Source organism: Melanotaenia boesemani, chromosome 4 (genome assembly GCF_017639745.1).
Source record: "Melanotaenia boesemani isolate fMelBoe1 chromosome 4, fMelBoe1.pri, whole genome shotgun sequence".
Classification (NCBI taxonomy): Eukaryota; Metazoa; Chordata; class Actinopteri; order Atheriniformes; family Melanotaeniidae; genus Melanotaenia; species Melanotaenia boesemani.
The window spans coordinates 31,047,396-31,119,484 of record NC_055685.1 but is presented as its reverse complement, the minus strand read 5'-3'; the positions used below and the strand labels follow the sequence as shown (position 1 = coordinate 31,119,484).

Genomic DNA, 72,089 nt, shown 5'->3' with positions numbered 1-72,089 from the left:
ATCCCTTTGTATATGCACTTTTTTCCTCTGTTCTTGCATTTGCTTCCTTTTTTTTTAGCTTTTTTCTACCCTGCAATTACAGCTTATCTGCAGTGGTAAACTTGGCCCTTCCACTTCCTTATCTTTCTGACTGGGCAGAGCAAGGGTCTCTTGAGTATGAAGACAGGGAGGATAGAAGAGAAGGAAGAAAAAGTTTAGTATAAGCAAAATGTGGAAATAAGACCCCAAGCAAATGAGTGGGCAGGTTGCTAAAAGGAAGCAGGCTTCCTATACCTTCCTTTTTCTTCTGTAAGAACTAGCACAACACATTTTCTTTTCATTCTTAACCTTTTGTATGTCTAAGCGATAAAGCAAAGTTGGATTAAATTGATTTATTCACATTTATAGAAAAATAATAGAAAGCTTTTTAATAGCAGAAAAAATCTAATGATTAAAAACTGCTATTAATTAACTAAACTACCAGGTTAAAACCTGTTTACATGTTCAAATATTAACTCACATTCTTGTGTCAATGCTTGCATTCAAACCTATTATTTTTTCCTTCAACCATCCCCCCATCATACCCTTCTTTCACCCCCTTCGGCCCCTCCTCACCACCCTCCCGGTTGTCTCGGCTGGTCAGTGGGTTCGTGTGTGAATGTGTGTGTGCTCTTCTGAAGGGCCACTGGGGTTAGGGAGAAGACCTTGGCCTCATGCTTTGACCCCAGAGAAGAGACTGGTGTCTGGGTCTGAATGCCCTGTCTGACCTCAGTGTGTATGTGTGTGTGTATGTGTGTTAGATTGTTCATCTGACTGCATTCTCTGCATGCATCTGTGTGTTCTGCATATTTGCACATACATCTCCCTGTTCATGTTTCCGTGTAAACACTCTTATGTGCCCATGTGTGCATGCGTGTGAGACAGCACATTTAACTGTTTTCATGTCTTTCCCCTGTGTGTGTGTGTGTGTGTGTGCGTGCGTGCTTGCGTGCGTGTGTGTGTGCGTGCGTGCGTGTATCAACACATCGGTTGGGGGCAGAGGGGAGCAGCACTCTGGTCAGACGAGACAGAAGTGACAGGTATTGATCATTGTTGTTCCAGGCAGGCAAAGACCCCCTCAAGCCTGTGCACTTCAGAGAGAGCCCTGCCTGCATCCAAGGAGAAGGAGGGAGAGGGAGACAACTGCAATCAATGTCTGATGCTCCTCTGAGAGTGGCAGGGTCACTCTGAATTTACCTCTCTTTTTTGTCTTTGACTGACAGTAGTAAAATAGGGCATGTCAGTAAACAAATGGCAAAATAGCCAAACATAGAAAATGTCAATATTCCTATTTTTCTTGCATGTTTTTAGTCAATTGTAATAGTAGTAGAAAAGCAATGATGACAAAACGTAGCGAACTTTACAAAGCAACTCAAAATTGGTGTTACTTACTTTGACTTTCATGATGCTGAAACTGTGATGACATAAAATTGCACCTTTGCTGATTGGCCTTACTGAGAGTCTCCTCATTTATTACAAATAATGCAAAGAATAGGAGAAACTGTGGTATTGTTTTTGCAAGAGAGAGAGAGAGAGAGAGAGACGCATACTTCAATGTCAGCTTCAGCACTGCACAATCTCCCTGCAGCCTCATTGCCCCCACCTCTTCTACATGCAAACTGATCTGAACGGGTCCTGAACTGGCCAGCCCTTAGAGCCCCACCTTGTTTTTGCATACAGAGCAGTGAGAAGATAAAACAATGACTGGGTCCAACAAATGAAGAGAGGAGCAAGGAGGGTGGTGGGAGGTGTATAGCTGGAGGTGGTTAATTAGGCCAAATTTAGTAGTTTGGTGCAAACTGGTTCAGAGGTTCGCAGCACCAGTTAAAGCACAGAAACATTCGCAGATGCAGCCATTTACACACAAGCAAATAAGCGCACATGTACACACACCCCAGAACCTTCATGCCCTCAGCCCTCCCTCCTTGCCCCTTATCCCCGTCTGGTTGGAAAGGTCAGTGCATGTCTGGGAAAGGGGGTCCCAGAATCCCCAAACCCCTCTTTTCCACACAGACACACACACAAAGGCACACATACATTCATATATATAAAAATAATTATACTCCATTCACTTTTATGTAAACTTGACATAATGCAAAAATACTGCACACATTTGAAGTAAACGAGATATAAATATGATACGAACACTGTCAAGTCCATTTGGTTGAGCTAAGATAGGAGTTGTGAAAGAAATTTATGTGCATTGGTCAGCATCAGCTGACCCCCACCATCCCCGCCACATATGCACATAGTGCACCCCCTGTTACCCCACCGACCTCAGTGAAAGAAGAGAGTGAACACATTCAAATGGAAAACATAGTCCATTGTGACCAATGTTTTGTCTCCACATGATGTTAATGGCTAAACTGGCCAGCATTCAGAAATGTGCAGTTGTAGCAATGTTAGATAACAACACCATCTCTGTCAGTCATTATATCAACTGTCATGGGACTTGGTTTTCACTGACACTTTTGCAATGTCACTTTTCAGGAGAAGGTGCGAATGCATCTGTGGATGTATCTTGGCTTCCTGTCCTCTGTACTGCATCTAACCAATAAAATAAACAGTTCTACAGAATAAAGTTCTACATAAATATTTGTTTGCTTGCACCATGCATGATTGGGTGTTTAGTGAAATAATCTGCTGTCTGGTTTTCTTCCTTTACCCCTGATGCCTCACACACCCACAGGATTGTAGACACACAGATAGAGAGGGAAACCCTCTATATCCTTCATGAACCTCATGACCTGCAGCCCTTTTCATCCGACCAGGACTTGGTGAAGGCTGTATAGGGGGATTGGGTAGATGGGGGAAGGAACTTTGTGAAAGACTGCAGACCCAGCTGGGGTGGAGGAGGAGCAAAAAAAAAAAAAAACTCCCCTCCTCCCTCTTTCTCCTGTACTCTCTGACCTGCGGCCGTGTCTGGTCCACTACATGGGGACTCCTACAGCAAGAAGCAGTAGAACTTTTGTCTGGTGGCTTTAATTTGCTTACTTCTCTATTCTGCTTTTGTCATATGATGCTACAGGTAATATTAGTCTGCCACAGCAAAATGAATTCGACTTGGTCAGTCATTTCATCTTAAGATTATATTAACATATAACAATTGTTTTTATGTTTACTCACCTTTTTTTCATCTTTCCTTGTGATTAGTCGCAGGCTGTTATTTTTAGTATTAGGAGAAAAGGACATTAGTCTCTCTGATTCTGTTTTACTGTTTAGTCTTCTTTTTAACAAACCCTGTTCCGATTCTATGAATATTATGGTTGTTTGGAGCAGTGCAAACACTCATTTGCCACTCTAGTGCGGGCCAAAGAAATGAACTCTGGTCCACGTGAAAACCAGGGGGCTCGGTTCACTTCAAGTGAACCCTGGTGCGGTTTGCTGATTGTATGAAAGCAAACGAACCGTCCAGGGATCCAAAGAGTGGATGTGATGTATTTTGCTTCTTCTCCTTTTCAGCATACTTGAAAAAACACTGCTGAAAACTGTATTAGGTTTGAACCATAAAGTACACAAAAGAAAACCCAAGACTGCTTAAATTTAATGTTTTTCCGTTGTTAACCCATGCAGTGAACAGACCGTTTTCAGTCTTTCGGAATTCCCTGCCCAATCGAAACAAGTCCTCTGGACTATCCCGTGGTAAATGTCCCCTTAGAGTTTTTCCTTACAGTCTGCTTTAGAGTTGGAAAGTACATTAAGCAAACCAGGGGGAAAGGCCTTTCCTGGTGAGGAGGAAAATAATTTGTGCATAACATACCACTCCTGGGTGAATAAAGTAATACCACTGCAGAGATCAGTGTGTGCTGGAGGTGGTAAAGCTTCTGTCTGTTGACTTCAGCTTGAAAAAAGTTGTCTTTGTCATCAAGAGCAGCTGCCTGCAGGGAATACATAGGTGAAGACAAAACAGAGATGTGGACCCAAGGCAAGGACATATGCACAGATAATTCACAAAGTGTGGAAACTAGACAAAGAAAAAAGAAGGTGAAGGTTATGTTGTGTCTAAAATGTGTTTCCTCATGACACTGATGAGGTGCCAATTCTTTGTCTGTGTAAGGAGTTGTGTGTTTGCATGTTTGTGTTTGTGTTTGAATTTTGACACATCAATGCTCATGTTAGACCAAACATAAGGCTGGTCATCACTCACTTGGTCTTATATCCGACACACACCAAGGTTTCTGCTGGTCGTGCTCCTGGTCTGGACCAGGGAATGCCCCATTTAGGTCCATTCCCCCTCTCAGATGCCCCCTGCTGCTTCAGTGCTCCACCCTCATCTCAGCAGCGTCTTACTTCTCCATGCCAGGGATTGTTTCCAAAGACTAGACTTAATATGAATATCCATAAACAGAATAGGACTCCCAGACTGTGAAAGCTATCAAAGACATATTTGCATCTAATCCTCAAAGAACCCCCTCCCACCCCTTACAGAGAGCTTGCTACCCCCTTTCAGCCCCCCGAATGGATCTTACTAAACTACCCTGAAAAAAAAAACTCAAACCTGCCATCCCCCAACCCCAAAAACCCTCCCCTCTTGCCCCCTGGAACATCCTATCCATTCCCCAACCGTTGGGCCAGACAAGACGAGACCAATTCTGTAGGGGATTATTTGGCTTAGTGATGAATAATGGATGACCATCTCCCCTCTGGCTCTCCACCACAGTAGCACCTCTCAATTGGCCTTGGCATCGAGCCATTCACTGGCCTGTCTGGATGGCTGTTCGGCCGGCTGGCTGCCTACCCAGCCCAAGAGATTTGCAAGGTGATTGCAATATTGGGAAAGTATGGACAGGGTATTAGTCATGCATAGTGAAATAAAAAGAATTATTCATTTATTTATTTATTTTTGTCATATATTCAGATTTCTATTAAAGCAATGATACCAGGTTTTGGGACAACTTCTATCCATTTAGTGACCACAGGGGGTGCCTTAAAAATCTTTTGATAATGTTCTGATTCACAGCCTTTAAAGGAATAAAGAAACAGTTTAACTTTGTTTCTATTTGCTCTTCACACAATTAAAAGCCTATCTTCTTGAAGTATTTATTTGAGGGTTCCTTGCTGAACATAAAATTACTGCAGACCTTTCAATACATTTATATATGAATTGATCGTTTTTGACAGTAAGCAGACCACAGGGCAGAGAAAGTGTTGTACAGAGCGTGGGAGAATGGCCGAACATTGTCCTTGCCCTGAAAAGCAAGGAAGCCACTCTTCTTTTATTCATCCTCTCATCCTTGCTTTGCACTTTATCTCTTTTCATTCGCTTCGCTCTTCGTCTTATTTTCAATGGAGCTCTTGGGGCCAAAGAGATGTCAGTGTGGCAGATACACACACCCACACACACATATACACACACAAACACAAGGGCACACCTGGGCATAAGAGCGCCAGCTGAAAGGAGACAAGTTCATCTAAAGAGCCTGGCTAACAGTAACGCAGGAGGGGCCAAGTTCCTTTGTGCCCCTGGTCTGCTCAGAGGCTTCTACCCCTCACTCAACCTGAAGACAGACTCCTGAGGTGCAATTTGACAAGATGTTTTTTGTACATTCATTATTTGTGACCCCTTTTTGTCTCCAATTTCTTGTTTTACCGCTTTGTTTGTTTGTTTCTTTCAGCCAAGGGTAGAGTAGCTTTGGGTCCTTTAACGACAGCTGTGCTGTCGAGCACCGCATAGAAACAACACAAGTTCAACACAATGACTGACAAGCGCTTTGTAGGCAAGGAGGCCCGCAATGAATGTGTCCCCCTCTAAAGACTACCGGTTGGCCCCATAAAAAGACAGAATATTTGGTGCAGTTTGGACCAAAGATGTCAAATACATTGCTGCAACTCTGGACACCAACAAACCTCATCATACCTAAGGTTGACTGATATCACAAGTGCTGTTAAAGTGTGTATTGGAAGTGTAAACTTAACACAATTACTGTTTATAATTTTGTATGTTAAAAGAGGGGGTCAAAATTTAAAAGTTAACCAAGGGAACAGCAGCAACCATGAAGTTTCAAAATAACAAACATAGATGAAACACATTATTTCTACCTCTCCTACTTTATGTGACCATGTCTGGTGTTACTCTGATGTAAGTTAAAAGGATGTACAAGTTTCATACTCACAAACTGTGACTGCAGACAGAGGGAAGCATGTCTGGAGTGCTGTATGGTCAAGGTCTGCCAGGTCAGGCATGTGACTGTGGCCCTACAGCCCCTCTTCCCTCCCCCTAACATCCCACTCTCTGTAACCCTTGGGCCTCAGCGATGAACCAGGAGTGAACCAAGAGCAGAGCAACAATTCTCAGAAACTTCCAGTAACTTCCAAAGCCCTTCACCCCTCAACCTCAACAGTGTTAGCCTCCTTCACCCCTGCAACAGCTGGAGTGGATCAGAGAGCTCTACTGGCCCCCATAGGGAGGGTCAGTACCTCAATAACCCTTAAATACACACAAACACATTAAAGCACACATACATGAGAATATACATTGGGTAAATATTGATAAGAGAGAAAAAGAAGGTAAACACAATAGAAGTGGGCATTTCGGTAGGACATTAGGAATACCAGGACTTTGGGAATATTGATAGTCAACAATTATTTACAAATACAGGGTGTGCAGAATTATTAGGCAAGTTGTATTTTTGAGGATTAATTTTATTATAGAACAACAACTATGTTCGCAATGAACACAAAAGACTCATAAATATCAAAGCTGAATATTTTTGGAAGTTGGAGTGGGGCTTTTTTAGTTTTAGTATCTTTGGAGGATATCTGTGTGTGCAGGTGACTATTACTGTGCATAATTATTAGGCAACTTAACAAAAACCAAATATATACCCATTTCACTTATTTATTTTCACCAGGGAAACCAATATAACAACTCAAAATTTACATATATACATTTCTGGCATTCAAAAACAAAACAAAAACAAATCAGTGACCAATATAACCACCTTTCTTTGCAAGGACACTCAAAAGCCTGCCATCCATAGATTCTGTCAGTGTCTTGATCTGTTCAATATCAACATTGCGTGCAGCAGCAACCACAGCCTCCCAGACACTGTTCAGAGAGGTGTAATGGTTTCCCTCCCTGTAGATCTCACATTTGATGAGGGACCACAGGTTCTCTATGGGGTTAAGATCAGGTGAACAAGGAGGTCATGTCATTATTTTTTCTTCTTTTAGACCTTTTCTGGCCAGCCACGCAGTGGAGTACTTGGATGCGTGTGATGGAGCATTGTCCTGCATGAAAATCATGTTTTTCTTGAACGATGCTGACTTCTTCCTGTACCACTGCTTGAAGAAGGTGTCTTCCAGAAACTGGCAGTAGGACTGGAAGTTGAGCTTGACTCCATCCTCAACCCGAAAAGGTCCCACAAGCTCATCTTTGATGATACCAGCCCATACCAGTACCCCACCTCCACCTTGCTGGCGTCTGAGTCGGAGTGGAGCTCTCTGCCCTGTACTGCTCCAGCCACGGGCCCATCCATCTGGCCCATCAAGACTCACTCTCATTTCATCAGTCCATAAAACCTTAGAAAAAATCAGTCTTATGATATTTCTTGGCCCAGTCTTGACGTTTTATCTTGTGTGTCTTGTTCAGTGGTGGTCGTTTTTCAGCCTTCCTTACCTTGGCCATGTCCCTGAGTATTGCACACCTTGTGCTTCTTGGCACTCCAGTGATGTTGCAGCTCTGAAATATGGCAAAACTGGTGGCCAGTGGCATCTTGGCAGCTTCACGCTTGATTTTCCTCAGGTCATGGGCAGTTATTTTGCGCCTTGTTTTTTCAACACGCTTCTTGCGACCCTGTTGACTATTTTGAATGAAACGCTTGATTGTTCGATGATCACGCCTCAAAAGCTTGGCAATTTTAAGAGTGCTGCATCCCTCTGCAAGACATCTCACTATTTTTGACTTTTCAGAGTCCGTCAAATCTCTCTTCTGACCCATTTTGCCAAAGGAATGGAAGTTGCCTAATAATTATGCACGCCTGATTTAGGGTGTTGATGTCATTAGACCACACCCCTTCTCATTACAGAGATGCACATCACCTGATATGCTTAATTGGTAGTAGGCTTTCAAGCCTGTACCGGTTGGAGTAGAACAACATGCATAAAGAGGATGATGTGATCAAAATACTCATTTGCCTAATAATTCTGCACACACTGTATTCACAAGAATGTTTGATGATTGTGCATCTAGAAGCATCAAACTAATCATCTTTTAATGTAGTTATAGATGATTTTAATGTATATTGCCATTTCCAATTCATTTTTGATCATTGGAAAAAAGTCTTCTATGACAAGTTTGACTTTCATATTATGGATAGTTTTAATGCTGTAGAAATAAACATGTCCTAATTAGCTTCATCACAATAGATTTGAAAATTTGTGAAGATTTACTTATTAGGTTTTTAAAATAATTATTTTGGTCCTTTAAGCACCACAAGCTTAAAATGCCATATAGTCTCAGTATAATCCAGAAATAGGCAGCCAAATCTGTAAAATAGGTGTGTCGCAATCTAGGTGGTGAGATTTCACCACAGACAAGAGGAGAATAATACATGTTTGGTCGTGCATGTTGGGACCCAGGTATTTTACATTTTATAAGTCACTGTCTACCTGGTCAATGTTAATTACAAATGAAAATTAATCTAAATGAATGAATGACTGAATGGATGAATGAATGAATGAATGAATGAATGAATGAATGAATGAATTAATGAATTAATGAATTAATTAATTAATTAATGAATGAATGGTTATTTTTCTAAACCATAAAGTTATCACAGTGCCTACAAATGTGAAATCTCAGCTTAGGCCGCCCTTCGCTTCAGGGAAACAAAGTTTGCAGTAACCTGCCACCCCACCGCTCCACCTTCACATATCGCCTCACTAATTGAATGGACGACTGCTTCTTACATCAGCAGTGACCTCTTGCAGTAGATGGAAGTCAGGAGATGTGGATTTATCCAGTGTTGATATAATTCTAAGTAAGCTGGGCTGCTGAGGTCATGGACTCATCCAACCCTACCTTACATCCTTTGCAATTTTGAAATTTTTTGTCAAAACTGCAGAAATATCAGAAATAAAATTTTGTTGAAAAGCTGAATTCCATTTTTGTTTGTAGGAGAGAAAAAGTTTAAATATAAAGTTTTTAGAAAAATGCATCTATTTATTTGTTTTATGCTGCATAGATATAACAATGAGATCTTTTATTTTTCTTTAGTCTTTTTCTGGAAAAGAAGAGAAAATAGCATTGTTATACAAAAGACTGAGCAAATTTTGATATAACAGGAAAAAAAAAAAACAATGTACGGATCTATTTAATTTTTTAATTGACAACAGTCATGAACTCAACATGTCAAAACAGGAAGAGGTTATTTTTTGCACATACAGAAAAAAAGGCAAGTTGCAGATATTCAACCCTTAAATCATCCAAAGTTAACAATCATTTGAATCCTTTTCAAAAGAGATAGTTTACAAGCTATAAAGTATGTATTTGCAGAGTTGCTGAGTTACTGTCCAGTTGTACTGACACTTAAATGTAGTGGCATAAAGAGGCCAGAGGATGAACTTTGCCTCTTTATTCACAGGACAGTAAACAGGTGCCCTGCTGTCTCCCAGTCCTCACACAGCAAACAGCTCACATGCAGGTGCAGTGAAAAACACACACGTCAGAGGGCACTGATAATATGACCTTCTTTTACTGGCCATAAAAACTCTGCCAGCAGTGCACCTGGAGGAAGCACATAAAATTATGCATAGGCAAGTATACAGTAACCCAACATAAGCATGTGAGTACACACTAACTCAATGTGTCAATCTAACTGTCATGGAAAATGGTACACACACATAAACGCATTGCTTAAAGTTCACCCTGGAGAAGTTTCAGAATTGAAATGGTGCCACCTTGAGCTCCACACCCAAAGGTTCACGATCAGTTTCTGGTATCGTCTTCCCCTCCCCCTTCTTCTTCAACCCCTTTATTGTGCCAAAGAAAACTCCCTCTGTGTTCGTCCAACTACATACTAATGCCACAGAGTGCAGCTATCACATAAATAGTCATGACCAGCACAAAGCCGGCCACTACATGTAAGTGCACTTGCTATGCACACACACGCACGCAGACACACACGCATGCACACACACACACACACACGCACACACTTGTTGCCCTGATAATGAGTAATATGCAGCAGAGTTTTCAGGAATGCAATGTCCAAAAGGTCAGTAACTAAGGCCATGGTTCATATGCAATTGTGTGTAGCTTAAAACTAAGAGTCCAACAATCCTGGGCTGCATTCGATGTATTCAACGCATTCTTTCCTCCCTCACACCTCACCCCCTGTCCTTCTTTTTCACTCCGAGGTCAAAGTTTTCACCTTATCTGGAAGCCATCAGCCTTACCAGTCCCACCTCTGTGAGTCATTTAGTTGAAACTGTTGCACATCGTTAAAATCCTTCACTCTAAGTCTGAGAAAAAAAATACACACGCAGACATTTAAGGCAATACTTCACAAGCGAGGTAATCCAAGTCTCTGCCAAGATTTTCCCTACCAGTTGCAGCACATATTGTCTAGCGGGCAGACCATGTCTCAGATGTTGAGAAGTAGATGGGGGGGGGAGGGGGAGAGGCTTGATTCTGCTGTGATCCATTTTACTATTTTGGCTGGGACTTTCTTCTCGCTGTGTGGTCATGGGGGAGATTGGCGCAGCCAGCAGGCACTGAGGACACTGGCTGACCGCAGCCCGACACAGAAGCCACATGGTCAGAAAAAGGAGAGGAGTAAGAAGAGAGGCAAGCAGAACTGTGGAGGGAGGAATCTGGGTGAAGTTTTTCTGGTTTTCTCTGTGTTCTCACATTTTTTTGCTCTCTGTCCTTGTCTCTTCTTTGTCTCGCTAGTGCTTCTCAAACACTTCCTCATTGATCTTGCACTTCAGCTTTAGCCGTCCCTGCCGGCCAAGCCTCAACTAAAGCCTCGTCCCTCCGTCCATCCTTCTTTTCTCCCTTCCCCCCTCTTTCTCTCTCTCAGACATACACAGCTACCCTCCTGGACGTTTCCTTTCTGCCGGCCTGCCCCAACAAAGGTGCTCAGTCATGTGAAACCTAATCTTCAGCCCCCCAAAACCTGACCCTTGACCCCCTCAGTCTTCACACAGCCAGAGGGGGAGGGGAAGTGAGGCAGGAAAGGGAGGCTTTTGGGAAAAGGTCAAATTCCCGAAGACACTTTTGTATTTGCACGTGTGTGTGAGTCTATGTGTGTATGTGAGTTTGCATGCACTCAATCTATTATGTGGTTTGTGTTCCAGCAAAAGCATGTGTGTTTGATTCTGTGTATGCGTACAAACATGCAAGAAGGGAAATTTTCCTGTGTTCTCTTTTGTGCTTAACTCCCTTTTAAGTTTTTATGTGTGTGCTCCATTAATGTCCATTGTACAGTTGAGATGTCCATGTTTGCGAGGGAGCACTTTCAGCCCTAAAGCATCACTGCCTATAGACAAAACACAGACTTTGTTTTCTAGCAGGGCCAGACCTACAATTCTTGTCTGGGCAGAACCCTGTAGTGGCAATCCTCAGATCTTTGTGTATGTGTGAGTGTGTCTAAAATACAGTGAGTATATGTGTGAGGTACTGGGTGTCAGCTGTCCTGGGTGATTAGTGCTTTTATATTGTTCCAAGGAGCCTGGACAAGGCCCCCTCTTCACCACATCGCAGCACAGCTGCAGTCTGCCTCTCCATCTCTGTTCTTCAGGCTTCCCCTACTCGCTGACACTAGTGAGGTTAGCTTGAGACAAATGAAATTAGCCTGAAACTAAGGCAAGAATGAAAGGAAGAGAAATGGACAAAAAAAGGGGAATGAAAGAGTGCAAAGAACGGATAGAAGAGATATGAAGCAAGAAGCAGACGGAAGCATCTTAAAGAAAGAGCAAGGAAGATGAATAGGGACAGCAGCAGACAGGGAGGAGTGGTATATTAGGAGGATTACAGAGTCAATTCAAAGTGCTCTCTCCTGGACAGGATTTCTTAAGCTATACCTAGGAGGTCTCCCCTGCTACACACATCGGGGTCCAAAGAAAAACTGAAGATGTTGGAGAAAGAGAGAAGAACAGGTTGTAATCTTCATCTCTTCAAGAGTTTTTGTAAACTAGTTTTAATGAGCATAATGAACTAAGCCCTTGCTTCCAATAGCCCAGTGTATTTTTCTAAGACTAATCAGAAACATGAATAACAGAAAACACTTTTTTTCACTAGTATGTTGTTTAGCAAATCAAAAAACACATTTCACGTTTAAAATAATGCAAAGAAGACCACTGGTATTATTCTATACATGATAAACTCTGATAACTTTTTCACTTAAATAGCCGCAGCTATTTCTTTCACAAGTTAAGGACATACATATGCCTCACAAGGAGGGGGGAGGAGGAGTGAGACAGGATGGTAGGCAAGGGTTGGGAGTCTGCTATGGGAAAAGTATGTCTGCTATGCATGGTTTGATTGGTGGCAGGATTTGCGGGCCAGAGTATTGTTGTTCTCTTGACATTGAACTTGGGTGATCTTGAACAAGTAAGCAGGGGCAACAATCCTCCTAAAGATTACCACAGTGTATATGTGCAAGAAAATATGCAGGCTAACAATTCCCCCCTCCCCAACATCCATCCAACCAGCACCACTTCCTTGTGACTCTGCTTTATCTCAACTGTCAACACCTGGCCTAAGCAGGAACCTCTCTCTATCTGTGAACTTTAATCTGGTCCTGCAAGACAAACAGCTTTGGGCTCGGACAAGGAGAGCGATTAGCCTGTCACATTGCTCTCCAGTGTCTCAGCAGGAATAGTAGGAAACACGGAGGGGAGCGGTCAGAAGAAAAAAAAAAAAAGGAGAGAGACTGGGACATAGGAGGACACATGAAGTTAGATACAGTTCCATGAAAAAAAGCTATACACACAAGGGAGAAAAATATACACAAAAAGAGCTAAAGGTATGATAGGAAAAAGAGATGAGTGGGAAGACAGGCAGAGGGACAGGACATGGGGGTTTGCAGCAAATATAACACAGATGCTTTGCTGCCCTGACATGGTCACAGAGCACAGATATGATGCTGAACCTCCACCCCTGTGACTGGTTCAAACAAACAGTGACTCATGTACAATGTAGAATAAATAAAATTGTTTAAGTGTGTGTGCTTTGCTTTATTTCTGAACAGATTAGCCTCTTACAGTATCTAAACTTTAAAGCGAGTACCCAGATTAAAATAAAGAGAAAAGCATCAAATTCAGATATGTATGTAATACTTTTTATTTTTTTTCAAGACAAAATGGCTGAGTGAAGAGAATAATGCAGACAACAGCTGAAAATAGAGTGGCATCTCCAAAACTGAAACATAACAACAAACCTGTAAGCGAGCAAAAAATAAAATAAAAAAAAAAAAACTCATAAGTGTTGGTCAATGACCTTTGGTCATCAAACAGAGAAATTAAGCCTTCACAATTCTTCAGGTGGGAGAAAACTGAACTGATTTGATTTGCTGTGACTCTGTTCTGAACAGAGCATGTGTGTGTGTGCGTGTGTATATGTGTGTATAGTCGTAATAAATAATGTCAACCCATGCCATAGGTCAACTTCAAGTTCAGTTCAGAGCAAATAGCTTGAGACTAAGTACAGAACACAGGATGAAATCTGCCTGAAAGCTTAAATGGACCTCAGTACCGTCAGCGTGATAACATGTACCAAACAATTCTTTACATTATTTTTTTTTTCTTAAGAATATGCCTTGCATATGAGATGTACCATATTGAAATTACAAAGCACCATGGATGATTTTGACAATGAAATTATAATAATAATAAAAAGTTGTCCCAGGTTGATGTTGTTCTGATTGCATATGACAAAATGTCTTTTTCAAAAAACAGCTGGAATGTTATCAGGTGGTACATGATCAAGAACAGTAAAAAGTTGGCTACCAAGAAAACCCAACAATAGCTTGTATTACTGCATATAAAATGGCAGGAGAGAAAAATATATAAAACAAACTAAAAAGATATGTACAACCACCTGTTTTTACCTCGTCGTGGTCACTCCAGCGGGACTGCCTGAAAAGGCCATCATATGACCTCTCACCCTTTGAGGAACACACCACAGCTTTTTATTTTTCAAAAAAACATACTTATTTTCAAGCATACAAATTATTCACACTATATTATCCTGCCAAATTAAGAAAATATACGGTGGCAGCTTGTTGGGGTTTTTTTTTCACTACAGAAAAAAAGAGTACATTGAAACCTTTAAAGAGTACAGGCAAAACAGTTAAAAATACAGGCTTCAACATAAATACTATAAGTGCCTACACTAAGTGAACATTAATTTAAAATACCATTCTAAATACAGGAAAAAAGTAGACCATAAATGTGTTTTGAGCATAGGAACATACAAGTGTGCATTTTCCTATGTGTTTTAAGTTCTCTCTATATATTTATATATCATAAATCTCTCCCTCAATGCACATTTTTGTTCAACCTGAAGACTTGTGTATAGTAAAGGCAAAAAAGATGAGAGACATGTTCATTACAGTTCATTACATAGTGATCGAGTCCTGGACAGCACCAAGACAGAAAAGAGAATAAACAATAAACAATAAAAAAATAAAACAAAATAAAATTAAAAAAAAAATGAACATTTAAATAAAGATCTCCCCTTAAGATATTGACGTGTTACATAAAAAACACATTTTACTTATCTTTTAAAATGAAATTTGTAGAATTTGTCTGTACTAAACAGTATAATTCTATAATTGGTTTGAAACAAGATGTTTCTATGGCGATTCCTGCATTGATAGCTTCAAGAGCCAAACTAATGTTTAGTTCTCAGAAGGAGACATGGCTGGCAACAGTTTCTAGTTCAACTCTTTTTTTTTTTTTTTTTTTTTAATATAATTTTCTTTTTACTGCAAAGCAATGACACCACGCTAATCTGTCAGCATAGGAGCAAGTTTTCCCTTGAGCGCCCGACTGTAAACTGGGAAAATTGAACAGTGCACGTAGGTAGTCCCAGATCTGAAATCTGGTTCTCATTTTATACTCAACCAACTGTACCTCCGATTAGAGAGACAGATACAGAATCCAAGGCAGAGTGACAAGTGCTATATAATCAACAATGACAGGGGATGGAGTTAAAAAAAAAATACAGCTACCACAATGAGGTCTAGAGCATGTACACAAAACCAGAAGCTTTTTATTTAAAACTAGTCTGTAAGGGGTCATTTGCTATATTCAGATTCATGATTTACATCTTTTAATTTTAGGCAGTTTGTAATAAGACTTAATAAAAACAGCTTTCAGATTATGTCAGGGTTTCTAAAATCGAGAGAAATATCACTCTAAGGACTTTAAATTTTGAATTGTAGAGACACCTGCTAAACCCGCTCACCATGTTGACCCTTAACTACCCTTAGGCTCCTATGCCCACTTACCCAAACCCTCACCTAAAATCTCACTGTGTGGTCTTCAAGTGACGGCTGGATTTACCACCTGCATGGCTGACACAGAAGAAGCATGATTCTGTGCTACTTACAAAATAACACCTGCAACCTTTTTTCTTTCTCTTTTTATTTTCAAAGAAAATAAACACTCAGGAAAATTAAGAGCTTTATGTTGGTTTAAACAACTCGTCGGAGTACCGTCTCAGTTGTACCTAAAAAAAAAATCTACACCCCTTTTCAGCATGTAGCATGCCAGTAAACAGAAATGTCATTGTGAAAATATCATTATGCATGAGTCAGGCAAATACACAATTTACCAGAGATATACATAAAAGCCTTTTTTTTCTTGTTTGTTTATACCTTTGTTTCAGCCGGTTGCCTATACTCTGCTAAGCCCAAAAACAACAGGGTCATGCAGGTGCTTGATGCAAGGACCTGCTTATTCCACGTATGCACAAAAATGTCCTGTAATCTTTTACAGCTGAAACTCCAAGCTTATAGCAAAAAGGAGGATTAACTAATGCAGGTAAAATATACAAGGCACTCTTTGTTGTCATTTCACACCATGTTATTAATTTCATTGTTGTTTGTAAAAGAAATATTTAATGGCGCTATAGTGCCTAGAATTTCATAGGCAGTCCAATTTATATATATATCTATATCATTGTTGCATGGAAAATCTTTCACAAAGATCAGTTTTATATTTGACCCTGCTTGACTTGATGTTTTGACAATATGACACCGTCTGTTATGTTTGAACACAAAACTGTACATGATATGTAAAACAGCATGTACTGTATGCAGCTTGGGTTTTCAAACCAATTTTTTTTTCTTCTTCTTTTTTTAATCATGTTGAGGAAATTAAAAGTATCAACAGCGACGCATGTATAACCAAACCCACCAGCCGAGGACAATTTTCTTTCTACGTAGCCAAAACACACCAAGCATGCTGTCCAGTTACAAAAAATACAAAACGTGTAAATTATTGCACAATAGAAAGGCTCAAAAAGTTTTGATGCAATAGTATTGCCCTATGATGGATCATGCATCCAGCTTTTTTCAGAAGGGGATGAGAGCAGGGCTGCACTGTGTTCTGGTGTCTGACCCTGGTGTCTTTTCCCCTCACTTTTCGGCTAGTTAGCCAGCGTTGCTTTTAAGCCAGGGGAGCTGAGAGAGAGCTGCTCTTTGCCTACTCAGTTTTAATGTCATTAGCCAGAGGGCGGTCACTGTGCCACTTCTTCATGTGTTTCTCTAGAGTGCTGTATACACTAAAAGGCATGTGGCAGATTTCACATTTATACACGTCTTTGCCCATCTGTCCGTGGGTCTTCATATGGCGGGTGAGTTTTGAGCTCTGAGCACACGCATAGCTGCACAGCTCACATTTGTACGGCCGCTCTCCGGTGTGACTGCGTCGGTGCACCGTCAAGTTGCTGCAGTTCTTGAACACCTTACCACAAAACTCACAAGTGTCACTGCGGCGGCCATCTTTGGAGCTTGGCCTGCCATTCCCACTGCCACCGTGGGGAGTGCTGGCCCCACTGCCGGTGCCACTGCGTCCTGAAGTGGCCCGCTCACCATCAAGCTCCCCAGGTGGAGTGGAGAAGCGCAAGCTGCCGTTTTCTGACGAGTGCTCGGATGAAGAGGCGAAGGGCGATTGTCTAGAGTCCCCACCTGTGAAGCTGATGAAGGGGTCCTTGAGTTGCCGGGAGGCAGCGTAGCCAGCTAGCCACTGAGAGTAGACATTTTCCGTGTTTGGGATAGTGGGTGTGGGAGGGTCAAGGTCCTTTTCCACCTTTATTCGTTTGGACAGGGGGCTGATGGAGCCAGGACTAACCCTCCCACCTAACAGCTTCCTGGACAGGCTGTCATTGGATAAAGGTCCCAGACCATTAATGGTAGTGGTGGTTCCATCTTCTGCCCGGTCTAACTCCACAGCTGAGTCATCATCAACAGGTTCCCGGGACATGCTCCGACGGTGCGGGTGGAGGGCCTCGCTGTTCTGGTGGTGGCGGGCCCCTTCTAGTCGAAGACTAAAACGATAGTCATCCCCTCTCTCTCCTTTAACTCCTGCCTTACTTTCAATTTCCTCCTCCTCTCCTTCCTCCTCCTCTTCTTCTTCCTCATCTTCTTCCTCCTCTTCTTCCTCCTCCTCCTCCTCCTCCTCCTCCTCATCCTCATCTTCTCCATTTTCAGGCAAAAGGCCGTTGTTGTCACTCTGGAACTTAGCCACCACTGACTTTAGAGCATCTGTGGCGCTGCCCATCAGCTCACTGGTACCAGGTTCAGGTGAGCTGGCAGTCGAGAGGCCATCGTCCGACTTGGCATTGAGTGCAGAAGACTTGTTCTGACAATGCGTCTTCATGTGGCGTTTTAGTTTGCTGGCCTGTGTGCATGCATGGTTACAGAGGTGACATTTGAATGGCTTTTCACCTGTGTGGCTACGCCGGTGTACAATAAGGTTGCTCTGGAACTTGAAGGTCTTCCCACAGAACTCACAAGATTTTGCTTTCAGAGGAGTGCTTGGTTGGACTGTATTGGATACAGGATTAGGTGTGGAGTGTGAGCCCGAGGGAGACTGAGAAGTAGAGAGGGGAGGAGTGGCTGAAAATGGAGCCTTGGAACCAGGCTGGAATGGCTGCAGCAGACGTTGCATAGGGGTGGGTCTGTTGGGGGAGAGAGGCGGGGAGCCTCCAGTGGCATTGCCGGCCAGCTCACGTAGACGTCTAGAGAAGTCCATACTCTGAGGGGGTTCTAATGGCACAGAGTTCAGCCTCATCACTCTGTCAAAGGCGCTGGGATGGTGGGTTGCCAAGGCCAGGTCATCTGGACTGAGGTGGTGGCGTGGTGGTGGGCTGAACAGAGGGGGAGTTCGGGGATAACGGCCTTCACGAGGCGTGGACGCTGAATCCCGGCCAGATCCAGAGCCTGGCATTCTCAGTAGGCTGTATGGGCTGCCATCAGCCAGGTGGACAGCATGCAGGGGAGGCTGGGAGGAGGCACAATCACCCCCCATCCCAGGAGCCGCAGCCACGCGGGGGGTAAGAGGGCTGCCGGGTTCACTCTCCAGATAGATGCGGAAGCCATGGGTGTTCTGGGCATGCTGGAGCAGGAACCAGGCACTGGTGAAGGGCTGTTTGCACGTCGTGCAGGTGTAACTGCTGGGCTCATCTTTATCTGACAAAAAAAAAAGATACACAGAGAAACTAAATTCATTGATCCATCAAATAACAATTAAGTAACCTGATTATCTGACTAAAATGACAACATATTTACAGAATCATAAAAAGGAAAAAACATGACACTTAAAGGATTAAAATGGCAATATACTGTTACTGAAAACCAATGACAGAATTTATGACTAAATGAAATTTTACTTTTTTTCTTTTTGAGCTTTGCTTTTATTTATTTATTTATTTATTTTCTAATATTCTTGTCATGATAGATATTAATTATATTACCTTTTACCTTTGGCCCAAATAACAAAAATTGGGAAAATATCTAGAAATAGTCCAGTAAAATTAGATTAAATAAAACAAAATGCAAATAAAAAAAATTTTTCTTTCATTTTTTTACCATTAAAAAAAAACAGCGAGAAGGGATATTCAGACCGCAAATACACAATTTATATAGCTGAGAAGGCATAGGAATAATTCAAACTGTAATTGACTTTCAATAGCACTTGTACACTGACCTGAGATTTGCCTGACAATGCACGCCTAATCTCGTTAAACACACTCATCTCCCCTCCAATACCTTGTTTACAGAATTAGCAGGCTAAAGTAGGACATGTATCGGATGCTGCATATTAACACTGACTACAAATAAGGAGTCACATGTTAATAAATTGCACCAGCATTTATCACCAAAAACACACATTCCCAGCAAAACTGAAAGAAAAAAAGAAAACTCGATGTGTGTTTGTGTGTGGGTGGGGAGGCTCCTATGAAAATGCATTTCATGCATTACTTTTCTATTTCTGATATTTCATGCTTTATGGATTTATTTAAATCCTTTCAGGTGAAAAGAAAAGAAGAAGGGGAAAGCAGAAGTGAGAGTTATGCAAAATAAGAGGCATCCGCTACTTGCAAATGTGCTCCATCTTTCATCTTTTGCCTTTCTTATCCTTTCCTCTATTTTTCCTTTTCTTTTTTCACTGGAGGGCATTTTTCAAAAGTTATTTTCAGACACTGAACCCAAAAACCATGGCCATACTGTTCTAGAGAAGGAGAACAAGGGAGAGGGGAAGATAGGCTATGGATGCACGATCGACTATGAGCAAATCCTAAGATGGTGGATGGACAGTCTTGCATGTTTTAAGCCTGCTGTGGCTGAGAGACAAAGGGCCAGAAGAAGAGAACTGCTGCTGAGAAAAGAAAGGGATGTTGTGGATGAGAGGGAAGAGTTTTGTGTTATATGATTCTACTTTCTATCTCATGTGTCCACGGATACCATGCCCCCCTCTGAACATTCTCACTTAAAGACCAGAACACAGAATAAAATGTGCACCTAATCAAACCTCCAAGCAAACCTTTTTCTCTTGACTGAAAAGAGTTGGAAGGGGGTATAATGGTAAATTATGGATCATTACAATCTGCAAAAATTACAGTTAATTGCTGCCACCTGCAAGGGGCTCTGACCCACTATGGAATTTTTCCATCATAAAAAAGCCATTTGCCCATACACATTTTTGCTCCCTCTCTCATAAGCACAAATAAAATGTGCCCATTACATTGGCTTTGGCTCTATGCATGTTTCCTGATTATATGAGTGTTTTTATGGCTTAAAGTAGAAAGCCCCATATCACTCGTAAAACGGTTTGCAATAACCTGGGCTCTCCTGTACACTTTTCTTTGATTTGGAGCCTATACACATCCTCCACCACAGCCTAATGTGCTAGCAGAGAGCATATATGCTTGAGGAAGAAAATTGATGCATTTTTTCTGTTATTGTGAAGGACAAGAGAGGAAGATGAGGGAGTGGGTTTGCCAGAGTGTCGCATCTGTCAGAAGAATGAAGCCGCTGAGGAATCCTAAAAGAGGCGGGGAGTTGGGGGGGTAAGAAGTGTGGCGTGAAGGGGACATTCCTAATGACAAGCCATAACATTTGTGAAGGACACAACAGCAGCAGCACAACACTTTCAAAGACAGTAGTGAATTAATTTCTTTGTGGCAAATCTAACATATTTTGAGCAATGCAATCACTTTTGACAAAACTGTGCTCATTCCAAAAACAGTGATAATAATTATTTGCATGCAGGCAGTGGACACATTGATGGGCATCAGCAAGCCAAAGCAGCACATACCCAAATTCTCAACGATGGCAGAGAAGATATGAAAATAAGCCCACTATTGTCTATAATAGCCATCCTCAAAGGGATGGAAGGACAGTTATTCAAAAGGATAAAAGACATTTTGACAAGGCGTTTGATGTTTTTTTTTTTTATTATTTTCAGTATGGAGGAGCACAGAACTGCGAGGGAGGAAGGATGATCTTACAAACAAGTCTGTCCTCTAATGGAATAAAAGAGAGCTCCCACTCGCTCAGTCTGTTTCTCTCCTTCTAGTAACATAAAGTCTGTGGCGAGTTAGGGTTGGAGAGCAAGAGAGCTGGGGCTAATGCTGGATCTCCAGGTCCCTTTGAAATAGGATCAGCAGAGAGGAGAAACCACACTGACAACCCCTTAGCTGCCATTTCATGGCAGGGGCTGAAAGAAAGGTCTATGGAGCAGTGAGGACAGAAAGTGTAAAAGAGAACTGAAAAAGCACAGAAAGGAGTGAAGAAGTAAAAGAACAATAGAGAAAAACAATATGAAGAACCTGAGAGGAGGGACATAGAAAAGTAAAAGTGCAGGGTTTTTGCGAGTCTTTTTAACAAAGTGTGAGGAGGTGATTATGGTGTTGGTAGCAAACAGTGCTTTGTTTTCAGAGAATAAATTCTATGGCTCATGGAAAAGCCAAATTCAAGGAAAAACAAGAAATTATGGCACCTTATATAGCAATCAAAGGAACCTCATACCCAGAAAACAGTGATGAGATAAAACAATGCACTGTTTAAGTGACTGAGGTGTACACTTAACTCATGCAGACTGTACTATTGTTAGTGAGCCAAACCCCAAACCAGTCTCACAATCACCACACACATGCCCAGCGTAGCCATATCACCCAGTTCCTCTATAAATCATCAACCAAAATATGGCAGCAAACACAAAAAAATCAAGGTGATAGTTGACAAGATAATGGTGTGAAGAAAGCTGATACTACCCAAAGACGTACATCCTTAAACTTTCTATGAGTTAAAAGTCGGCTGAGTTGACTTGACCTCTTTTTTTTTTTTTTTTTTTTGGTTTGTTTTGTCCTTGACCAACCCTGATAGTGGGCTCAGGCTGTCCTGATGCAACCATGCAGCTTTCACTGATATTGGTCATTTAGCTAATGGAGCAATGAGCTAACAGGATTAGCTCACGGAGCTTCCAAAAAGAAGAAGAGGAGGAAGAGGAAAGCACAGAGGCAAAAGACACAGGGGACACAACATGTCACGGCCATTTCCCAAAGTTATCAGCCACCATGGCTTGAGAGAGCACTCACACACCTGAAAAGTGATTATGCTAATAGCAGGTCTTTGCTAATATTCATAAATGTTTATAGGTGTTGGAGTGAGTGCTTTGGGAAGATGGAGGGTTGTCAATACGGTGCCTCTTAAATGTGCCTCAGCCGTAACTGCCGTTAATGTGATTACTACTCTGTTTATGTCATTAGGGTATTCACAGTCAGGCATTGGACAGGGGTGCAGGGTGAAGTAGGAGAGGAGAGGTTGAGGGAAAAGACGGGGGAGCAGCAGTGACTCACATAAGAGCTTTTTTCTTTTTTTTTTTACTGCACACCTTCTGTACATCCATTCTCATGGAAATGACTTTCTGCTGAAGGATGAAAATAAACAGAGTTAACGAAAGGACTGTAAAAATTATCATCAGCTTTAAAGAGAAATAGAAGTATGGGCTGTCTCATTATCTCTAAGCAATTTTGTCTCCCAGGTTCTGTTCGTGCTGCTTGACCTTGCTCCTTACTTCAATATCTCTATCTGGTTATCTGTTTCTGTGCCATAAACAGGTTTCACTTCTTTGTCATGGCCAGGCTTGTTGTGGTGCAATGATCAACTGGACTGAAGGAAAATATTTGACCAACACTTGTGCCTGAGATAAAACCGGATGCAGGAAAAAGTTTATAAAACAGAAAGGTAGCCAAACACTGCTGGAGCTGGAAAAGCTAACTGCTGACCATGAAATGATTTACCAAAAAAAAAAAAAACAACTGAATGAAAAATTGAGAGACACAGAAGGAATCTGAAATCAAAAGATCAAGTTAAGACAGATGCAGTAGATTTGGAGAGAAAAGCCTGGATGACATGAATAAGCAAAGGAAGGCTGATTTTATGATAATGATGCATAGTGGTCTTTGAGGGCGTGTGCCCAGTAGAAAGTATACTCCTGACTATGGATCTCTCCAGTCAGAGTTTCATACTTCTTACCATTCCTTTCCCAGTCTGTTTCTCCTGAAAGCTAATAATAGAAAACATAAAACTGAGTAGAAACCAGGAGAGCAACACAGACACCAGTGAATGCATTCCCCACAAATAATAAACTGTGTTCAGAACTTTCATAAAGATGTCATTCTGAAAGTTAGCATTTCTGTTAGCTTGTATGACCACATAAATGCATGTGTGATGTGTGTCTGTTTGCTTGGAAATTTGTATGTAAAAGCACTTGCCACAATCATTTTGGAATTAGCAATGCTCTGCACTGTTTTCTTCCATGACCTTACTTCCTTTGATCTCTTTTCATTTGAACTGTGTTTGAACTGACCATGCACCGAGGCTATCTAGCCATGAGTCCATCTCTCTTTCTTCATCTATCATTCTATCCATTCATTCATCAATCCTGACTAAACCCAGCTGGACAGCTTCGTGCTTGGGTGCGGCTCGCGTCCAGCAGGCTTTATAATAGGCTGTGCCAGCCGTGTCTCTGATGCAGATCATTATTTGCTCTCTGCTTACCAGCGACAGTGGGAGGCCGTACTCTATTGTTTCTCATCCTAGCGCTAATGGTACGGTGAAAAGACCTCTGGGCTTCTAAGCTTAACCAGTCTAATTAAATGAACCATCGCTTATGTAAGTGTCCACAGAGATTATTTACCGAGCTGGGATCTGCTTCACAGGATCAAACCACCATCAACAAAAGCCAATGCTCGGTGGACAAGGAATTAAATGAAATAGTGGAATCAAAGTAGCTGCAAACTGCTGAGTGTCACTTTAAGCACACATATCCAGGTACATAAGAAGACTTAATCAAGCAGGAGTATTTTTGGACTCAGGCAATATCCCAGATGGGCGACAAGTCTCTGAGTACTTCAGAGGGGAAATGTGAAAAGTGTTCTGTCAAAGAAAAGATATGTCTCAATAACTTGCAGCTTCGGGGGAGGAGAACAGAGTGAAATATGCAAATAAGGAATATAGACCAATCTAATTTTAAATAATGCAATGCAGCAGAATAGAATGAAATACATGAACATTTTTGGCTTCTTTAGCATGAAAATATAGCCTACAACATTCAGATGAGTGTGTCGCCCTGCTTTGAAATGCTGTGACAAGATAGCCTCCATACGACATGAGGCCAGCAGCCTGAGCTTTGCTATCTCTGCATAGCTCAGCTTATGACAGGCTGCCGTCCCTGCAGAAAGGATGGAGGGGAACCAGGGAGGTCGACAAGCTGCACATTTCTGCATAAATCTCCAGATAGATAGCATCAGGAGAAGAGAAACAGGGGAGGGAGATCAGCAAGCGGCGAAGGATGATAAGGCCCCCAGGGCAGGGCATTCGACACTGTCAAAACTGTTTCGTCCCTGGCTATTGGACGAGTGGAGCGCGTTATGAGCCTGCATACCATTTGCCAGGACGCGAATCAGCTTCACCGAAGCATACAAGGCCCTGTATCTGACCTCTCCTCTTTCCCCTTCTTGACATGCAGGGAGATGGACAGAAAATTCCAAACACTACACAAAAAACAGCTACTAAAATCTGAAGTAGGCACACAGCTCTGATAAACATCAGTTTTACAAAGCAATATGAAGAACTAGAAAATATGAAAGATGGAACTTATTATAAAATGAGTTAATGAGAACTTTAAGCCGTTAGGTTAACATGACAGATATTTGATAGGTGTTTCATTTTAATGTGATTTGTAACAGTCCTGTGCAATTTTTTGTATAGGGAGCAAAAATGTTAATTACTGAGCTGTTGTTTTCTCTTGTTGCTACTTTTTTGTTTTACTACCGTAAACTCACATTTGCATAACACCAAAAAACACCTTGTGATCTTTTATTTATATGTTCCTGATTTATTTCTCCAAAAGAATAACTACATTTGCTCTTTGTAAAAATGAACATCTGCCAGACTTCAAGTACAAATTAACTGTTAAAAGACTGTAATTGAACCCGTTTCACTTCTGCACTTAATAAGGCCTTTCCTAACACACAAAAGCAAAAATTTTCAAAAAGGAAAGGTTTGATTCATCTTTTCTTTTTTTTTTTTTTTTTAAGCCAAACTAATGAACTATATTAAAGTCAAATGTGTACCGGGAAAAAAAAATTAAATTCAGTCATTCAGTCACATCATTCACTATAAGGGGGCATAAATAATAAATTAAAATGCATTGGTGAACAAAAATCAAAGGCAAAACATGAAGTTAGGGTGCAGCAAGGAGCCTGTGGTGTTAAATGAATTAGATGGTGTCAAAAGAGAGGAAACTAAGACGAAGTTAAAAGAAAGTTGGCAGAGATGGTTAGAGGCTGATCTCCTGATCAACAGGCACAGACCTGCAGTCGGGGGTATGAGTAAGCTGATGGGAGCTTGGACAATTACGCCCAAACCACACACAGAGACACAGTGAGTTAAGACTAGTCTCAGTCTTGCCTACTGTCCCTCATACAGCCTGCATGCTCCCTCGTTATTTCTCCTTCCATCATGCTATTTTTCTAACACGCTCTGATGACAGCACTGAGAGAGGTTAAAGTGGGTCTTTCACAATCACACACAAAAAACAACTAATACATGAACACAGTTTATCCCTCATCAGTCCATAGTGGTGGGCTACAGCAAAGACAAACAGTGCAAATTGCAAATTCTTTCTCTAACTCTGGCTTTCCATATAAAACATGTTTTCTCAATCTTCTCCACTCACTCATTTAGTCTTTTGCTTTTTACGTTTAGCTAAGGTGCTTGGATACTGCTAATAAATCATAAAAGAGCAAAAGAAAAAATAAGGGCTGAGACATAAAAAGTTGTCCATATCTAAATGTGTGAAAGAGTTTTGGGTCCTGTGTAACAAGTTTTTTTTTTTTTTTTTTGGTTTTGTTTTTTCAAATCCACTTAATTTCAAATGCACATAAGTCACTGATAACATGTGATATGTTCTTGCCATGATGCTAAAGTGGAGAAGTAACAGAAAGTCACAACTACTGTTGACCTGAGTTGTTTGTTTCTGAACACGCTAGCAGTTGCCCCAGAAGCTCTCAAGTATGGTCATCATTTAGATACCGAGGAACAAGGGCTGTTTTAATGATGCAGTTATTTTTCACCCTGTCCCACCACCTCAGGGTGAGAGGACCAGGGCATGTGAGCTTGGGCCAACCATAGCAGCCCGTTATGCACATGAGCCTCAAGGCATTGTGGAGGGACATGGCACTTTAAAACAAGAGGGCCAGTGTTAGAGTGTCCCGAGGCCCGGAGCTGTGGAGACTGAGGGTTTAACACGCGTCCCATCTGGTGTGTGTGACTGTGCACACGGTGGTCAAGTGGTTAAGGAAGCATCAATAGCCACTCTTTAGATCAAGGAGTGTCTCAGGGTCAGATGTAGCTCAGAAAGCACCAATCCTTGGAACCAGAGAAGGTGAAAGTTAGTGAAGTGCAGTTACATATACTCATTTTACCAAGCTGAATTTACTGCCATGACAAAAGTAGTAAAGCAATACACATGAAGATCCAGTAATAAGGGCACAGCCACACAGTGAGACTTCAAGGCCGTCACCCTCCACCATCTATTCATCCAACCCTCCATGCTACGTTCCATTATTCATTAATCAAAGAAAAACTGTGATAAGGGCCAAAAATGGATTAAAATTGCAAAATGACCTCCTGTTCAGCCCTATTTCAATTCCTTCAAGACATTCTGACAGAAGCAGGAAGAGATGTGGCAAAATGAGAAAGTGGTCACACAACTCAGTGACCCATATAGGTTTCATTCATCCTCTGCTCCATTTTATAACTTTATAAAGCTGTTAAGAAATTACAGTACATTGTATTACTTTGTGATATGTTGTTTTGGACAGATGCCTAATGAAATGAGTTATGTTCAGGTTGCAAACTAGAGAGCAGAATATTCTTTCACAATGCTACAAAATTATACTGTACATACTAGAAAAAAAGGCTGTACTGTTTAAAACCTGTTGAAGGCAGCCAGTAAATGTACATATAACGTTTAACATCAATAACAGTCTGTAAGATGGATGGAACATATGCTTGGCAACGGCAGGCCACGCTCCACGCTATTCTTCATCTTCAAGACTCGCAGCAACAAATTCCTCCCTACTAATTGAAGACATGTGCTCTGATCAGGCTCTATAGCAATGAAAGAACGGTTGGTAAAATGGTAGACAATGCAAGAGGAAGACTCATAAAGCCAACAACTGGAACCTGATATCATTCAACAACTGCTTTTATGTCAGCAACATTTACTTTTGGGTACTGTGAGTTCCTGTGAAAGCCATTTAAAATCATGCTCAATATTGTTGCCTGTGTCTTTAGTTAGATCTCACACTGTTAAAGAGACAGTATTTGAACCCTTCGGCTTATTCTCCCAGGAAGTGTGTCACGAACACGCATAGGTCCAAGTAGTGAGAGTGATATTAATTAAGGTAGCCAACCTGTAGGTTCCTTTGTGCCCAGCTGTAGAGCATAAATCAGGCTTTTAACGAGGCTAGGGCCCTAAGATCTCAAACCGTGCTGGAATGCTACCTGCACAGCCATGCCAAAAATCTGTCTGCGTCTAGGGCTCCTATAGATCACTACATTTATAAGGAAGGCTATAGAGACCTACCCTGAGGTGAAGGGGGAGGGCAAAGCAGAGGGGCAGAAAAAGAAGGTGGCAAAAAGGGGACAAGAGCTATTTCTAATAGGTCATCAGGTTTAAGAAAGCACGTGTGGCGGTGGCTTGAGCACATGTGTGTTGCATGCAGGTATAAGTGCTGCACTGCAACAAATTCATCTGTTCTTTAAAAAGTTTTTATTCAAAAAAAAAAAAGAAAAAAAAAGGTAACCAGAGGTAACAAGACAGAAACTGTCAGAAACTAGACAGTTATGAGGATTGTAGTTTACAAGTACAAACTGTAGCAAAATTTTCAGCAAATTAGCAGCTATTTGTGATTTAATTCAATAAATACCAAAATTAGCTTTTTAGACCTCAAAGACAGTTGATGAACAGGACATGTGAAGAAAGTCTGAACGCCTTTGGTGACAGAAGGATTTATTCACAGACAGCTGCAGGACAGGACACACGCATGAACAGACTGACTGGCTGTATGGGTGGTTTAAAAACAGGCCGAGTTCACCTCCGAGCCATCGTTTCTGCACACAAAAAGGCCCATGAACTCAGACATTCCACAACAGGCAGTGGCAAGACACATACTTACACACACACAGCTAACTGGCAAGCATAATGCAAATACACATATTTACACTCACTGGAGCATATGTAGCTCTTCAGCTAAACCAATGCATTAAACTGTCATTTTAGTGTAAGATTGCTAGCTAAAGCGATGTACAAATAAGTTTGTGTAGAACTGGTGAAATCTGGCTGGGTAGAACTTTCCTTTTCTTGCTGCACTATGCAGCACCAGCTGAGATTTATGAACCAGATGTTTGTGCCGCCGCTTCTCGAATGGCTACAAAACTAAAGCATCACCACTGTGCAACAGTTTTGCTACACTGGGGCAAATGTCACCTCATAACCATTAAAAAAAAAAAGATATTTCCCCACAGCTTCCCTTGTCCACTCTTTTTTACCTCTTCTCTCTACAACAACTGCAGCACTGACAGGAATGTAACTCCACTCCCTGCCAACATGAACTCAAGTTCTCAAGATCCACCCTGTCATTTTAAAAGGGGCTGACAACCCCTGACTGACACGGGGGTCACAGGGGCAGTGACCTCATTGGACCGCTTGTGTTGCATTCCCAGAAATGAACTTTGTTTGCACAAGGTCAAACCATAAATGTCCTACGTGCTCATGCCATGCATGTCCAGCTGATATGGTGCAGGCCAACACAAAATCCTGTGAGGCTGGAAAATGCTTTAGATCAGCTGTATAAGGTCAGAATGAATGAGTTACCTTTTAAACATGTTTCCAATTTTACTATTTTGCCATTCTATTACCTAAATTTAATTTAAAAAAAGATATCAATGATTGTAAAGAAAGAATGCATTCTTTAAATTGTAGGGTTTTTACATAGAATTACATAATAAAACAAGTAAACTGGTCCTCAATAGGTCAAAAATCAGTTAAATACAATCTCATTCAATAGCTAATTTGCAACAACTCACACTGCATCATTATTTATTTAATAGAAACAATATGCAGAATTAGTGTGTGGAAAAACTAAGAACCTCAATACTTCAGGTGCTGCTAATCAAATGCATGTAAATAATGAACTTCAACAAATATAACTACTTCTATAAAACCAAAGGTTTAGTAAGTTTAGTCATCAGGAGCATTCAGGTGCGTGTTAACACAATCCCAAGGAGCCCATCAATCTGGGAAGGGTTGTAAAATAGATTATTCACAAGTGGAAAACATTTAAGGAGTGAACGTCCCAAAAGTTCAGTCCAAGGTCAGACCATGCAATGCTCAGAGAAACTGTAAAAAAAAAAGAGAGAGAGAAAAAAAAAGAAAAACAAGAGCATGTCAGACTCTTCAGGACTCAGTTGTCCTATGATAAAGTTCACAACATTACAATTAAAAAAAAGAATGAACAAGTATGCCTTCCTCGGAAGGTTTGCAGGAGAATGTCTCCTCACATGCGATGTCACCATTACAGATTTTCTTGTTATGATTATTGTCAAAGAAATAATCACAATTTTATGATTATCACAATTAATATGCATTAGGTAATTTCCCAACACTATATATATATATATATATATATATATATATATATATATATATATATATATATATATATGTGTGTGTGTGTGTGTGTGTGTGTGTGTGTGTGTGTGTGTGTGTGTGTGTGTGTGTGTGTGTGTAAAATCACATGGACACATCTTATAAGTCTTTAAGTTTTAAATGGGGCTGTCAAAATTAATGTGTTTGTGCAAAGATTTTAATCTGAGGAATTAAAGCATTTTCTTTTACTTTCATATTAAATCGTAAATAAAAAAAAATTATTACTCATGTCATATTAAAAATCTGAATGTGGCATTATCTCGGCAAGAGAATCTGATTTTGGGAAAGAAGGTGCCTTGTTATACTGGTGAACCGAATCCACCAAAAAACAGTATCCTCTGTATTTATTAAGTTATATTCAATTTAAAACATGCTCCTACAAAATTAAAAACTTTTGTGTTTCTGTATGTGGACTGAAGTTGTGGACTGGACTGAGTGGGGGGGGGGGGGGCTCAAGCAATGTCCCAGCATGAACCAGTTCAAGAGGCAGTACAAACACATGGTTTTCACGCTGTACAGGGAAGAAGAAAAGTGTTGACAGTCATTGGGGATTTACACCTGTATGTCTAAGTTTATGTATTTTTAATGTATATTATGTAAATATTATCATTTGTTGTATCTGTGAACATGTTAAAACAGGAACGGAACTGATGTAACAGCAGACATTTGCTGTAAACTATTATTCGTAGTGTTTAATATCACGATTAATTGTGAAATTATATGATTGAGACATATCTACTCTTCACTATAAAAAAAAAACATTGCAGCATGGCTTAGATTTAGCAAATTTGCATCAAAACGTTGCTAGACAATTTTGTCTACATAACTGTATTTCATATTTATTGACAAACTTGTCCGTGGCAGGGCGGAGTTGTGGACTGGAGTATTTAACAGCCTTAAACCTCAACCAGGACTTTAGGAGAACTGCATAAAAAAAGAGTGAATCTAAATTCCTCTATGAAAATGGATTTACTGCTGCTAAATGTGATTCTACAAGTCATTGAATCACGTGTTCTTTGTTTTCCACAGACTACTTTTACATTTTAGCTTAGTTTCAATTTTATAAATAGTGACAAGGTAAAATACTAAATACAATGTTGTTCATCTGAGGTAGTATTTACTTCATTTTGAGACCTTAGACTTGAAAGACAATGAATTTCTTTTTTTCACAACTTTGAAGATGAAAGGATGAAGCTGAATGGTGTCAATAATGGCATTAAGAGCTGTGAAGTGGTGAAGAAGGTAAAAACAAAAGAGTGGTGGACAGCTTTACACTGCGGCACCCCATTCTAGATTACATTAGTGGCAGCTGCTTCCTTTGTGCAGTTTTATGGCCTGGCCCCAAGAAAAAGCTGCTAAAATTTCAGTTAATCTGCTGCAGAAACTCAAGTGTCTGTCAGCCGCTCAAACAAGGGAGACTAAAAGCACCATGCTCATATAACTATGGCAAAACAACACTAATAATATCTCTCTTCCCAGCAAACCAGCCGACATTTTGTGTAACCAAAGAGGGCATGCCTGTGTCGCTGGTGCATGGGAAACTGGCCTGTTCTCCCAGTCCAGTGGCATGTCCTTAATGGTGGGGAACCAGACAACGTCCTCCTTCTTCTCTCCATCTCTGCCCCTTTATCCTCACCTCCTGTTCATCCTTCCAAGTCATTAGCTTATGTTAATCGCTTAAATTATCAAGAGTAAGCCCCAATTCTATTTAGTTTGCCACTACCCTGAAGAGCAGATGAATATGCTGCTGTTACTGCTGATGTATGAAGGTAAAATTATATGACTGAACTTATATTTTGTGCTGATTTGTAGTAGATTATCATTATTCAACACATTTGTGATGGAATAAGATTAAAAACGATAGTCAGTTTGTTTTCAGGGTACAACAGAAATCCACTTAAAATCTATTTTACAGATTCAACACAATTTTTTTCTGAATCTGAATGATGTTTAAATGAGCTTTATAAGATCATTTCTACCCTACAACTTCTTGATAAAGGATGTCAATCCACTTTCACCAAAAATTTAAATATAAACAGGCCTTGAGTCTATAAAGAACCAAAATCAAAATTAAACAAAACTCCGAGCTTTGTTCTTGTGGGTGCAAGGGGCCCCTTTTCTTTAATTTCTAAGATAAAAAGATGGCAGAGGTGAGAAGAACTTGGGGAGGGAATGAATAAACGGAGAGAATAGAGAAAACAACCAGAAGACCAAGTAGAGAAACTCCAGGGGGGGCTTATAATAGCCCTTCTGGTGGAGATCTCCTCTCCATCTGTCTGAATGCTGTGTATCACAGATGACGAGAGTAAGCTTGTGACTTTCAGTCAAACCGGAGCAGGTCTCACTTGTACACTGCTCATCTACTCAGGATCGGCTTCAGCCTAAGACTGACACCATCATGAAGTATGGCCACATAAATGGAAAAAGTTGTTGACCTTTCTCCTTGTCTTCCATGACAAGCAGGTGTTTCTTCTCACTGTCAAACTCGCACAACTCATAGAATTACAGTAATGCCGAACATGTGGCTGATACGTTTTTCCTACGAACTTGCTCTGCCTTAACTTTTATAAATTAAAAAACTTTAAGAGTGGGTGAGTTTTCTCCTGTGGCAACACTCAGGAAATCTGTAATGCAATCAACGCTTTTACTTCAGGAATCCTTTCACATTTCTAAAAACTTACAATTCAAGTAATTATATGACTATTAATTCCCTACAACTATTAAGGGTTGTAGGGAAGCTGGAGCCAATCCCAGTAACAAGCAGGGTACACCCCGTCCATCAGGGTACACCTTGTCCATCAGAGTGCAGTCCATTGCAGGGCCAACACAGAGAGACAAACAATCACTCACACCCTGTTCTACTCTAAATCCTAGGAAGACAAGCATGTCTCCGGAGTACACGGAGAGAACCCAAGCGTACACAGGAAGAACTTGCAAACTCCACTCAGACTGTTCGAACCTTCCCCCAGCCATAGCTCAAACCAGCGACCTTATTGCTGTAAAGCAGTGGTGCGAACTACTACATCACTGTGCAGCCCATCATACGTCATATGACTATTTTATTTTATCATTTTATTACAAAGAACACTGACCTGACGGAGTCTCTGCTTACAGTAATAACAGGAGTTGCATTGCTATTTCCACAGTCTATATTCTGACCCATGCTGAGAACAATAGAAAAAAAGATTAATCCATTTTCCAAATATTAGGTTATTTTTTTAATCTCACGCTTATTCTAAAAAGACTGGTCATTTGAATTGAAGTGACATTGAAAAGGAAGCAGAAAGCGCAAAAAAGTGCTGATTTGAACATGAATTGTTTGGGTGAGGCTACAAAATAGCCCTTTGAAGCCATTTAAATGAATTCAATAAAGATGGTGGTTTGAATAAATGCTAATGGACATCCACCCGTACCTCGTTCATGTAAAAACTGGCATAAAAGCCAAATGATATTAGAAAGAAATAATAAAACTTTAAGGGAAAGCAACACAGATACAAATGTGTGCTAATGAAGACATGGAAAGCAAAGTGGGGTGGGCTAAGTCTGTGTGTGTGGGGGGGTGGATGCACGAGGACAAATTAACCTTTTTAATTGGAGAGTGGTAGCCCCCTTTGGACCCTGCAGTTGGATCCAGAGTGCTGACAGATGATGAGAGGAAAATGGCAGGCCTATTACAGGCAATCTGGCCCTGCAACTTGGCAGACCACTGCAGTACCAGAGCCTGGGGAGAACAGGGCACGTCCAGCATGGAAAGCACTCCCTGCCAGACCGCTCACTGGCAGAGAGGAGCTTGCTTCAATAAAGGTATAAATAGAGAATGGTTATCTTGGCACTTTGAACTATGGGGTAAAGGGTTGTCATAAGGGAGTCTGGTTTCTTGTGTGATAACAAAATACTACCTGGTCAAGGAAAATGAGAAGGGCTTTGCTTTAATGAAAGGGAGACAGAACCAGTCTGACAGGTATGAGAGAAGGACCAGAGAGGGAGGTGGGGGTGAGGAAATGCACACAGAAAAATTCACACACAATGGAGTTTTTATTTCCCTTTAATTCAGAATAAAAATTAAATCCTCTTTAAAATGCCCTTGTAAACACCTAATTCTGAATGAAAATGGCTTTCTGAGTTAAACTTAAATCCGAAGTAAGTGGCTGGTTTATTTTGATTTTAAATCCAAAGTGAATAATTTCTCAATCATTCATAAGTTCAAATTAAATACGTTTGTTTTTCACATGCTCATTCTGTTGTCCTGTTGTGGTGATGCAAATACGGTACTCTATCTCCTTTCTACTCCTCAGCTGATGAAAGTGAAGTAGTATGCTAGTGTCAAGCTGGTACTTCTAAACTATCATCAAATTCCTTATTATGTGGTCTCCTATGTTATAGATGAAAAGAGAGAAAGTAGGAACTAGAGTTTGTTTTGTTCACATCCACCCCCTGTCCAATCAGAAAACTTCCCAATCCCGAGATCTTAAGTGGAATTGAATAAAGGTGATTAAACGTGTTTTCCATGTAAACCTCAATTTGGAATTACTATTTCCATGTAAACGCAAAGGAAAATACTTCAATTCCGAATTATTTAATTCTGAATAATTAATTCTGAATTTTAAAAAAACATGTAACCGTGGCATATCTGAGTTAACCTGACTTTGTTCTCATGCACACAATACATGTTCAAACTCAATACATCTGCCCCATGTTCATAGAGGAGCCAGATGCAAGAGAAAAACATCAGAGGATCACTTCCTGTCTGTCTGTGTGTCTGGTTGTGAGAGCCGTGTTTATGTCTGGAGAAACAAGGAAAACAAACATCAAGGTCAGAGAAGAATCCGAGCAATAGATAGCCCCTTCTTCACACAAGTGCAGGCCTGGTTTAACATGTACACCCTCAGAGGGACACCAGGACTAAGTCAGAACCCATAGAGATCATTTAAATCTGGCCAGGATTCTTAGGGCTAGGATATACTTGCTGTGTACACGTCAACATTACGCTACGTTTGTGTATAGACTTGCTGCAAACGATGGAAGCTTGGCAAGGTCAAAGCGTTTAATACTGGAGGTCACCTCTAGGGGGAGTACACAGCACTTTGAAATAGTGAAAAGGTCAATCTACCAGTCACATTGTATTTCCAGGGCATCAACCCCCAAACGCTTCTTATCTGTTATCAACTGTTAAGACATGAACGTTTATCACTGTGCAACGGGGAGTAAAAATCATAGAGATGTCGTCGCTAACAAGAACAGCAAGTATATCTCAGCCCCTACACTATTATCTGAGATCAATACTTTTCACTTTACATCCCAGAAACGTTTAAAAGTCAACAGTGCAAAGTCAGAGCAAAATAAAGTTCTCTACATCTCCAAAACATATAGAGCAAAGTGTTCTGCCACATTCTCCTCAATTGATCCAACCTTATCATTCATTGTCTCACTGTCCAGCAGACCGTTGGAGTAAACATAATCCTGATGCCTTCTCTTTAACGCTGACCTCATTAGACAGACAGCTACGCGGATCTCTAGGTCATCTACACTAAAAACAAAGACAGGCCAGTCATCATCTTAGCTCTTCACTCCCTTCCCATTTTGTCCCTTATGCCAATCTAACTCTCAATCCTCACATTCTCCTTATCTGTCCATTTCCATTTCTGCCCATCGTTCATTAAGTACGTATTCTGATGCATTTGCAGCACAAAGTAGCAGAACACACCAGACTACTTTTACTCACGTCAAACGTAGCCACCCAAACCATAACTCTCACTTGCAAATTTTCAATCACTTTCTCTTGTCTTTGTATTAGTCTCCATCCATAATACACACATACACACACATATACCAGACACATGGCCGGAGAGAGCAGACTACCATCTGGGAGTAGTGGCCGGCTTTGTCTGGGGTGGGGGCAAGTGAAAGCACCAACAAGACCTCCCTTTAATACACGCACACACACATACATGCATAAACCATAGACACAACCCATGCAACAGCCCCCGTAATCCTCCCCATCCAACTGCTCAAAGTGTGAGAGCTCTTCTCATACAATCTGCACATATACATATGCAAATTAGCAGGGGGCATTATAAAAACAGCCATCATCTCACGCACACACACACACATGGAAGCAAGATATTTAGTTGGCCTCTGAACCAAAGTAGCCACACAAGTGTTTTGAAAAGAGAAAACACACATTTCTCATATATGAAGCAGGAGCTGGAAGGCTGGAAGAAAAGTGGGAAGATAAAAAGAAAAAAATCTTCTCTACAAATAATAAACTAATCTGGGCATGTGTGAAATACATGCAAATGGGATTGCATGCATTTACATGGAGACACACACAAGCACTTGCACACACATACATGGAAACATACATTATCCATGTTTTCCCTGCAGCATGCATATATTTATACATAAAGACTCTACATCCATTGACAGAAGATGTCATGACATCTGTCCACTGTCCCCAGGTTAAACAACACACACACATTTTATATGTGATACCTTTTGAGAATTCTGATGAGAAATTGAGATTTTTTTTAAAGGGAAAAGAGAAATAAAGGAATGATACAAGATGAGCTGAGTTCTACCTTATTGCTCTTGAACTTTTAATCCTTTAGTTCATTGTCCTTTTGTCATAATCAAAGACTTCAAAGCCCAAAGTGAAAACAGAAAAAAGGAGTGGGAGAGAAAGACCAGTGCAAAGAAAGCGGGAAAAGTCAGACAAAAACATGATCACATTTTTGTCATTGAATATATTTTTTCTACATAGTTAACTTTGACATTGTGGCCATGTGCTTCACAGAAACTGTAAAAATCAAGTAAATAATGAAAGCATTAAAGGAAGAAGAGAAAGAAATGAAAGCTGTATGTTGAAGTTGTAAAAAAAGCTATAAAATTCTGCAATCTTGTGATAACCTTAGTTTTTTTTTCTTTTATTTAGACATTCATTATTTGACAAAATGTCGAGATGTGTGGTGTGGAAGCTGAAAGCACATGAAGTGTAATAGTGAACAGCTTGTAGGAATCCATCTGAGTCGTTATTATGAATGAAACAGTGTCCATATTTTATAGCCTTCACAAAGACAAACTCTTCACATTTCATTTCCATTCTTGAAACAAATTAAATTACAGTATGACAGATTTGGTTTCCAGCAGAGCTGACAAATATAAAAGGTTTTTCGCTCACACAGCTCAACAGTCCATTATGTGCATCTTCAATATCAAATTCTTTCGCCCAGTTTTTTGACACTCTCATGTTTGCTGAAATGTTTTCAGTACACAATAGCCGTAGCGGCGTTAAGCTCATGTTGCCCCATCAAAAGTACATCACCAACAACAACCAAACACTTCCCTGATCTTCCCACCCTGTTTACAACCAGATCCATTGGTCTCTCACTTTCTTCCCACGCTCCCTCGTTTCTTTCTTCTCTTCTCTGCATTGTCCTGTGCCCTCAGGTTAGAGGTTCTCTCTGTTTTCTCCACTAAAGCCTGAAAACAGAGGAGGAGAGCTGGAGGGAGAGGAGAGTGAGAGGAGGGCCAGGCAACGAGGCCTGTCCGTCTGCCTCCTTCGGCCTGGCTGGCTGACTAACCGGTCTGAACTGGTTCTGATATAGGTGAACCACAGACGTGTCCTCTTTCGCCTCTGGACAAAAAAGAACCATGGTGGCATTCCATCCATAGTCAGCAGGTACCAGGGAAGCATGCAACTGAGTGTGTGTGTGTGTGTGTGCGTGTGTGCGTGTGTGTGTGTGTGTGTGTGCGTGCCTGTCTCCCAAGACCTTTGTGGCCTGGATCATTGCCAAGTTCATCTGTTAATGGACAGCTATGAGTAGAGCTGCCCCATCCCCCTCTTCCCCTCCTTGCTTGCTCTCCAGCAGCCGTGCCTGCTCACGACCCCCCCCTTAACCTCCCCAACCCCCATCCAGGCCTGCTCAGATACAGGCCCACCCTCTCCCTCTTCCTCCACTCCCTTTCTCTCCCTTCCCCTGAATGCTATATCATTCCCTTTCTCCCTCTCCTCCTCCTCCTCCTTACTGCCCCCCAATGCTCTGTGCTTCTCCTATTCAAGATAAACAGAGTGCTTCAAGTTCAGGGGACACCCTGGGACCCTTTAACAAAGCCATCTATCATGCTGTCTGCCTGCGACTCCTTTGGCCATAGTGGGCTCTGCGGCTGCTTTTACGTCTGTCTCTCAGCCTGTATATGTGAGTGTGAACACCCACAGGCTGGATAAAGACCAGTCAACCATCCAGCTAACTTTAACTAGCTGCCTGTGCTAGCTGATCCTGAGCCGGACAATTTCCCCATTGTGTCTGTGGCCCCTCCAAGACCACAGCAAAGAAAGAGAGAACCCCCCTACCAGCCTTAAAAGAGATAAACTCTCAACATGACCACAGAGAAGGAACATGTAAACCTCCCCATCTTGGAGATGGACTCTGCTGCCCTCTCACTCATTCCCCTCCAGTCAAACTGTGGGACGATTAACCAAACTGTCAACAGCTTAATAGTCTGGGAATAGGAGACTGACAGTAGGCCTTGAAGCTGTGTGTAAACTCTGCAGAGATCATGAGTGGTACACGAGAGATAGAAAACAGAAAAGGGAATTCCTGTCTGCACAATGATTCTGCAACATGTTATATTCTATGCATGGTTTTTAGCCTTATATGGTTGGATGCAAACAGTACCAAGAATCCCACATATTAAAATAATATCATACACTGAATTATGTTTTTCTTGGCTAATTTTTAATAAACTTGTATACATTAAGCTTTGTGCTTGCCATGGACTGGCGACCTCTCCAGGGTGCACCCCGCTTCTCGCCTGCTACCTGCTGGCATAGACTCCAGTGTCCCCACAACCCCTGAATGGGAATAAGCAGTATAGAAAATGGATGGATGTATGGATGAATGGATATTAAGCTTTGAGCAGGTATTTTTTAGGGTATTTTGCATGCATATAAAACAACAGCTCCTGTTTCTACACAGCACCGATGAGGACTGTTGCAGAAATGTCACTCTAGGCACCTACATCGGTTTCTTCTTTCCTCTTTAACTCCCTTTTTTTATTCCTTTTTCTGTCCTCCTGTATCACTCCGACAAACAGCCCCCTCATCAGCCCCAAAGCCCCGCCAGCTGCTGTCCTCTCCAGGCTGCTAAGGAGGGATGGGGGGTTTGGCCTGCAGGTTTTAGAGCGCTAAATAATCCATTAGATGTTATCAAGTTGTAGCAGGGCAATGCCATTCTGCTGGGATGCATCAATCTTTCATAAGTCCCAGACACAGCATGCTTTGGGATGCACTACCAGAATCTCTACTTCCAGCACTCCATCCATCCCATCCCATCCATCCCACCCAACTAACAGAACTGCACTCAAACTTGGATATGTACATACCGTTATGCAGACATTCCCACACACAATCAACAAATACACATGCTGAAATAAATGCAGTGAGGTACATGCTCTTGCACTCATGCTTTGCTGAAACAACTAGGACACAGCTTGTTTAGAGAACAATCAGGTCTACAGTTATTGTGCTGCATCTTTTATCCCACTTCTATTCCAAAACAACATTTCCAGACAATTCTCAAAATTAGCACAGCCTAGTATGTGCTGTATTTCACTACCCGTCACACCGGCTTTCCTTGCACACTCTCCCTCCCTCCCTTTACTTCTTGCTGTGGCCTAGCAGGCAGGGCAGACATGTTCAGAATGTGCTCCGGTAATGGGCTAATCAAAAATGCAAAACAATTGGCAATTACCGCGCGGGGCCCTAATGGTCATTAGAATTTACAACAAGGTAATGAACTGAGAGTCAGCTCAGTCCATGCATATTCATAAAGCAATCAGGCCTTTGAAGATTAAAGAAGCGCTTCAAATTTAAATGAGGGCGCCAGCATGTTATCAGTGAGATTCAGACTGCAAAAGTAAAGGGTGCCTGGGACAGGAGTGTGCATGTATGAGTGTGTGTGCATGTGTGAAATGAGGGCTAGGGGTCAGTTTGGAATGGGGGATGGAGTAAAGGTGTGAGTATGTGTGCACATGCATGCATCCGTGCATAAGTGATCACCATCACTATGCGTGCCAGTCTCGCTTTCATGCCAGCCTGTGACTGGATGCTTTCTGTGGAAAGCAAACTACATTGCACCAATACCATCTTACAGCCTGAAGTGATTCTAATGACTAAATTAAGACTCTCTCAAATATGAATGAATGGATGTTGTTATCTTCTGATCAACATTTAAAAGATGTGGGATTTGAATTTGAGATCAAATGTACACTTAACTTGAACCATTAGTAGGCGATGAGGTTTTGAAAACCCTGGAGGATGAAGCTCCCAATTAGTATACATTTATGAAAAACTGCAGCAGTAGACATCCTTTGCTTGGTAAAACACTGAGATTTTAACAGATATGCACACACATAGATGGCTGTGAGTTTTAACAAGTGTAACGTCAGATACAGGGGCCCCCTCTGTTCTGTCTTTATGGTTGAGATAAGGCGGGTGAGACACAGCTGCAGTTGACCACCCACCTTCATACAAATGGTACAAATAGACTCACACAAAATGACACATGATTCTGGCAGGCCGAGTCCAACATAGAAAATGGAAACACTGGAGAGGATGAGAGTGAGCAGGATCAGCAGATTCAGACTAAAATGATGCCCTCGTCACTGTGGCTCTCACATGACCTTAGAATTATCTCCGTGGGTGTCAGAAAGACAAAGCAACTGTGCTACAGCACTGCGGCCTTAAACACCAGTCACAACAGGAATAGCACAGGTTGAGATGACATTCTTAATAATGACACAGGCTGGCAGCGTGATAAAGACACTACAAACCAAAATGTCTAAACAAATGAATATTTGCAGGGTAATAACAAAAGTTGGATTTTTCTTCTTTTAGGACAGAATTAAAGGTAAAAAAAATGACCTCGTCAAATTCTGTTCCCATTCTCATTGCAAACTCATCTGGCTCATTCTTAAAATATCATGTCTGTTGTTCTGTTCTGATCTGTCACTTCCTGAGCTACAGCTGTATCAAAGCCACTTTTTCTTCTCTGTTTCTGTTCTATCTAAAAATAAAGTCATTAACCTGCAGGTGGTGAAGCCGGCGGTTGGTATGACAAGCCTTGACGCTGTCAGATGACCCCCTGACCCAGAGTTGTGACTGCCTGCCACGCTATTGACAAGGCAGCGGCAAGACACGCTGATTTCTGAGGATGCTTTTTCATCTACGGTGACGTGGCTCTGGACAAACAAGGTTGTTTCTGTCGTATAACTTGGCCTGGCAGTAGGTATAGGGATAGTAAAGAGGATGTGCATGTGTATGTGTATCCAATTTACTCTGCAGCCAAATCTGCAAAAGTGAGAATGAGGTCTAGAGTGGATGTTGGAAGCTTCTAAGAGGCGCAGACACGCTAATGTAGCCAAAACTTTCAGTTTCCAGTTCCTTGAGGCAAACCACTGGAGCAATGCATGGAAAGGAGAACATGAGTGAGGGATGGAAGGAGAGTGGGCTAAAATAAGGATCATATGTTTCTGACAGATCTCATCAACTTCCAACACATCATGGGGCCTCTCCCACAACACATTTATTCTAGACAAAACACAGGTTCACAGGGGGGAGTTTGCAGCATGTATGTAACTGTCAAGGAGTCGGGTTCATTGTTGTGCTTATAAAAAGGTTTGTGCATGTGTGTGTGTGTGTGTGTGTGTGTGTGTATGTGTGTGTCTGAGCGCACACTTGTGTGCACTTTCATGAGCCTCTGTTTGTGCACTCCTGTGCATGTTTATGTTTGTGTGAGTATGAGTGTTTGTGTGCATACTTCAACAAGCCTCCACCTGAATGGCCTGAGGCTATAATGCTGGGGTTGTTAGAAGACAAACAGAGACACAGGAAGCCCGAGCCAGGAGCCCCTGAGGACAGCACACACACACACACACACACACACACACACACACACACACACACACACACACACACACACATACACTACTGCTACCCTTAAGTACACACATACACTCCCACTGTCAGTCACACACACATAACTATCACCTCACTGTACATTTTGCCTCATGAACTCATAAAATAGATACACCTACACTGACTTGCTGTTACACACACACACGCAGGTTTAAGCCCAGCCTGTCTTTCAGGCCCATCAGTGTGTGCCAAGTCTGGCCTGGCATGGTCCACAGAGGGGTGTCCTCAGGGGAGGCTTGCCAAGTCAAAGACTCTTTCATGTTCAGCCTGCACGCCCAGGGTAGTAAAAGCTTTACCAAACAGCACCACGCACACACTCTTTCTGTCTCACACACACACACACATAGAAAGCTATAAACCATTTAAGTGGTCAAAACCACACTCATATACACATATAAGTGTACACACATACACATGCATTAACACCACATCCACAGTCAAGATGTAAACATTCACTAGTCTTCAGCTCTTGAATGCAGTCAGAGCTACTAACATTTAATCCAACAACAAAGGCTGACAAATCTCCTCCGACAACATTTGTGGGTGTTTCAAGCTTAGCTTCAGAATACAAAAATGTCCTCTATGAAAAATTCATCCTTAAAACCATTCCTGTTCACCTTCATTAAAACTTAGTGGAGCCCACTGCCAAAAATAGGACTGATTTTATCAGAGCCCAAAGCAACTGTACCATCAAATTAGAGTCAGTTTTTGCAGACAATGGAGTGTTTATGTTAAAGTATTAGCCAGTGTCCAATAATTACCGCAGCATGCATCTGTGCCTTTTCAGTATCAATTAAAATGATCACAGAAACAAAAGCACAGCGTATGACCGCACACACACATGCATGCTGGACACTGGACAAGATATCAAGACCAAGGAGGAGGCCCTGCACCCCAACCCACTATTTACACACACGCTTACCCCCACCCCCACCCCCGGTTCTGCATGATAGATACCCACTGTGTATATACATATATGTCTATGACAGTGTGGGGGGTGATGAAAAGTGGCAAAGTGCCAACACAGGCTGCTAAACACCTTTGTCTCCACAACTCACAGGAACAGGACAGGCAGGCTTCTACAGAAAAACACGCTACAGCCACAAAAAGGTGTTACAAGAAATATTCCTCCATTGTTACGGTGTTTTCCTACTGATAGAGAAAATAAAAGGGGAAAGGTGGCTGCCATAATTGACTTAGTATCGATTCAGAGTCCTGGTTACAATGGAGGCAGTGCACTGGAAAGAAGTGGAAGTGTGAGATGGTGGTCGATTTGCGCAGCTACGATAGCCTCATTAACACATGTGGCTATGCTAGTGAAAATGTAAAAGGTGCTGAATGCTGGATGAATAAGTATGGAGCCCAAATGATGTGGCATTACAAGCACAAAAGTAAGGTACTGCATCAAAGATAAATTTGGATGATAATTTGTAGTATAATTATAGTATACAGGACATGCAGAAGACTACATACTTCACTGTGGTCATATAACTGTAAAAGGCATTTTCCTCCGATTACTCAACATTGAAAGACTAAACAGTAATTTACTGTTCTGCTAACAATCAAATTGGTCAATAAAATAATTAATGTGAATATGAATAAAAAAGATTATTTCAGCAGTATGCCTCTTAAACACTGATTACAAACTGCAATCATGGGTTGAGAAACCATCATCTGCTTACTTTCTGGGCCATCCATAATCTGTAGACAAGCTTCGATGTCCCTATGCATATCTTAAATTGTTTATCATGCAAATGACAGCATGCATGCTGCTCTGCCCTTTCCTAACGGCCCACAGCTCCAGACAGCAGACCCCAACCCCAGCTGCAGTCATGAGACTCCCAGACGGCCTCAGCTGTCCCTTAGACCGAGCTTCATCTACAGCTCTGGGTCTATTACAGACTGCCCCCTCATCCCTCCTCCCCTTTCCACATCTCCCCCACCTTCAAGTTCAGCCATCCTGGGTGCTGGCCCCCTCTAGTCCAGCAGCTTCTTTCCTTAACCCAGTCCAAGCCTTTGCTTTTATAAACTGCTGTCCGTATGGAAATCCATCTGTGTCAAATGATAGTTGAGGAGGAGGGTGGGGAGTCGAGGGGCCACTTTCAAGTGCTGGGCTGTAACATATAATATTCTCCCTTTGAAATGGAGTGGGAATGAAGCAAATGTAGGGACAGTATGTATTGAGATGCCTCAGCACAGTGTCAGCATCTAACTGAGCTGGGTAAAAGAACATGGCAGCTAGCATATGGAGTACGGGGTGGCTCACTGGCACTGCCAGTCTGGATGCATCAGTCTTGGATGCAGAAAACAGAGACGGGGAGGCTGGCTCATATCCACATGTGACTGATGTGTATGCTTGCTCTGCACAGAAGCTGCATCTTCTGTTTGACCCTAAAGCCTCTTTCAGATTTTTTTTTTTTATTTACTGTTCTGCAAAACACTGACCACAAATGTTGTAATAGGCCTATAACGAAATCAGATGAGGTCTTACTTACATACAACCGAGTTAATCTATTCATCATTGACTAAAGCAAATCCTGACTGTTACACAAAGTCCAGAGACTTAAGGCCTATAAATAAAGCTCCGCTCACAATGCCAGTGACCTTATGATATCATGTGAACTCTACTGCATGATGATCTAAATGAGCAAAGAAAAGCATGTCTGAACAGCTGACAAGGCCAAGAGGCATGTCAGATGTGTATGTGTGTTTTTTTAAGGATGTGTGTGTGTGTATATCTATATATATATATATATCCTTGTGTATATGTATACACAGATGTTCAACAAACTGTACAATAATGAACAGCAGGCATTTTGCATCACAGGAGGGTTACAAACCAACGAGAGTACTAGCAATATTCAAAGCCATATGTGAAGTTTTAGCACAAATACAGTACATGTAGTGCAAATGAAAAACTATTCTCTGTGTGTTTAGCTTGAATTGGCTGCAAATTAAATCACAATCTGGCACCTGCTATTGGCTCTGTTAAAGGAAAAAAACAAACATTGAAATGGGCTGGTCAAAAATCAAACCCCACTCTATAAAACCAGTCATAAGGGACCAGCGCTTGTTTGCACAGAGACTCATGTTTTCACTGCAGCCTCATTCAGCCCCCATGGACAACCAACAAACCAACTAGCCGCCTTAAGAAGTCCTTAATTACTCAAATCAAGAAAAAAACTGACAATTAGTGGCTTTAGACTTCCTCAAATAAACACTTCTTTGCTGACAGATAATTACATTCTTCTGTATCGCTTTTTAATTTTAGCATCAGAGTGAGTCTTTACAGGCGCATATTTGAGGGTAGAAGAGATACTGTATGACAGTGTAATAAGCCAGTGAGGGATAGAGATACATCTCTGAGCACCACATGAGAGAGAATTTGAAGTCTACAGGATCTAAGCACATCTGTGATGCAGAAAATAAACATCACTTCTTTATTTGTTTCCTTCTCTTTTAATCTGTCCCTGTCTTTCTAAATCTTTTTCACTGTCTGTAAATGTTTCTTTTCTAAAGATCATTGTCAAAATAGCTGGTCTTCATTTGGGTTCATGACTCAGCTGAGGAAAATTTGCAGCTCCTAAATGTAGCAGCAGATATTTCACACCCTTGTTATGCAGATTGAATACATCCCCACTAAGCAAACCATGTACATCTGAGGGAGTGCCTGTTTTGCTTGGAAATAAACCCCCATCAACCTTTCGAAGTGTGACCCACTCCACACACCTTTAGACCTTTTAAAGTTTCACGTCACATGTATTTCTACCTGCTCTTCTGAATACTGTTGTATGGCAACCATGTCATGCTCCAAGTGTGTTTTTTACCTGTGACATTTTCCTGCTTGGGGATTATTCCTTGTAAGGGTGCAGATAAACAATCCTCATCCTGTGGCGACACCTGAACAGCCACCTCCACAGGTTGATGCCCCCTCCTCGGGTGCTGATGTTGGGTTCGTGAGTGTGAGGAGGACGTGGAGAGGGGTGAGGCGAGGGGCGAAGATGGCGGCCTGTCCAAAGGTTTGTCCACACAGAGGCTACCGTGGCACTGCCTCCGTTTATGTTCAATGAACAGCAGGATGTCAGCAAGGGGAAAGCGGGAGTGGCACTGGCCACAGGTAAGCAGGTCCTGGTCCCCTTTTAGGGGCTCGCCCTGAGCCACTCCCAGCCTGGGGGAGTCCTGAGAGTCTTCTTCTGGTAAAACACCTGACAGAGGCTCAGCTGCATGAGCAAAAAAGAGAAGACATTGATTTAAAAAAAAAAGATGGCTATGAGAGGAAACAGCTTTGTAAAACTTAAACAAATGGGTCAGGGGAGGCAATGCACAGGCACATTAATGAGTTTTGCACAGCAAAAGAAATACATTCTTACAGATCTGCAAGAATAAGGTCAGACACTAAAAAGTGTATATAACACTTTTAGGAAAGAAAGAAGAGAGAAAGACAGAGCGCACTGACAGCTTCGATAAGGACTGACATGTTCAGCTTGCAGGCAGCAGTCAAACGATTAAGTTGCTTGACCCTCTTTATTGTGCTGCCAATCTCGCTTTTTTAATGAACCTAACACCTCTGAGAATCAAAAAATAGATTCTAATTTGAGTTCAAGATGATTGGACCCCATTTCGTTAAAAGTGCTGGGATCTTGTGAACCAAGGTTAGACATTGAGGGGTTGGATGTGGAGTAGGTCCCAGAAGTACCGACAGAGTAAAAAGAGAGGAGAGAAGAGAGAGGGAGCATTTTAAAAGAAGTGATCTAGCCACATGGTAAACGACATCGGGCACCCCGACTGGGATGCTGAGATAAGATGTGATGAATTCTTGCCGCCGGTACAACCTTTAATTCTGCATCAGGTCAGATGAGAAGGTGGTGAGGGACTATGAAAGATAGGCCCTGTTACTTATATGTTTAACTGCATTAAAGATGAAGGAATGTAGACCTATTTTACTGGAGCTTATCTTAACCAGCTTATGCAATGAACACAGGCAAGTGTGTGAGGTTGGGCTAGGTGGAAAGATTTTCTTCAAACCAAACAGTCTCATTATGATGCAAAGCAAAATTGATGTGAATAACTTTGAAAACTAAGATATAAAAAAATCCTTTTTCAGACATCTGACTGAGCCAGAATTTTAAGTAGTTGAGGCCAAAGTGTCCCACTGGGCTCCGATACCTGTTTTACAATCAGGAAAATTATTTGGAGTTTCTACATCTGTCCTTTTAGCCTCATGTAAAACCTTGTAGTAGCAGGGGATCAATAAGTTAATTTTATTCACTACCTGAAAATTGTATATATGCATATATGTGTGTGTGTGTGTGTGTGTGTGTGTGTGTGTGTGTGTGTGTGTGTGTGTGTGTGTGTGTGTGTGTGTTCTTTAAAAGTATGCCTTTAACATCTTTTCTATGAATTATTTTTTCTGAACACTCTCTAAATATGTTGAACTTGGTATTTCTGCCCTGAAAAAAAATCAACAAAATGAACATCACAGGGAACATCAAATATGCAATCGCTTATTTCTGCTAAAACGATTCTCTGTGTGCGCTTGGTTAAGCAACACAGGGATAAAGTGGATCAAGTTCATGTTCATAAGTGGCCACGATAGGACCATAATCATGGTGCGCCCCCCACTGGCAACGCTTCTTAAAATTATCCGAGTAATGAAGGGTCTTCGTGTTGCAAGATCATAATTGGTTTCGACGGAAATTTGAACAGAATGCAGAGGAACATTTACAACTAGAATAGCCTAATTAAGGTCAAAATAAATGTGCTGGCTGTTAATCTGCGCCATCAACTCTTGCGACACTAAAACAACCTGTATTTGTTAGAGATGTCTCCACGTTCACTGAGGCGCAAAGAGTAAGCATTGATAAAAAAAAAAAAAAAAAACAGCTGCTTGCTTCCTGTCTTTCGTCTAATTGGGGAAATAATTCCCCTGCATACATAAATGTATGTGTACTATGTGTAAATGCTGATGTCCAGCCTGAAACCATCTCCTGTATTTTTATCACACACGTGCGTAAAACGACTTCTGCTTTTCTCTCACGGTATCAATCAGAACTGACCAGAGCCATTTGTGTATATTCTGGAAAAAATTAACATATTTGCGTTGATTACACAACTCACTACCATTTATTGAGTACACGGTGCTTAAACATCAGCGGCGAGGAATTTAAGGCAAAGAAACTGCATTCGTTTGAAGTAACGCACACGATGTCCCAACGCCTTGGATAAGTGGGCATGTAAACACCACTTCCCTGTCTCCAAACCAGCGTAAACATCTGTAAATTGATTCTTTAAGCAAAAAATAACAATCGAGAGTTACAATGGAGCGGTTCTCCGAGCGGCACACGTGAACTTCTACGTGAATGTCCGCAGCTGAGTCTGCGCTGCCTTCACATGTAGGCAAAGGTCTCTGGTCATAAAGCTCGTGCATGTCCTTTAATGGCGAAAGAAACCTTAAAGGCTCTGTTATACAACACTTTAACTCAAGTTCCCTCTCACGTTGTTTCAAAAACTTTTGTAAGCAGATACCATGTTCTTTTAAAGATAACATGTTATAACATGTTTGGGTTTTGTAATTTCACTCAGGGCAGCGAAGGGTCCGTCCGTACCCTACCTATTAAAATCCCCCAAAGGAAGTTGCTCCGAATAAAAAAAAAAAGAAAAATACAAGATGGAAAACCAAAGCAATTAATTCAAAATCAAGAGGCGATTTAACTCCACTTACGCGAAAACTCCCGTTTGCTCAAGTGCTGGGGTTTGCCTTGCTTGCGGCGAGACATGGTTTGTTTAGTGGCGGCTTTTCAGCTGAGTTCACATTGGGAAATCCGTTTCTACAAGGTAGAGTCCAAATGAAATATCTTCATTGATGCCTCTGTCATCCAGATGGGGGAAAGAAAAAAAAAGAAACCGAGCTGTGGGTCACACAGAGCGTGATGCGTAACGCGCTACGGGCTGAGTGGAGCTCTTCATGACTTTTTCGCAAAGAGAGAGTGATGGGGGTACATCGAAGCCCCCTGAGCTGCAAGTTCAAGTGCGGACGTGACGTTCTTGCGAACTTGAACGTCAGGCGGTGGACGGACTGAGACATACAAAACATGGGCAGGGCGAAGCCGGCCAGTGGGAGGGGGCCAAACCAATGGACACTCATTATGGACTACCTATGGATGAAGAAGAAAAAAGAGACACCCCAAAGACGCCAATGGACGAGGGGGATCAAGGGGGCCGGGTTACGACAGAGAGGCAGAGAGACTACTAGTTGTTGGAGAGTACAAAGCGCATGGTCGATGATAGGGGAGGATAAACCAGCCCTGGTATTGTGCTCATATGAATATGCAGTGCGTATGTAAATTTCCAGTAGAGACTGGATTCCAGGTTTAAACAGGAAGCTCTGGGGAAAGAAATGAACAGTTTGTATTTTATCACTTAAACCCAATTAGATTTAGATCTTATTCCCATGACAGCATTAATATTTTGGCCTGAATTACCTTATTTTTTCTTTTTTTTTTTTTTGGGTGGATGAAAGATGAAGAAAATGCGAAAGAAAACTATGACAACACAACAGCAATCCACCGATAGATTAAATACCTTCTGAACCTTTTTGGGGTCTTATATCAGTCTTCTCTGTGTGTGCACTGCACAAGTTTATTCAATAATTATGTTTTTTCTTTAGCTTGCTTTTACCCGACAGTTTTCATAACAGAGCAACAGAAACATTTATGTAACTGACTATCAACATCTGGAAAGAAAAAAAACTAAAAGAAACATAAATCTACAGTTCTCACTCAAAAGCAAAAAAACTAAAAGAGATATTGCGTGACATAATTGTTGTTACCTGTCCTTTAAACATGATTAATATGAGTTTTTCCTAAGTATTTTCTAATTTTAATATTACATTAATATATATATATATGTGTGTGTGTGTGTGTGTGTGTGTGTGCGTGCGTGTGTGTGTGTGTGTGTGTGTGTGTGTGTGTGTGTGTGTGTGTGTGTGTGTGTGTGTGTGTTTAATTACGTTCAGGATTATATCACCATTTATAATACAACATTACATAAAGCAGATTAAAAAAATAAGGTCCAACGTTTCAAGGATTTGAAGACCTGCTCAGACAATATTTCTCTGCACCAGCGTTGTCCTCACTTTATAAGACTGCATCATAATTACTGAGTAATGAAACCTCGGGGGGTGTTTAGCTGAAACAATAAACATTACTTAGCAGATAAAGATAGCTTAAGAAACAAGCTTGTGTACAACCGCTCATAAGAACACATTTACATGAAAACTCTGAATAACTGTTATTATTGCGCTTCATATCACAGCATACCTACTGAAAAAAGGAATGATGGACTGAGTCACAAATCATATAAGCCACAAAACTTAGAAAACTGTAAAAATTTAAAGAAGAAGTCTTACAATTTACAGAAGTCACAGGAGTTTACTACTGGTTAACACCATGTCGCCTTGCTACAAGATGTCACCAGATTCATTCATTCATTCATTCATTCATTCATTCATTCATTCATTCATTCATTTATTCATTCATATGGGTTTGTAATTTAAATAGATTTTTAATATATGTGATTGGTAAAAGTCGTTAATAAAGCTCATCACATCCGTTTGAGGCCATGTCCTCTTCACAGCTCAGTGTTTTGGCGCCATCTAATGTCAGGTTGATTGTATTGGCACTGAGCTGGGTTTTTGAAAATTTCAGAGGGCTTGATATTTAAATTGCCTTGCTCTAGTGTCAAAATCAGGATTAAGTAATAAAATTAGCCCAATATTATTTACATAGTGAGTTATATTTTTTTTATAACATTTAGACACAAGCAGTCAGCCAGCAAACCCAACAACATTTTGCCACACTGACAAATGAAAACATTTTACTATAGTTTGTTTTGATCTCAGTGTGCTCATGCTTACAATTAAGCACCAGTATTGGGGAAAAGCCTTCTGCTATTATATCTATATTTTGCTTCTGGAGCCAGACTTTTTTCTTCATTCAGGCTTTATGAGGATCATTCAAAGTTTACCTCTGGACACTAGCAGTCTTTGCCCTCTATTTTTTAGCAGAGTGGGGGTTTAGTTTATTATTAGTATGTTAAAATAACACTGACTTATAGTGACTTTAGGTACTTATTTTTACTTGCTGCCTATCATAAAGACATAATTTCTTCCGATCCTTAGTGCCGTCTACAAAACTGCCAAGGATAACACAGTTTGGCAGACTTGAAATGGCATTTTTGCACCAACAAAAAGATAAACTGACAGAAATCTGAAATATAAACACGGTGAGATCATCTTGGTAGAGAAAACAACAAAAGCCAGCCAACATGCAAAGAAAAGCTTTGCATGTCTTTCAAGAGGCCTTAAGAACTTTTCCTAAAAACTGGGCTACTTAAAGAAATGACAAGGCAACAGAATAAAGATGCTCATGCATACTGGCTTTCAAACTTATCACTTATTTGTTTTGGGCTTTTAACCCCCCAGCTGCCACAGAGTGATGGAGTTCCACATGCAAATAAAACTCAACCACAATCAATCAATTAATTCTAATACAGAAAAGTGTTAAGTTAGTAATATATAAAATATGGGATCTCAGGGATTACTGTCAGTTCAGTAGCCTTGCGTATTACATAACCGCATGTTCTTCTTCTACATGAGCGCACAGCGCCACCGTGTGACCAAGACGCGGTAAGGTGGAAGGAACTGGGCTGGGCAGCGGGCTCACAGGAGCAGCAGCACCTCTCTTCATAATCCTCCACATATCGGATACTGATTGTCCACTGAACAACTGGTGAGAGACATTTATGTTACTCTGTTTATTTATTTCATGACAGGGCTGCTCTGACAGTGTTTGCTGCCTCCTCAGCTTTTAGGATGAAGGCGGTGAAATGAGCATCGCTGTTTGTGCGACAAATACGCCGTCCATGATGGTGAGATCTTTAGATGCACATCAGCATAAAGACTCAACAATACTGTTTATTCCTCTTCAAAACACACGAGAACTATACTCGTAAATCAGTGTGCAGTGGCCTGTATTTGGCGCGCGTAAAGGGATGGCAGGCAGCTGAACGTGACAATTACGTTACAGATGACAAGTCGGTAATTAATGGTAGACCCACTGTAGCTACATATAAAAGTGTATCATCTTTGTATAGTCTGTTTGCGATTATTTCGGCTTAATATTCCTCACTTGCATGTGGTGTCGATATTAAATGGCTCCACGAGAAGCGCCGGACTGAGACTTGGCCTAACTGGGCTCATTTTCAGGCTCTGCCATTGGCCGACTTAACCCATCAGCTGCGGCCGCCTTCAAGCTCAGTTCATGTGTTGTCATTTGGAAAAGCATCTATGTCTCAGAATGGATGAAGCCGTGTGTGGTCAAGCGTCTTATGAGGAAATCCAGGCCACTGGGAGCCAGGCCACTGAAGGTCCTCCACAGGGAATGAGGGGGCTGTCGGTTCCCATTGGGATTGAACTGATGCTCTAACAAGAGCTTTAGATATGACACAATATGTGTATTAAAATCATTTACCAATGGCTTTTCAAGAGCGTGAGTCAGCAAGACCCGTGTGTTGATGGTGATGCGTAGTGAAAAGAACTGTTGTCCTGTTTTATTTACAGATGAATTCTGATTGCTGCATGGAAATCATGTGAGCTCATGCAGAGCTGTGGGTTTGCAGGGAAAGAGATTATTGCTCTCTGACTCCCAGCTTCTTTCTGGCACAACTGCTTTACGTTTGTATGTAGATCAGCCTGGCTGTATGCACATCATCTGAATGAATTAGCTCCCATAATGCACATATTATCTCTGTCTTCCTGGATGGCTGTGTAATAATATACCCTATGCCATCACTCCCTCATTTCCTTTGCACAATGTCTGAGGCTCTGGAGTTGGTCACAGGGTGACTCTGCTCAGTGTTTCATAGTAAATGCCCGGGATTGTGTAAGCCAACTCTTGACTTTACTATTTTATTTTAACAGCACCACATGGTGTCATGAGCATTTCAATGTCCTTAGGTGAGAACTGAAATAGCTGCTTTATTTTTGATGCACTTACAGAGATGCTGAGGTAATTGGCTTATTGAAACTGTTTGAAACAGCATGCTTCATTCACACTTGGTTTGGGCTGTGAGAATCCATCCTTTTGTTGATCAGAATATGTTCTCAAACAACCTTTTTTTAACAAATAAATAGTAGCACACTGTTCTAACACCCTCCTAATTTTCAGCATGATGCATTAAAGATCAAAGGTGAACTTGCGAAGCAGAAATGAGTCTGACTTCCTGGTTTTTGGTGAGCGGTGGGGGGATACGCCATCGTCTTCCCAGGGAGATGATCTTTGTGGGAAGGGATGACTGTGAGCTCATGTTGCAGGTACAGTACTGTATGTCCACCAAATTCCCTTCTTCATCTGGCCATGAAATAATCTGAATCAATGAGATTAGAGTGGACTGCAATGAATGACTGGATCTTGTCTGACTCAGTCCCGCAGTGTGGACAAACAACACGCCGTCATCAACTATGAGCCAAACACAGACGAACATAAAGTGAAGGACTTGGGCAGCTTAAATGGGGTGAGTGTGTCACTTATTTACTAGTTTGCGTCTTAAAGGAGCCCTCTACTATTTTTTTTAGAAAATAATTCCTGTTTACTGTTTTAAGGAGAGCTTAACTCTGCTGACAGCTGTGTCATCTCTTCTGTGATTTTTCAGAAACAAGTGATGTCTGGTTATAAAAAAAAAAGATCTTTACAAACTGTGTTAAAAGTAAGGGGGCAGTCCTCAAGATTGAATACTATTTAGTTGCATCATGGGAAATGTAGGTTATTTAGTTGTGATGGTGTGGCTAATACAAAGACATAAAAGCCAGAAAAATCTTAAAAACGTCTTTTGTGTCAGTTTCTAACATTTTATGTATTTCTCTTACGTCTTTAAACTTAATGAAAGTGCACTAAATCACATGAAATACTAAACTTCCCTTCAACTGCATCATGAGTTTATTGTTTAGAAAATTAAACACGAACTTATGTGATCATGATTAGTTGACCCATTACCAACTGATAATGGTTTTTAGAAGACTAAGTTAATGACATTAGGATCGTTTTCAGTCTAGATGTGATTCGTTGGCTTTGATTCAGACATCCTTCTTTATTAACACTTTGTTTTGCTGAAACTGAACAAACAGCATGTTATACAGTAATGTCATGTAAGCACTGAGGCTGTAAGCAACTACTTAAAACGTCCACGTAAAAAACTTCTAGTTCAGTCAACAACTCTGTTCAGGCAAGCTGAACCACTTTGTGTTGTAAATGTCTGAGAGAATTTTTAGACCCAGTAAATAAATATCAGTGAGCTAAAGTTCTAAAGTGAGCTGAAGTGAGAGTTGAAAAACTCCAGAATAATTTTTATGTTTTAACTCTGGTATTCAATTAAGTTAGTAAAATTGACTGACAATTTAAATTCAAGAGAATTTAGGGTGCCGATGTTATTGAATTTAGTTTGCCAAATTTATTCTGACAGAAGTGAAGCTAAAGAAATGCTACTTCCATTCCAGTCGCAGTAATGCTTGGCAACCTTTTCAGCAAGTGTCCCATGCTTGAAAATCTTTTTAAAAAATGGTGCAAGTTAAGTTTTTATGACAAATATAGCCAGACCAAACACAGAGAGTTCCAGATGTCTACACGACAGATTTGCAAAAGGTAACAGCATTAGATAAGCAGTTTGAGGAAATTAGATGGAAAATATATATAGAACTAAGGAAAAAGATGATAATTCTAACTGGGCTGAAGCTTTTATAGAGTTTGGGTTACAGCACTAATGATGCACAAATAGTTCTGATCTTAGAGAGGAGTGAGTTTAAAAAAGAGCAGACAGACTTACTTTTGAACCAAGCTCATGAAATGTGTTTCTTAACCCGATTCTTTTGCATTTATTTGCAGACATTTGTCAACGATCTGAGAATACAGGAGCAAATCTATGTCACGCTGAAAACTGATGACAAATTGAGGTTTGGATATGATATCCTTTAAATATGGTCTCGTATCATCTGTCAAAACCAGTGACACTCAGGACATGGGCAACACTGTAACTTTATCTGTTCTTGAATTGCTGTGAATGCTTATTGTTCTCTGCCTGCTGCATAATAGATGAGGCTTTCAGTGCATGTTTTTCACCCCTGCAAAGAACTCCCTGCCTTTTTTTTTTACCTTAACCTACCTCACATACCAACCTGTTCACTGTGGTTCGAGGAGAGCTTCATATTCCTGAAGAGGCCCTCAAGGTTAGATGACATCCTGTGCTGTGAAAAAAAAAATAATAATAAAATAACAAGTAATTAAAGTGTCTATGCTGCAAACAGAGTAGACATGCTTGCTCAGAACAGGATAGCCTTTTGCTGCTTTCATTACTTCATTGTCAAAGGAATCAAAGAGATGTGCTGAACTGGCCAAAAGCTACTTTTAAGGTTTGATTCATGTGCCGCTTCATCAAACTGCCCAGGCTGCTGCAGAAAAGAGGATTTAATCTAATCATCCAGATTCATTTCTAAAAAGAAAAGACAAAAAAAAAGTATTTGAGGCCCAAAAAAAAAAAAACATAAAAAAAATCATGTTAGCTTCTATCCTTTTGTTTGATACAACTGTTAAAATGATCTCTTCTTAAACTCACTCTGCTGCTCTTGCCTCGTCTGTCAGCACGAGAAACTGAGCAGCCAGCTTCAGCTGAACCAGAAGAAACCTTCAGAGGCAGAATCGTCCAAGTCTGAGACAAAACCCTCAGAGGCAGCTGCAGCCTCTTCAAACGCTGTTGCTCCTGCAGCCTCAGAGGTCAGCAGGTCAGAGGAAAAAACAACAGGTAAAGTTAAATATTGATACAGTGGAAAGATCATACATTTAAAATTTTTAGAATTTGTCTTGATATTTTAATAATCTGTTACACATTGAACAGTGGGGTGATTAAAGAAAATCAGATAGAAGATTGATGCCAAATAACATGCAACAACAGTAGTAATGTTGTTTTTTTTATATTAAGCCGTTTTTACACATACACTAGCTATGATATTATCCAGACATGTTCTGGTGTGGATGCATGTGAGAGCCTAGATATCTACAACAATTGTTTCAGGTTAATGCAAAATTTATCCAGCTACTAACCTGGTAAGAAGGAAATCAAATGAGAACACAGGTGAACTAAAGTAATAGAACTAAATAGACAATACAGTGTTCTAGAACATTTACATAGATTTAGTGTGTGTTGGTAAAAATTATTTTACATGCTTGCCCATATCGTTGATACCTTTAATTTCATGTATCGGCATCAGCATAAAAATAAACATCATTACGTCCATGGGGAGCTTCATCCATTATGCTAATGCTGTGAATAAAATAGTGCCATTTCCACAGTGTACTTTTAGCATCATTAGCTGTATTAACATGGAGCATTTTTTATTTAATCAAATGTCTAATTTGGATAAAAATATGTCATGTAAACACCTCAACTTCTCCAATCGACCTTTATCGGATTGAATTTTCAATCCCATCAAGAGAGGTCGTTTAAACCTTTTTATGATCTGATCAGGATAGAAAAATAACCACACGTTGAGTTTAGGTGACATAATGAGTTTAGGAAAGACTTGAAATTAGGTGGCGGTGTAACAGAACTGGACTGTAGTGGATACAACGTTCTTACTGGAAACTCTGAAAGAGTTAAGGATTATTGAGCGTCTCAGTGGTCGAAAGGCTTGAAACAGCCAGCTGTTCATGGAAATATTTTATTAAATTTGATAATATTGTCTACTACAGCTTCTTTTTCTGAATTAGTTTACATTGCACAAGTTAAAAGTGTTAGATTCATATTAAATCCAAAAACAGTTCATGTAAACATGTCAGCTAGAATCTCTGATCCGACTGATTTAGACAGATAGAAGAAATTTTTGTCAGTGTAAATGTCGCTATTGTCCGCTGCCGGTGGACTCTATCTAAGCGCCAGCACCCATCCTCAGGAAAATTTCCAGTTATTAGAACTGAGACGCAAGAATCTTCCAGTGTGTGGTGCATTTTCAAACTGAAAACTTGAAAGTCTGAACTTGATTCACCAGACATTCTCCAGTGTGTCTAAGTGAAAACAGCAATAATCACTACATTAACCCCTCTCAAAGCCACCTTCTCATACTGTTTCAAACCAGCTAGATGTGATAAGGTGTGTGTTACAATGTAAAGACTAACATACTGATTGATTTTGCCAGGAGACACAACAGTTTTGCACCGTGGCACCCCCCTTTATGGCCAGCCTGCTTGGTGGGGAGATGGAGACACCAATGATCCGCAGCCAGGAAGGCCAGAGGAGAAGAGCTCAGACCGAAAGAGAGAAAAAGCTGAAACAGGCATGAACAATGTTGTGTACACACTACAAAACAGATACTGCAGTGTGTGATCTTATACCGTAGTTAAGGCATTAATAAGTTAATTGATAGGGTGAACCAAATATTGTCATCTTTACAACTTTATTTTTGTAGATATTATTTGCATTTTGTTGAATTTGTGTTGCCACATTAATAATTTTTGCATAAATTCTGACAGAAACCAAGAAAAGTGCAGAGATTCTGAAGTCTACCCCGCAAACAGCCCCCAACCAAGAGCCAAGTTACTTTGAAATCCCAACTAAGGATACACCACCTTCTTGTAAAGTGAGTGATGAACCCCCCTCACAAGAACAAGAAACTGGTGCTTCTGCTGCTGCAGAGCCCATCCAAGGCCATGCCTCCTTCACCATTGAGTTTGACCCCGGGGCATCAGGTAAAGTGACTGTCAAAGATCGAGTGGCAAAAGTAGGACCAGAGACCCGACCACGTCCTAAAAGGGCAGGTGGGGAAGAGCTGAGTCCCCTTCAAACAGCCATGGTAGCAGCGGAGGTTAAAGTTGCTGACTGGTTGGCTCAGAATGAGCTGCCATTGGCTGTAAAAGAGACAGTTGCAGAAGATGATGGAGAAAGTGTTAAGAGTGATGTTCCTGTGCAACTGAGAAGTCTCAAAGGTAAACAGTATGATACAGCGTTAAACCATTTGGTTGGTCTCGCTTTCTCTATATTTTGGCCTATTTCCTTTGTCTCTTTCCTACACATATGCCAGGCAGTAAACACGAGGATGGCACTCAGAGTGATTCAGAGAATGCACTAGGAGAACAACGCAGGGCTGCAGCTCTGGAAGAGCGCCCGTGGGGTCTTTGGGGCAGCCGTGGGATGAAGATCAGAGAGGGCCGTGCAAATGTACCGGAGGGTCTCTTTGCGGAGGAGGACAGTCCTGCGCGTCGTCGCAAGTCTTCAGTTTCCAAAGTGGCAAGTGGACTGGCAGAGAAGCGACGTGGCTCGGCACCGCATCAGCAGAGTGGGCGCAATGAGAGCCATCGCCATGGAGATGACTTCAGTGACAGAGGGACTTACATCATTGAGTTGGAGAATGGAGATAATGAAGAGGAGGAGGCTAGGAAACTAATTGACAAAGTAAGCAAGAATTATCAAGTTTTATCTGTATCTAGTTGTCTTCTGATTATGTGCCAGTCATTTTCAATTTGTTTTGTTTTAGGTGTTTGGCGTGGATGAGCAGTGTGTTTCTAGGTTAGGGGGCCATGGCCAAAGAGAGAGGCTCCCTTCCCAGAGGTCTGGTACTGGGGACAAAGGACAGCCAGGACACTTGGAGACAGAGGTGCAAATGCCTCTCAGGTCCTTCCATAAATTACAACATTTTTCTCCTTTATTCATCATGTTTTCCTTGGTTCAGATTTTGTCTGAAGAGTTGATGGTGGGTGGTCCTCGCTGGGTGTCACAGTGGGCTACTCTTGCTGCCAGCCACATCAGAACAGACCCTGAGGGATCAGGAGGGGACAGCCATATCATGGTCACAGAGGAAAGAGGTACTCAGCTTGGTTTTCTCAAGCTTTGGCGTACAGTGTTACACCATAATCTTTTTCTTCTCTCTGCTAAGTCAGAAAAAACATTTTGGGAACCAAAGGTCTAAGATTTGTGTTTAAACTCAAGGCCCGCGGGCCACATCCGGCCCATGAATGTATTTTTTTTGGCCTGCATGATCATATCTATCACTATTAGAGCTGGCCTGCTGATAGAGTGTACACTCCACTATAATACTACAAGTCCCACAGTGCATTGCCAGTGAGTCGGTGCATCAGTCAGAAACAACAGCAACAGATTTGAAAATACTTCTTTTTTCATTTATTTAATGATTAATGTAGTTTTGTAGGCAATAGCTAACAGGCTCTGTTAGTTCCCGATTCAATGTGTGCAATAAGGTCATTTTAGAAAAGTTTTTAATAAACATTGAACCACTCTTGCCCGCAGCTTGTTCCATAAATTCCGTAGAGATTACCCTATTAACAAAAGTTTCACTGTGAGAAAATTTTGTTTTTGTCAAAGCTCTTAACAGCATTTTGTTTTTATAATCAAACTACACCCGTAAAAGACTGCCTTATTACGCAAATCATTTTCTTATATTTGGTCTGTTTTTTTTCTCAGGTCCTTTAAAAGTGTATCTTCTAATTTTTTTTCTTGCATCAAAGAAATAATATGCACTTTAGGTCTTGTTGTGTCACACATTTTTGTGTGAAATAGTTCTAGATAATTCCTCAAAGTAGAAAAATAACCACTGAATTAAAACCCTGCACACTGGTCATTGCTGTTTGATGCACATTCTTAGAAGACTTTCTCTCATTTCAGCTGAAAAAAGTGAATCCAGCCATTCGGCCTCTGTTGTGTCCTCTGGGTACACGGAGCGTAAGAGAAGAACCCTTCCCCAACTACCTGGTGAGGACCTCATCCGTGGGAGGAGGATCCCAGGTGAAGGTCTGCGTACAGATATGGGGGAAAAACAGGATACAGAGCTACAGGAAAAGGAGAACCAAGAGGGGAGGATGTCCAAAGGAAAAAATCACCCTGGTCGTGGTACTGGAGGTGTGGAGAGTCATGGTGGCAGCCCCAGTCGGTCCTTATCAGCCAAATCAGCGGACAGTAGTGGTGCGAGATCAGGTGTGTTCACCAAACCCTCCATTCGTCCACTGACCAGTGGGGAGAAGAGAATGGAGGAGGCACAAAGGAGGAAAAAGGAAGAGGAGAAAGCTAGGGAAAGTACTGGGAAACCATTACTGAGACAGGAGAGTTTTACTGTTGACAAACCGAGCTCCAATGTACCCATTGAGCTCATACCTCGCATCGATGGGTTCACAGGCAGCAGAACCCAAAGTAGAGAAGCTGGTATTGACAGTGCCACACTTCAGAAAGACTCCGAAGCTGTCGCAGCCTTTCTAGAAACCACTGTATCAGACCAAGGGGATCCCCCGAGTCAGTCTATTGAAGGCTCCATGTCACCAGAGTCAGATGTGGACACAACAAGCACAGTAAGCCAGGCTGACGGAGTGAGAAAAGTAGTCCAGAAACGTAGAACTCTAGCAGGACAGCAGAAGGAAAGAACAGTGGTGTGTTCCTCCAGCAAGAGTACTGCTGGAAGCAAGGACACTCAGGACCGGAAACTCAAGAACAGAACATCTGGTGCTCAACAACCTAATCGCCCCTGGACCTCCCTGGACCTAACTGATGATGATGTAAACTCCAATTCTCTTCTTTCAGACTCACAACCCGCCTCCATGCAAGAATCCAGAGGCTCAGGTGTTAGAGTCCAAACTGGGGGCACAACAGTCGGGGCTAGCACCAAGTCTAGTCGGGCTAAGGTAACCCAGGCCCCAGCTTCCTCTGCAACAACTAAAACCACTAACGTCTCCAAACCTAGGCCTACCAGGACATCTCTGCTACGTCGAGCCCGACTTGGAGATTCATCAGACACAGAACCTGCTGATCTGGACAGAATGTCAGTGGCCTCTGAGGCGTCCACTGCTAGTTCTGCATCCAGGACAGGGCTGGCAAGAAGGGGAATGTCCAGAATAGAGGCTCTGGCACAACCAAGAAGACCAAGGGTTGGATCTCCCTCTGCCCAGAGTGACTCAGAGGCCACTGTGACAAGGAACAGAGGTCTGGGGCCCCGCAGTACAGCAGGGGATTATGCCATTAGACAAGGACTGAGAGGGTCCAATGTGCCCCCAGTCTGTGGACCTAGAGCCAGAGCTAACAGCGCCTCCAAGCTGCCTGATAAAAGTAAAGGAACCAACTTTTCATATGGGCATGTTACACCTGCATGTAAGTTAGAATATGTTTCACAATGTCCAAAAGCATCTATAAGCTGATCTGTGACACATTTTAGTCTTTATATTGTCCTATAATTCATTCTCTCACATTATACAATTTACTGAAAATGCATGCATAGAATAATTTTTTACTTAAAGTAAGTTTGTTTAATCTAAAAAAAATTCCTGTATCTCAGGCTAGACTTTACTCAAATTCTTTCTTCAGCTGGCACGCGATGGCGCCGTGTGCCTGTGGACTATGCCTCCACCTCAGAGGATGAGTACGGCTCAAATCGGCACATATCTACACAGGGACACACAAGGCCTTTCCCATCCACTCGAGTCGCCCAGTTAGGAGGTTCAGCCCCAGCAACCCCAAATCCTGCAGGATTGGCTACCTTAAAGCAGAACTCCAGGGATCAGGATGAGTATATGAGAGACTGGACAGCACACAGCGAGGAGATAGCCAGGTACATATGGACTTTTGACTTGGAGTCATTTCAAAAAGGCAGATGTGAATGCTGTCAATACGCTATCATTACTGTCTCCCAACTTTTTACAGAGGGTTAAAATTGGTCAAATGAAACATAGCAGGAAAATTTTCCAACTTTAAGACCATAATGAATGATGAATAAGACAGGGTCTAATTATTATATAACCTACTATTGGTGCATTTGAATAAAAAAATAGGAGGTTGTGCTGCAATAGAGACTATGTCAAGCAAAGCCCCTGGTGTAAGACAAAAGTTTAAACAAAGGGTAGAAAAATGAGTTTTCATATATAAAACAGTGATATAATTTTTGTATTGGTTTATCAGGATCAGCCAAGATTTAGCTAAAGACTTAGCAATGCTCGCCAGAGAGATTCACGATGTGGCAGGAGAGATTGACTCAGTCAGCCCAGCAGCAACTGACCCTGGAGCTCTGGTAAAGTCATCACATTACGTAAGAACCAAAATATCAAGTTTAATATTTCTTTGCTGCTGACTAGAATAACCATGTTCTTACTGAAGTATAGCTTCATTTTAAAAACATATCATGTTGTGCTTCTAAAAAATAGTGTATGATGAAACAGCTTATATTTTCTATTATTTTAAAATTTGTTTTAGCTGGAGGAGTCTGCATTTGATGACAGCTTGGGCCTCGTTGCAGAGCACAGCAGTGGCCAGTCTGTTGAGCTCCGACAACGAGGCTCCAATGGACAGAGCTCCCGGTCTATCCGTCGACAGACATGGAACAGAGATGATGTGAGTCTGTTCTACAGTATTAAACATAATGTAGTTGTAAACGTGTACAGGTAATCCGCATACTTTACCATACTTGAAAAATTTTATAGTATCAGATGAACGTGTCAAATTTGTACAGCAGTATACCACTAGAGGGAGCTCCAAAACTAGTCAACCACAGTCACCCCAGTAAAACATCTCTGACTGGGCACAAAATCAGGGTTTTATAAAAACAGCCATGACAGTCAGGCCCATTGAGGGGGTGCACAAGCCCTGAGTAAGTTTGAACTGCAAAGCTGCACTCATAAACATGAATCCGCATGAATTATCTATGAATTATGATAAGAAATACAAAGTAGTTCTCCTTCTGCGCCTTGCATAATGTCATTGTAGTGTATTTTTATCAAGTAGAATAGCACAGCATTAACAAAGACTTAATCTTTGCCATTATATTTAGCTGTTACAGTTTTTTTCGAGGAAAAAAACAGCTATAAAGATATTTGTTTTTTATCATTAAGTGTGTACAGCTGTAGCATTATTTCAGAATGTTGAAATATGACAAAGTTTTTCAACGTATAATTCAATATTTCAGGCTTATAGCCTGATTGTCACCAATATTATAGACTTTTTCCACACTGGCTATGCTGTATATATCTCAGTCACACACATATATACATACATATATATATGTATGTATATATGTGTACTGAAAACTGAATGATTGAGGAAATGCATTTTGAACAAGAAGCTTAAAAGTATGCAGCACCATGAAAATTGTTAGCTGTGCACTATATTTGTATTTGAATGAAATAAGATAAATTTAGTCTAGACTACTTGACACCCTGCCTGCAAGGTTGAACGCATTGCACAGTGTGTGTAACAGTTCTTACAGAATATCAATAACTAGGTTAAATGAAGGAATAGCATGGAATAGGATGTGCTAGTATCCCCGTCATGTTACATGCATTTCTGTTTAATCATCTACCAGGCAGTTCTAGACAGTCTGCTACTCGCATCTGTGAACCAACTCTCTACCAGGATACGCCAGTCTGTTGACAAAACTGCCTGCAAAATCAGGTGAGCACTGAGCCACATTATCTGCATTTTGAATCTGTACTCAGAAGAGAATGAATGCAGGATATTACTGTAAAAATAGGCTCATATTATATGTATCGTTGAAATTATTGTCTATGTTTTATGCTGAAACTAGACCAACTGCATAATCTGATGGACACATCACAGGTTTTCTCTGCTAACCCACGGCACATTTTTCTCATTAGGGTGACAACTCAAAAGGATTTTTTCCCTCTTACAATCTGCAGACAATGCTTGAATAAAATTAAATGATCAGTCATGTAATACTTCTAACAAGACCTATATTAAGCATGTTTTTACTTTCATCTATTTTCATTACAACTTGGCTTCAAGAATCCTCTTCAAGGATAAAGAACAAAAGTGGGAGGAGATTGAGACCAAACTGCAGGCAGAGCATGACTCGTTACTACTCAAGAGCTCCAACAAGGTGATGAACAGGTTCACCTCTCACACTTTACTTGATCAACTGATTGCTTTTGAATCAGACTACACATCTGTGCTTTAAGCCATACAAGCCATATTTGACTACTATACTATTTTCTGTTTTCTCTTCCATCACTGATCAAGTTTTAGGGATTCAAAAGGCAACAGAAATGTGTCATTTTGCTTTTAAGGAAAGAAATGTGGTTGGCCTACAGGTCAGTTGTCTGTTGACACATTTCTTAGGGATTTTTTTGTCTGATACAGAGTGACTTTATTTGCAAAATTAAAAACAAAATCAAGCCCTCAAATAGTTTTGCATCAAACTAATATTTCTTGTTTTATTCCAACACCAATTAAACTGACACTGAATGATGCCTATGTATTTGACTCTAATGTAGTGACTGGATCAAATGCTTCATAGCAGTAATTCGATTTAATGGCAGAATGTCAAAGTGACTGAGTGCTTCATAAGGCTTCTGTTTCAACATCCCTACTCTTATGTAATGAAGATTTTGGTAATTTTCCAAATGATACTATTGTGGAAATTATTCATTAAGCAATTTATGAGAAATCAACCTACAAAGCTCCTGTTGTCTTTTGCATTTTTGTTATGCTGTTGGGAAAATTGGAGTGCCATTGAGTCTGTAGAAGTTGTTTACAACCCATTCTTCTTTCAAGAGTGTACTTTGTTTGCTCAAGGCCATGTGCCATGTGTCCTTTTTAACTAATTCTTGTGTTTTGACTGTTCGACTGTGCATGCATGATTACAGTTCAGAATTAACTCTCAGTCTGTGAACTTGCACCTGGAGTCAGACTGGGTTCTACAAAGTCTTTACAAAACCAAGATATGAGTTCTCTGTGTGGCACTACTCTCAAATGAAAGTTAACCTTATCATTGCTCTATAACATTCCATTAATATGAAGATAAATACTATATGGAATTACCTTAATGTAAACAATACTATGAGGTATTGACTGCTTTGTTATGTATGCATTGCTATGAATTGAATTTAAGTTCATATCAAGTTTAATGTGGATGTTAATCTCAATCAATTTTAATAAGTTTCCAGAAACTGTTTCTTACAAAGCTCCAAAATATCTGATAAATGACCACCAGCAGTGGTTGTGACAGTGTCTTGGTTGCAATTAAACTTGTAAATGCCCTTCAGATTACTCTACAGATGCTCATTGTAGATCATAGAACTCATCAGATATGGCTGTTTTAATACAGGAGGAAAAAAGTTACAGGCTTACTTCCATCTAAAGCTCTGCCTCTCTTGGGGACAGAGAAATAAATTCTGCCTCTAACCTAGTCTGTCCTCATGTGAACCCCTGAAGAGAAATGTCAAACCATGGCACAAGTCACAGCCAGGACACATAAAGCATTTCTGGGTAGGAAGGGCTTGGCTTCAAACATATTTCTACAGCAACAAAGAGATTAATCAAGCTGATTTATTTGGTAAGAGAGTTTTCAATTACTTAATTACATCCCCAAGCTCCCTAGCCTTCAATTTTTTATTTATATTCTTAACAGGAAATTTCTACAATTATTCAAGATCTGAAGAGGGTGGAAAGACAGCTCACAGGTATGGATCTGATGGTTCGCTGAAATTTTCAGAATAAAAACAAACCAAAATAAAAACAAACAAAAGACATACTGCAAAAAGTAGGCAACATGAGAGAGCAAAGACGTTTGAAATCGCAACAGTTTAGTGTTACTGATAGTGTTCAACTGTTTTCACATGTTTGTTTGACTCCAAACTGATAGTAATCGACATGATGGTGGACCCAGATGGTACTCTGGATGCTCTTTCCATTCTGGGCCTGACAAGTCCTTTAACTGACCAGAAGATCAATCCTGGGACTGGGCAGGGGGCATCAGTTCTGCAGACTGAAGCAGTGGAAACTTCTTCCAGCACACTCTCAAGCCTCAGGCCTGAAGGACTGTCCACTGACCCTCATGGCTCTTCAGACCACACCAAAGTGGCAGAATGAGACCCAGGCCCCCATCAGGTCTCACAATCCTACAACTGACAAACTAAGGAACTATTTCAGAATGGATTCTTCGTATCAGACATGTCCTGAAACCCCTGGAATTGACCTTGGTGTAAGTTGTAAAGATTATTTTTTGTATTTGGTTTGAGACAAGATGAAGATGCCTTTTCAATGCTAAAGCAAATCATGCTGGGGCTGTATACAGTCAAAGAGAAGCTCTTGGCGTGATGGACACACTACAGTATTTATTGTTTCGCTTATGAAGGAACTATGACATCATGTGGAGTAACCCATCTGTGTTTTTGTGTTAAAGCTCATTCCTATGATTCATTAACCTTAAAAAAAAATTCTAAATTAGGATAGATGTGATGACACAGAACTGACCTTCAACCTTAAAATTCTTGTTACTTAAACATAATCTTGTCAGTTGTAAAACCCACAGACACCCAAATAGGAAAGGTGCAATATAATGAAAATGAAAATAAAAGTAACATGTGTGGTAAATGTTATTCTATGCTGCCATAGAGTTGTTGATAAAAATAATTACATATTGTTTCCCTGCAACTTTCAAGTCTGTCTCAGTAATAACTTTCCATCTGAATCAGCCATGGTGCTTGTAGGCTGAGGAAACAAACTGGCGATGCAGAGTATCTGCCTATATTAATAATTACTATTACTACATTTTTTTGTGATGTCATTTAAAATCTGTGAATCAAAGTTATACCCCGTGTTTTAATAGAAACTATGAACTCAAATGTAGCTCCTTGGAAAGATTTTCCTCTTCCAAATGTATTTTGTCACAAGTGCCCTGGACCAAACAATCATTGGAGTTGATGGGAGATAAATGGAGAAGGTGGAATTTTTGTCTTTGCACATATTAAAGCTCATGTATATTAATAGTAATCTCTGAGGGACCAGGCCATGATCTTTCCCAATTATTTTCCTTTATCTTTGTATGTCTTTGACCAAAAGCAGGGTTTAAAACCAGCTGCCTGTACATGAACAGTTTGACAAATTTCAGATCACAAACAAGACGTGTTAGAACCAGCATAGACAAGGATCACCTCTGCAGCCGTATTTTATTGTTAATAATACAACGAAACGATCAACCGTGTAATGATTGAGGGTTTTCCAGTGTCTTGCCTCATACCAATGTTTACACTTGAATGTAACCTGATCAAAACTGCTGAAATAGTTTTAGCCACAACAACGAATAATTGCATTTTGTGCTCATCATACTTTGTCTTGAATTCTGGTCGAGCTTATGAAAAATGTTATTGTTTTGTTTTTTATGTTTTGTATGATTCTTTTTTTTCTTCATTTTTTCTTTTTGTGTTGTTTTAAGGTTAAATGTTGACCTTGCAACATTTGTCTTGTCTCATTTCCAATAAAAAGCATGATAACCTTACAACTTTGAACTTCTTGTTAGTTTTTTTCATGCTTTAAAATTGAAAAAAAAAATCAGATAAGTACTGGGTGGAAAGAATGACAGTTCTGAACATAATAGCCCTTTTACACAATTAGTTTATTCATTCAAAATTTCAGAGGGCTCATCTCATTGGCCTCATTTGTGCCTCCTCATCCCTTCTTGTCACCATTGAGACTGAGAATTGTTCACACAGATACACTGGAAAGATGTCCATCATGTAAGGTTTGGAGAAGCAGCTGATATTGAGACTTGTAATCGATTCTATGGGTTATATATATATATATATATATATATATATATATATATGCTTTATTAATCCCAGCTGGGAAATTCCTTCTCTGCATTTAATCCATCCTAGTTACATCAGAAGCAATGGGCTGGCGTAACCTGGTGCCTGTGGAACAGCTGGGAGTTAAGGGCTGTTCTGAGGGGCTACACCTTCAGAGCCTTTCCAACCACTAGGCCACCACTCCTGTGAAGTGGTGCAGTGGTATATCATTTACATTTGGAATATCCAAAGAGGTCTTGACATGTTAGGCCCACATTTCAAAGCGAAATCAAAGTAAATATTAATTGACATTAACACCCTTTATGCTCCTTTGACAGAATATTTACTATTCAAAGGTGGAATGATTATTTTTAATTGATGCTGATTTAAAATTTCAGTTCTGGAGTAATAACATCTCAATTTGTTAAGTGCCCTTTAACCTCTACTACTCTGCCTGACTCTTTAGTGAGAGCAACTAATATGCAGGGAGAGGAGTTGAGAGAAGGAATCAAATATGTGATGGGAAATAGGATAAGGTGAGAAAGAAGTTTATTTGTTAAATTCTGGTTTGATGTGCAAATAAGGTTAGTTTATTAAGAATATAGAACATTAAACATTTCTTTTTTTATACTTTAAGGATATGTGCACACAAAGGTGCATTGTTCTCCATTAAGGATTTCCCATGTTCTATACGGTGTTCTGGCTAATTTCATAAGTCTGGTAAATAGTAAATTAAAAGCATTAAAATATCAGCTTAGTGGTCTTATTGTTGTTGTCTGATAATCTCATAATTCTTACATATAAGGTCTATATAGCTTTAAAATAAAAGGGGACAATTATAAATTATACAGTACTTATGGGCCACCTTATCAGGTAACATGGCAGCAACTCAATACACCAAGACATGATTAAAACAACTTGCTGAAGTTCAAACTGCGCCTCAGAAAGGGGATTTAAGGGACTTTGAACGTAGCACGGTTGTTGGTGCGAGACAGGCTGGTTGAGTATTTTAGAAAATGGTGGTCTACTGGGATTTTCACACACAACTATCTCTTAGGTTTACAGAGAATGGTCTGAAGAAAAAAATATCCATTGAGCAGCAGTTGTCTGAACCAAAATATATTGTTTGATGTCAGAGGAAAATGTGCAGACAGGGTGGAGATGATAGAAAGACAAAAGAAACTCAAATAAGCCCTGGGTCCAACCAAGGTATGCAGAATAGCATCTCTGAACACACACAACATGCTCAACCTTGAAGCAGATGGTTGACAGCACCAGAAGACTACACCGGGTGTCATTCCTGTCAGCTAAGAAGAGGAAACTGAGGTTACAATTCACACAGACTCATCAACGCTGGACAATCGAAGATGGAAAAATGCTGCCTGGTCTGAGCAGCAACATTTATATTGTAGGTCAGAATTTGTTCAAAACAATATGAAACCACGAACCCATCCTGCCTTGTATCAACAGTTAAGACTGATTGGCATGCTTTGGGCCCATTAGTACCATCTGAGCATGGTTTAACCTGGATGGCAAACTGGTTGCGATTTCTGAGCTTGTACGTAAGATGGTCACCAACTTGGAGAAGTTGTCGGCTCGGCTGGATGGAAATTGACCCACAAATTCGGATGATTGGAGTCGCCAGTGGGACCACTGAGAGACTCAAGGCAGACGAAACAGCTCTGGCCTGAACCAAAACAAATGCTGTTATCAAATTCGGCTCCCTGTACTGGCCTTGGATGGCTGGTTTAAAGTTCCCTGGAATGTTTTGTTGACGGATGCTCAGTCCCCCCATCCTACCCCCACCCTCCTCACGGGCGATGGACTTTAACCTGGATCAGCTCCCAAGGATGCCCACTATCATCAGGCGGCAGAGACTGTGAGGGAGAACTGGGACAAAGTTCATATGCTCACTTCTACGCACACACATGCACCACACTCAAGTACACCACTACAGATACACCTCCCCGAGATTCACTGTCTGGGTCCCCCCCCACCTCCCTCCACTCCCGGGCAGTGGGTTGATTGGACGTGCTCTGAGAATGCAGCTGCGTCTGCAGTTGCTGCGATGGGAGACCCCTCTCCCCCCCCCCCCGCCACGTGTTTCTGATGTTGTGATTGTCTGAGTTATGTTCTTTATGTACTGAGGAGTGTTTTTTGTATCTCAATAATGGGCCCTTAGGCCCAGTGTGGAGATGCCTTTTTTTATCCTCTCCAGCTACATCTTACTCCCCTAATGTTACCTTTCACCTATATCTAAGACAAGGAGCGCTGTAGAAACGGCTGCTCCGTCAGTCTGCCTGTTCCTGTTTGTGTTATATGTTGTTTTGTCTAGTCTTGGATGGGTTGTACTGAAAACATGAATTTCCCTGCAAGGAATTAATAAAGTATTTCTGATTCTGATTAACCACCAGTATTGTCGCTGACCATCTCCATCCCTTTATGGCCACAATGTAGCATCTTCTGATGGCTTCTTCCAGCAGGATAATGCACCATGTCACAAATTTCATATCATCTGGTTTCTGTATTATGAAAATTAGTTCACTGTACTTACTCCAATGGAGGACTTTTGGGATGTGGTGGAATGGGAAATTCTCATCATGGATGCAGCTGACCAATTTGCAGCAACTGTGTGATGCATTCATGTCAATATGGAGCAAATCTCTGTGGAATGTTTCTAACACCTTGTTAGATCTATGGCACCAAGAATTAAGACCTTTCTGAAGGCAAACGGGTGTCCAACATGTTACTAGTAAGATGGACCCAATAAAGTGTCTGGTTTGTGTATATTATTAGATATTACTGTATGTACAGTACAAATTAAAACACCCCATTGGTTTGCATTGGAATCTAATTAAACAAGAAGTTATTTGTAGACAAACATTGTGCAGAACAATGTTAAACTGCAAAATTGCCTTTGGGAAATATTTGTTTCTTCTTCAACAAGCAGAACAGTTAATGGGCTTTTTATTAAATGTGCCATGGTCTGCAACCCTCTAAAACTAGCAGCAAGTTGCAATTTTTTAAAAATATATAGCATGGAGCTGTTTTAAGGACCTGGCGACTGCAAACTGTGAATGCAGTTGTTTGAATTAATAATATACAGTAGTTTACATAAGGGAAAAGGGTTCAAGCATGTCTTGCTCCACTGATTTTTTTATTCTAATTATATATAATTTAATTAATAATTAGGTCAGATGTGAGGTCAGAACTTATTGGTCTAGGTCTCATGAAAAGTTAATTACTCCTCTGGGCTTTTATCTTTCCACCAGAAACAATCCTTCTCCCTGTCTGGCTTCGTTCACACCTTTTGCAGAACCAAGTGCACACAACAAATTAGGTTTTAGAAGCTGCACTGCCAGAGTTACTGCACTGCCAATTGCGTGTCTCCAGATGTCCTGCTCCACTTCCTTAATCGTTTAAAGCTGTGTCAGCGTTTCCCTATGCGAACAACTTTCATTGCAGTAGCTGATGCACATCAGCACCTCTGCAGGTGTTCGCCTGACTGGAAGCAGTTTGGCTGAAATCGTCTTATCCAACCAAGTCCAGTTTCCTTATGATTTTTTTTTTTACCATACCTTCACTGGTTCTATTTCTATTATATAAATAAGATACTCATGTTACTGCAGTTTTTTAAAAATTCCTTTTCAGCTAAGATGTATCTCCCTGTTCCTCCTTAAAATATGTTTATCTGCTCACATAAATGTAATGGAAAACAATATGGATATAGAAATTTGTCAGCTGGTGCACAGTGTGTGCCCTATGCACTGTTCAGTGTAATTTCAGCTGCCATTGATGATTTAGCACCAATGTGGCCTCAGACTGAAAAAGATGTATGATGCTGGCAGGATAGTTGGAGCATTTACATATTCTGCTCTAACTCACTGATGGACCATCATTTCTTCTGGGTACTGGAGAGAAGAACTATAGGTAAAGAAAAAAGATGGCTTTGTCAGTACAGTGCAGGTTTTTATAGGTTGTAGATCCAGAAGTAGCTGTTAGTACAGTCTGTTTAAAGTAATACCAGCTTGCACTTACTGGTACTCCTGAATTTCTTAAAAAAATCTTTAAAAAATGCATACAAACCAAATTCATACCTTGTTGGACTGCTTTACCTCTAATGATTGGAGTATTGAATCTGAGATATGACAAGAATGATGAAATTTAAAGGTAAGGAGTGAAATTTGTGTCACAAAAGAGTCTTTTTGAGAATCATTTCAAATAAAAAGACTCTTGAAATTTACCTTTGAAAGAAGTTGAAATCTACTACAGCAAAAATTAATAGCGTAAACCTACACATTTGAATAGATAGGAGTAAAAAACGTGGCAAAAACAACCAGCATACACATTTTTAGATCCCTACAGGAAATGCTTTAAAGCTGCCACAGTGGTTCTACAACTAAATTATTCATAAATGGCTGAAATGATTGTGTCTGGGGTGCATAAATCTGGACTGCAGCTATACAACCAGCAGTTATTTAGTTAAGCATTTCACTCTCAACAAAAGCCAACAAGCAGCAGTTTTATGCGAGTTGTTCATAAACTTCCAAAAGTTGTGCTACTATCATGTTGCTTTGGCAAAAACGAAAGACTTCAGTCAGGCTAATCATTTCTGTACAGAGCAAAGTGAGCTGTGTCCCCTATATGTTCAAGCTAATATGCTAAACTAATCTAATTTGCAACTAACAATTGCTAAAAGACCAGAACACACCAACAGCTCACTGCTGTGAGTCCATCATATGATGCAG

The 72,089-nt window shown here is 40.9% G+C and overlaps 2 protein-coding genes across 4 annotated transcripts; one reads left to right on the top strand and one right to left on the bottom strand.

Annotated features, from left to right (window-relative positions):
- Positions 1 to 13,282: 13,282 nt before the first annotated feature.
- On the bottom strand, positions 13,283 to 48,780 carry bcl11ab (BAF chromatin remodeling complex subunit BCL11A b). The gene is made up of 3 exons (XM_041984151.1): positions 48,453 to 48,780; positions 45,559 to 45,951; positions 13,283 to 18,662 (listed from the first exon to the last, which is right to left on the bottom strand). Exons 1-3 carry the CDS (start codon positions 48,505 to 48,507, stop codon positions 16,675 to 16,677), a joined length of 2,436 nt encoding a protein of 811 aa, XP_041840085.1. The 5' UTR covers positions 48,508 to 48,780; the 3' UTR covers positions 13,283 to 16,674.
- A 2,613-nt stretch (positions 48,781 to 51,393) lies between these two features.
- On the top strand, positions 51,394 to 65,916 carry cep170ab (centrosomal protein 170Ab). 3 transcript variants are annotated; one of them, XM_041984144.1, is made up of 19 exons: positions 51,394 to 51,519; positions 52,957 to 53,102; positions 53,213 to 53,302; positions 54,667 to 54,745; positions 54,949 to 55,007; positions 55,420 to 55,579; positions 56,970 to 57,107; positions 57,304 to 57,756; positions 57,852 to 58,222; positions 58,305 to 58,424; positions 58,500 to 58,632; positions 59,450 to 60,919; positions 61,133 to 61,376; positions 61,724 to 61,832; positions 62,015 to 62,152; positions 63,120 to 63,208; positions 63,560 to 63,653; positions 65,184 to 65,235; positions 65,418 to 65,916. In XM_041984144.1, exons 2-19 carry the CDS (start codon positions 52,998 to 53,000, stop codon positions 65,642 to 65,644), a joined length of 4,131 nt encoding a protein of 1,376 aa, XP_041840078.1. In that variant the 5' UTR covers positions 51,394 to 51,519; positions 52,957 to 52,997; the 3' UTR covers positions 65,645 to 65,916. The 3 variants fall into 3 exon arrangements, with proteins under 3 accessions (XP_041840078.1, XP_041840079.1, XP_041840077.1); XM_041984145.1 differs by having other exon boundaries at positions 51,395 to 51,519; positions 59,450 to 60,877; positions 61,724 to 61,850; XM_041984143.1 differs by having other exon boundaries at positions 51,395 to 51,519; positions 61,724 to 61,850.
- Positions 65,917 to 72,089: the final 6,173 nt, after the last annotated feature.

What these genes read in the sequence shown, in the direction of transcription:
- bcl11ab (XM_041984151.1), bottom strand. Translation starts at nt 48,507, where the DNA reads ATGTCTCGCCGCAAGCAAGGCAAACCCCAGCACTTGAGCAAACGGGAG. An exon ending in GAGCAAACGGGAGTTTTCGC is followed by an intron (nt 45,952 to 48,452) that starts GTAAGTGGAGTT and finishes TTGCTCATGCAG; the next exon opens with CTGAGCCTCTGTCAGGTGTT. An exon ending in CAAGCAGGAAAATGTCACAG is followed by an intron (nt 18,663 to 45,558) that starts GTAAAAAACACA and finishes TTTTTTTGTCAG; the next exon opens with ATAAAGATGAGCCCAGCAGT.
- cep170ab (XM_041984143.1), top strand. Translation starts at nt 52,998, where the DNA reads ATGAGTCTGACTTCCTGGTTTTTGGTGAGCGGTGGGGGGATACGCCAT. An exon ending in GAGAGAAAAAGCTGAAACAG is followed by an intron (nt 57,108 to 57,303) that starts GCATGAACAATG and finishes AAATTCTGACAG; the next exon opens with AAACCAAGAAAAGTGCAGAG. An exon ending in GGTGGAAAGACAGCTCACAG is followed by an intron (nt 65,236 to 65,417) that starts GTATGGATCTGA and finishes CCAAACTGATAG; the next exon opens with TAATCGACATGATGGTGGAC.